We start from the raw sequence: 72,089 nt of genomic DNA, 5'->3' as shown, positions 1-72,089 counted from the left end.
GCACTGCAGTGAAAAATAAGCCCACAATGAGTAAAAATGGGAAACGCCCAGACACCACTTGGAGTTCAGAGGGTTAAACTCTCCTTGTCCCATTCTCAGTCACTTCTAGAAACTTCTTCTAAACTCTTACAGACGTAGATAGGTGTTGAAGAAGTCAACAAAAACCTGAGAAAGTCTAAAAATCAGCAGTTTCCTACCCTTGAGATGGTCAGCGGCATGTTGAAGTCCTTCCCCCCCTGCAGTCTGAAGCCCCAGGGGCCAGGGCCAGGCAGCGACACAGTGTAGGCACTCATTCTTCCAGAGATCCTCTGAAACTAAACCAGGTTTTCTGAATAAAACCCCGCAGCGGCTGGAGAGACTTGACAGGAGGGAGGAGCGGCGGCGTTGGCAGCGGTGAGTCGTCTCTGAGAGAAGACAGAGGAGAAATGAAACAGGTGAAGGGAAAAATGTGCAGCTGAGAGGAGAAAGAAGAAGACCTGCCTGCTCAGACGAGCTGAAGTGACAGCCTAAGAATAGCCAGAGATAGCACTGTGGCATTGTGGGGGGACGGAGGGGTGAGGAAGGGGTGAGGTAGGGCAGAGGGGGCAGCAGGGAAAGGAGGGGGGGTGGACTTATATGGCGTGAAAGGGGACACCCAGTATGCCAGGCTCGCTGTGATTCACCAGAGCTAATATAGACCCAGCAGATTCTTCTAGACCTCCCCCATCTTCCTCCCCCGTCCTGCAGGGTCTCCCTCGGACCCAGTCAGGGGTTGGAAACTTCTAATTATTATCTGTGGCGATAAAACAGAAAGGCCACGAATGAAATGCCTCTGATAGCTGAAAGGTCAGCAGCAGGCGGTTCAACTCAACCAGGGCGACTCGCCTCATCAATCACAGCGATCAGCTCATCAGTCTGATCACACAACTGCAGGAAAGTGTGGACAAGACTAAGATAACAGGTGGAAATGGATTTATATCATCCCACATGCTTTCTGAACACACTTTCTGAAGAAGCTCATCACTCTGGTTTCATTACACAGACAGAGGGAAATAGTGCCTTTACTGGGGACTATTTTCAGTGGTGGAATAATTCACATCAGTGCTTTGGTACTACCATTAAAGACTGTTTTAGGGTGTTTACACTTAAAAAGGTACACAGAATATGTATGTATGAGCTTAATATGTTCAAGTATGATAAGTTTAATGACTGAGCGGGTGGTGCTAGTTTTGTGACCACATGCTATAGACCAGTCTAGGGGTGCTTATATACCTGGCGTCAGGATGCAATAGACTAGCCTAGGGATGCCAGTAACTAGCTTAGGGTTGCTAATTTCTAGGCTAAATATAATGTAGACCAGTAGTTCTCAACTGGTCTGGGCCTGGGACCCACCATAAAACTGAAATGACAAGTCGTGACCCAAACAATATTTCTCCAAAAATCAACAATTTATTGATTGAGCGTTCAAAGACAAAACTTTTAAACCTGAACTCAAGTACTTCACAACAACTCAAAATCAAGCAGCAATACTAATTCAAGTACTGAGGACTTTGAAACAAGTAGAACAATAGCCTCAAGTAGTTCTCAGGATATATAAAAGTGCATTTTTTTTTCTACAAAAAAAGTGCAATTCAACAAAACCAGTAGCTTCTCATAATACTGCACAAGTCTGCAACATTGCTGTTGTAGCTGGAGAAACTATGTATAGAAATATGTGCAAAAGAGTCCAAAACATGAAAACTGATGAAGAGCATTCAACAAATTATTAAAGAAATGCTTAATGTTCTGATCAATCTCAAAATGTAAACACAATAAAACATTTTTCAAAGGGCTTAACTATATTCGAAAGCCAATATTTGTGGAAAAAAATAGTGTGCAATATTGAAAGAAAAGTGTGTTTTTAAGCACTTACAAATAAACAAAAGTCACAAGTCACAATAAAAGTACTGCAGAACTACATGAAGTTCTAATGGCTTAGCTGAGGATGCTTTTTGGCCTTTACAAGAGTCTCAAAATCTGGCTGTATGCATGATAAAGCAACTCTGAGGTCATGCTCAATGTTCAGTTTATTTCGGTATTTTGTTTTCAGCTGAACAAGAGCTGAGAAGCCGCATTCACAGAGGTATGTGGTGCTGAATGGTAGGAGGATTTTTACAGCTCGACTAGCAATGGAGGGATACTCTCTCATCACATCGTTGCACCAGAACTGGGAAAGGCTTACCTCTGTGAATTTCTTTCTGAGAGTGCGGTCACATGATAGCTCCACCAGCTGACATTCATCGCTGCTAGGCAACGTGATGCTTTCCATGTTTATTCCAAACGGGTCGCGCACCCAGTCGTCCTCGGGTTGTTTATCGGGAAAGTAGTCGCTAAACCGCTCGAAAAGTTTATTCAGATGCGTGCTTTTGGACTCCTTTGTCTTCGATGTAGGAAAATCCATATTTAATGTACTCGCTGTCGTACTTGCGTTTAGCCATGCTGCTGTTGCTATGAAAACATGCAGTTTCTTCTACAGTAATACGAGTGTCCTCACCGGTCGCTGCTGACACGACGACCCCCTGCGGGTGCGGAGGGGAACTACAATGACTCGCCACTAAATTGGATTATCTTTATTTTTCTCTCTTTTTAGAAAAAGGCTCGCGACCCACCAAAAACGGCCCCGCGACCCACTTTTGGGTCGCGACCCACCAGTTGAGAAACACTGCTATAGACCAGCAGAGGGATGCTACAGACTATCCAAGTGATGCTATAGACTAGCCTAGAGATGCTAGTGACAAGCCAAGGGATGCTACAGACCAGCAGAGGGATGCTACAGACTATCCAAAGGATGCTATAGACCAGCAGAGGGATGTTACAGACTATCCAAGGGATGCTATAGACCAGCCAATCCTGGGGATGCCAAAGACTAGCCTGGGGATGATAGGGACTCGTTTAGAGATGCTAGTGACAAGCCAAGGGATGCTATAGACCAGCCAAGGGATGCTACAGACTATCCTAGGGATGCCACTGAATAGTCCAGGGATGGTAATGACCAGCCTAATGATGTAGTCGCTAGACATAAATTGCCAGTAACAAGCCTATTGATGCTAGTGACTAGCTGGAGGATGCTCAGGACTTGTCTAGGGATGACCTTCTATAATAAACAAATAAAGCTTTAGAGTATGCTGTAGTGATGACAGCAGTCAAACTAGAAACAGCTTCTGTCTGCACAGTAACACATACATGTCGGGTTCGTGGGTTTTTGTTTTGGCAGGTGTTAACAACAGGTGACACATGCTGCTGAGTTGTCAGCATGTGTGAGGTTTTATTTAATGACTACAGAAACATTTCTGGATTACATAACAACACACAATGGCAGCAAATATAATCATTGTCATTGTTTTTACTCTATGTCCAAACTGAAACATTGACTGTCCATATTTTCACATTAACCCTCTGAGGTTTGTCCATTTGTTCACAAAATCTGAAGAAGCCAAAGACACGTCAATGTTTTTTTTTTATGTTGATAATTGAGTGGAATGTCAATCACGAAAATTCAATATTAAATGACAAATTAAAACTTTATATTTGAGGAACTAGAATCAACACCTGTTGGACACATTTGTTTAAAAAATTATGATGAAGAAACTAATCAAGGATGATCCTGTGAAAAGATTATCTGTTTTTAAAAAAGAGAAAAAAAACAGTTTTTAAAACTTTGTGCTCATGTGAAGAGTTGTACTGTATTTTCAGTGAGGTAAATTTCAGGCTGTGGGACCAGCAGGGGTCCAGTGACCTGCTTGATCAGAAACTCCAGCTGACCAACAGCTGTTCACACTCTGACAGCAGCTGTTTTTATACAACTCAACTGTTTCCCAGATTACACTGTGGTGACAACAGACTTTTATTAACTCAATGAAGATGCACATTAACTGAAACACAATCTAAGAGAAGGATATCAGGGTGGATGGAGGGCTAAAAAAGCTGGCAAATCCCACACCAGGGACAAGGTTTACACAACTATTCAAAAGTATATAAATGTCCTTATTTTTGAAAGAAAAGCCTTTTTTTTCAATAGAGATAACGTTAAATTAATCAGAAATACAGTCTAGACATTGTTAATGAGGTTAAATGACTATACTAGCTGGAAACAGCAGTTTTAGCTAACTATAGACCGATAGCCAACCTCCCATTTCTCTCTAAAATTCTAGAGAGAACAGTTGCAAATCAATTAATAAACATTTACAAAGGTATAGCTTGTTTGAAGAGTTTCAGTCAGGCTTCAGAGTGCATCACAGCACAGAAACAGCTCTAGTGAAAGTTACTAATGACCTTCTCATAGCTTCAGATAATGGACTGGTCTCTATACTTATTTTATTGGACCTTAGTGTGGGAGTTGACACAATCGACCACAAACTTTTATTACAGCGACTAGAACATTCTATTGGCATTAAAGGCATAGCACTGGACTGGTTTAAATCCTACTTATCAGACAGGTTCCAGTTTGTGCATGTCAACAATGACTCTTCTGAGCATACTAGGGTTAATCATGGAGTTCCTCAGGGTTCTGTCTTAGGACCAATACTGTTCACATTATACATGCTTCCTTCAGGCAGTATTATTAGAACAACACAACAACCGATCTCCATCATATCTTAAAGACCTGATAGTACCATATTATCCTAGCAAAGCTCTTCGCTCTCAGACTGCAGGCTTACTTGTTGTGCCTAGACTCTCTACAAAGTAGAATGTGAGGCAGAGCCTTCAGTTATCAGGCGTCTCTCCTGTGGAACCAGCTCCCAGTTTGGGTTCGGAAGGCGGACACCCTCTCTATTTTTAAGACCAGGCTTAAAACCTTCCTTTTTGATAAATCTTAGTTAGGGCTGACTTGGGTGACCTTGAAGGGGTCAACTGGAGTCTTCATTTGCACAACTGACTTCCCCTTTCGACATCCCTTAGTTTTGCCCTTAGTTATGCTGCTATAGGCCTAGGCTGCTGGGGGACGACTGTTGATGCACTGAGCCCTTCTCTAAATACCTATGTATTTACTATATATACCATTATTGCATTACACTCACTCTGTTTCTCTCTGTGTCCTTTCTCCAAGTGTCCCAGAGCTGGATGCTTCAGATCTGTGGTTGTTCTCCCACCAACTGGCCTTGTCTCCACCTGTGGGATGCTGCTGCTGACCTTCCTCCAGCCCACTGCTTCCAGCTGCCCATTTCCACCAGTCTACTCTGCATCGCCCTCACTATACTTGATATGCTCATCTACATACTGTTTGAATTTTACTACCAGCTATATATGTAGTATATTTAATGCCAGAGCCGTACATCATAACAGTAAACTATGAATCAGTCTCAATGTTAGCTTGTACTTTGTACGTATCATCTAGCTTATCATACATGTATCCAACTGTGTGTTATATGTTCCCTGTTCCCCACCATCCTCTTCTCCCATCCCTCCCCCTCTCTACCCCTCCACCCCTCTACCCCTCTACCTCTTCTGTCCCTTTCAACCAGCCGGCCAGCTGCAGATGGGTCCCCCCACATAAAGAGCCTGGTTCTGCTCAAGGTTTCTTCCCTGTTAAAAGGGAGTTTTTTCTTGCCACTGTCACCTTAGGGTTTGCTCTGAGGGTTCAGGCATATGGGTTCTGTAAAGCATCTTGAGATAATTTGGCCTGTAATTGGCGCTATATAAATAAAATTGAATTGAATTGAATTGAATTGAATTGAATTGAATTGAATTGAATTGAATTGAAATCAAAAAGAAGACAGTCGGTGCATGGGCTTTTTATTACCGTGCACCGTCTTTATGGAACGTTCTTCTGTCTGACATTTGGCAAACTTGCTCAGTAGAGGTGTTCAAAGCAAAGCTAAAGACCCACTTGTTCTCTGCTGTACATGAATCTTAACTGTGAGGTACTGTGTCTTCTTAGATGTTCTCATCAGTTTTATCGTCATTGTGTCTTCTTAGCCATTGTTTTTATCTGTTACCATTTTATTGTAATTTATCTGTTGCTTGCTCTGTAAAGCATTTTGATTTGAAAGTGCTATATAAATAAAGTTATTATTATTCTCGCCTCAAATGCTTTTAGAAATACTTTTGCCTGAACAGTTTGCAACCGAGCCGCCATGTTGGTCCAACCTTTCTGGGCTGATTCACGCTTTACTGCAGCTGGCAAACAGACTTTAGGTGTATTGCCGCTACCTGCTAGACTGGAGTGTGCATCAGTGTTACCAGTGTGCCAGAAATTAGGGAACTGAGAAAGGTGCAATTAAATGCATTTTTTTTAACACATTGTTTTTTCTGTAATTAATTATTCGTAATTAACGCCTTAAAGTCCCAGCCCTAATGTAAACATGTGTAAATATGTGTAGTGATTTGTTAACTCAACACAACCTGCTGCAGAGTAAGTTAGGTGTTCAGCATAAGTTACCATGGAGATGCACCTGACAGAAAGTGAACCACTGTCAGAGTCCCGAAAACCTCAGGTCTACGTCCAAGAGCACTAAACTTGGGTTTATATCATTTAGAACCATGAGGTGCTAACCCAACTTCAACAAAATGATGTTCCAATGTGCAATATCTAGAAGTGCAACATGAGTTTGTGTTTTTATAATCCCTAATATATACCAAATAAACAATCTTTAAAAACTTTGATACATTTGCACATATGATTTCCCTTTATATTTGCACATCTCCTAGTGTACTTTAGATGTCTGATTTTGTGAATGTACCAACAGGATCGCTGCTTAATTTCAAAGGAATTCTCTTCTATTCCCATTGAAACACCTCCGACGGACCGATCAGTTCTCTCAGAAAATGGAATCACCACTCTGAAAGATCTCATGTAGCTTGGTGGGCAGATAGTGAAAGAGGCAGGTGAGAGCTGCAAGCAGCGTCAAAGCCATTCCGTTGTTCTATGCTTGTATAAATATAATCCTAAAACAGAGACTGATAAAGCCGTAAAGCCTTGTGTTTCTGGACTTTATAACATTTGCAGTAAACCCACTTATCTGTTTGAATGTTTTGTTTTTATTTGCCTCCTAAAACCATTTAACGCCACCAAGCAGCTGAGAGAATAAAACTGTCTTACATGACATAAGAATGAGACAGAATGTGAGATTACTGAATTGATCCTCCACATCACTATGAAATAGTGCTATTTTTATGTCTTGAGTAATTTGTCTTTTTTCTCAGCATCATAAAGGAACTGCATGTGTAATTTCGTTGTACACTATAGTGCTGCACGATGATAATTTACCTGAATGTTGCATAAGAAACCTACATCTGAGCAATTTTTACATAATAAAAATGCTGCCTATAGCATTTCTTATATGAGGCTGTGATATTGATGAGCCTATTAACTCACACAGTTGGGATGTTTTTGCAGCTATCGTTGAAGGTTTTGGATGCAGCAGTTGTTTAGCGTTTAATCTATATGATAGTCTCAATTTCTCATATGATGATAACCAACTTCTTGTTGGATCTTAGCAAAACTTTTAGGCCCCGTGAAGCCTGATAACGAAAAAATACCCTGAGTATGTTAAAATTGCTTCAAGGTACAGGCCTGTAGTCCAGTAGAGTCTATGTATGAAGCAGTAAAATCACTCAGTCCAACAACACTTTTCACAATAAAAGACTGAAAAATGAGTCGCTCCGTGTTTTAAATGAACTTTTCCCTTCAGTGACATCTGAAGCATCTATGCATGTTCACAGCCTGACCTGTGGCTGTTCATGTATGTCTAGGGGTGTTGCGGCCCTCTGCAGCGACTGACAGGCTGATCCCAGAGCAGCCCGATCTGCTCAGCCTGTTATATCACCGGCTAAGTTTAGACGCCTTTGTGGCAGACAGGAATCTGACAGAGAGCTTTCCCAGGCCAGTGAGTGAGTGTTTAAGGTTAACTGGGAGAAAGATTTCACACACATCTGCAGGGAACCACAAGTCTGTCAGAGTCATTAATCGGCTTTGCGATGGCTACACAGCTGCAGAGGCAAGAGGGTCGAATAAACTGAGCTGTATGATTGAGAAAATAAACAACAGAAGAAAGATGCAGATAATAAATATTTAGTCTGCCTCCTTGCTGCCGAGGTAAATGAAATAAATGGTCTGTAGCTCAGATAAACAGCGAAACTAAACTAAAATCAGTCTAAATTTCAAACAGCAATGACAGATGTTCCTACTGATTGACCTGCAGCAGTCATTGCTAATGTTTGTAAGCAAAGTCCAAAAACATGGAGAAAAGAAGAAGGAGAAATAAATAATTCATATTGTCACATGATCAAAGATGCCATTTCTCCAAGCATCAAACATATCGACACCGAAATTTAAAAGAGCAGTAAAACAAGCCCATGAGACAGAATTTAAACCCCATTAGGAACTCTGATTAGACCAATAATAATTGTCTAATGTGTTGGATGGGGAAACTGACATAATTTTTAAAGATATTACTTGTAAAAATTCAGTTATAGGCAGCTGAAACTTATCAGTTTGCATTAAAACTCATTAAAACTACAGTTGAGGCATCCTAAATGTGAATTGTTGATTGTCAAAGAGTCAAATTTAAGTGTCAGGATATCTGCAATTGTGTTTTGACTGGTAGGAATGACCGACTACAAGTTGTAGTTGTGACTACTAATATCTCAGTTTGTCCAAAAATATCATTCAAGCTTTATTTTGAGTTAGATTTTAAATGAAGATATCTGGAATTCACATTTAGGTTACACTGAATGGAAGATATGTTAAATTAGTTTCCTCTACAGCTTCAGTTGCCTCCAGTCAGAAATAACCTGCAGATATCCATCACATAAACCCAGCCGACCTTTCAGAAGCTAAAGGGGCTCAGCGTGAAGTTTAAAACACAAACTGAGTCAACTGGATGGAACGATGTGGGAACGAACCATTCCAGCTACACCAGCCGCCTGCTAAAGAGTGTGTCAAGGGGCGCTTGATTCAGGAGGCGGGTGGAGTGATACTGATCTCTCTCAGCATGACAGCATGTGTGAATAGTCTGTCATTTTAAACAGCTTCTTAATTGAGCCGCCTCGTTAAATCAAAGGTCAACTGAGGAAAGAATACAGGCTCCATTTACAGAGAGTCAGCCTGTGTGTCTGGTGAGATAAAGCATCAGAATTCTTCTTTAAAACAACATTAAGAGACAATTAAACTGTTCAAACTGACCTTTAAATCTGAGGCACATCCATGCTTTCTTTAAGGGTGTTCGTGACCCTAATACTGAGTAAATACCAGCCTATCCCCCATCAATATACAGTAAAAAATGTGTTCCTTTAATGATCTGGGTTGACTGATCTGGATTTATTTTCAGTGTTTCCATTTGTTAAGGAAAACTTACACCCCTCTCCCAATTATAGACTTGGCTGCACCATGAATAAAGCCCTGCATATTTTTGTGTTTTTTTTCATTACTAATTAATAAAATATAATATTTATTATAGCTTCGGAAGGACAGAAGACTATGTTGTTGCACATTACGCAACACAGAAAAAACTCTTTTAAACATTTATCAATTGAACATCTTTAAACAATATATTGCTATGTTATGGATGTGCTCTGTTTTGTTAATTAACAGATAACATCTAGTAAATTCAGCAGCTAATTTATACTGGTTTAGGTTGGGTAAAGTTTCAATTTAGCCATTAAAACGCTGTATCAGGCCTGCTATCAGTTAGCACCTAAAACATAAGAGATTAACACTAACTAGCATCTCAATTTACCCATTAGCTTGTTAATTTAACAGTAAACTCCTTTGTTTCACTTGCTAATTGTTTAGTTTAGCAGCTAAAACAATATTGTTCAGTTTTTTTTAATTCAGTTTAGTTTAAGATAAGCTTTCAAATTAGCTTAGTTTCACGAGGCTAATGGGTTAGCTTAACAGCTAGCTTAAATGGAAACAAAAGCTTTAGCTTGCTAGCCAAGACAGTTTTACGTTCTTTAACACATAATTTATTTCAGCTGCTAAATTATTATGGTCCAGGTTAGGTTAAGCTTCAACATAGCCATATAAATATTTTCTATTAGGTCTGCTAACAGTTAGCACCTATAACACGGTAAAAGATGAATGCTAGCTAATGGTACAATTACTCCATTAGCTAGCGGTTAAGTGTGTGATTCTGTTAGCTAACAGTTCAGCAGCTAAAACAACTTTGAGTATTTTGTGGCTTCAGTACTTTGGTTTATTTCTTTCATCAACCATATAGATTTTTCTGTCAGTCATTTAACCGTTGGGTTTCTTGGTTGAATTTATGTCGCATTATTTTAAGAAACACTCAAACAGACAATTAGTTGACATAAAAAAAACAACTTTGCTAAGAACAAACATGTCAGATTGACGTACTCATTAGCTTGTACTTGTAGTAACCTGATTGGTGGATTTAAAGAGGTCTATTATTGGGCACAAAAATACATTTTAGTATTTACTTGCATAACTTTCAGGGAACCTTTAGAGAACGTGCCCTGAAGATTTCTGTTTGTATGTTGAGGAAACTAGCAAACTGTTTAGAGAACCACCGAACAGTAACTAAGGTTACTGCTTGCCAAACTTTGACCGAACGTTACCTGAATGTTCCCTGAAGGATCCCTTGAGGTTCTGTATAGATTACTTTATGTTTGCTCGAGGAACCACCGAACAGAAATTGTGAAGGAATGTTCTCTGAAGGATGCTGTTTGCCAAAAATGTTAGAGAATGAATACTGAATACACTCTCAAGGTTCCCTAAAGATTTCTGTTTGTTTATTCAAAGAATGACCAGACAGTAACCCTGTAGTGACATTCTGTGACAGTTACTGTTTGCCAAACCATTAGAGAACAGTAAGTAAGAGTAGTAAGAGTAAATGTAATGAATGATAGAATTCAGCGTTCAGGTTCAAGAAGAGCCTTAAACCTCGCAAGAAAAACTAATGGAACTTGTGTTTTCTGTTGTTCTTCTTCTGGTATTAACAGAGCGGCTGTTCTCACCTCTGATCTCAGATGATCTGCTGGATGACACCGCCCACCTGCTCCTGCTGCTTCCGCCCAGCAGGGCCCCCTCCGTGCACTTAACCCGGTGTGTACCTGAGAATAAAACAAACCCAACATGTGAGCTGAATCCGGGCCTCAGAGCCGAACACAGCCGCGGCTTCAGCGGGTCAGAGCCGCCGCTTGGGGTGACCCGGCGGTCGGAGCAGCGAGCCGGGCGGGCGGTGCAACTTGTTGCTGTTGCTGGTGGAGGTGAGGATGATGAAGATGAAGGGATGAAAGAGCACAGAGGAGAAACAGTCCAGAAGTTGAACAACCAACCTACCTGCCGCCGCTGGTTTTCCCCGCAGCTCCGACCGTCACACACCGACCGCACGGCCTGTGGCGATCCGGGGATCCTGCTCCGGTCCCCGGGCAGAGAGCTGGAGGGAGGCCGAGGAGGAGGAGGAGGAGGAGGAGGAGGGGAGGAGGAGGGGAGGAGGGGTGTTAACAGCGGATTTTCATTAGCAGGGTTTTTATTTAAAGAGGTAGCAACACCTGAAAACTCAGGAATCCACTTTAAACTATGAAACTTAACTTTTGTAAATTACACTGACTTTTTTAACAATACTTCTAGTCTTATTCAATTTTTTTTTAAAAATCTTAGTAGGAACAAGCATTTTATAGAGAAACATAAGATTGAGCGCTTCAAGATTATTATATACTTTATTAAACACCTGTACAATCTAAAGCATCCAATGCAACATCTCTATCACAATTTCCTTTTCACAAGGTTTTTTTGTTTGTTTTATAAAACTAGACTGACAGAAATCAAATAGTTACAAATTGAAAAACATTTTTGCTTTATTCAAGTGAATAACACTTGAATAAAGCAAATTATTTAGGCACATTTGGAAACTGCAATTTTAAGTTTTTAAGTAGTCAGGTAAATTTATAAAGTTATTAAAGCTGCAAGCAGCGTTGGACGGGTCCTCGCATCCATGCTGGTTGTCGAATCCACGCACGTCCACCAGGTGGCGCTGCGACCGAGAGTGTATATTGGCCTATGGATGTGATCATGTCCGCACTCTGATGACACATATAACATTTCAGGCAGATTGGACCATGTCCAGGCTAGTTATAGAGCTTTTCCTTCTATCCAACAGGTGGCGCTATGACTGTGGCTGTATTCCAGCATGTGAATGTCATCAGGGCGGGACTCTGATCATAAATGTAAAGTTTGAGGCAGATTAGAGTATGTTTAGGGCAGTTACACAGCAGTTGATGTGTCATGTCGAAGCGTCAAAGTTCAGGAGTCCGCCATGGCCACGCCCTCAGACTTAAGGTGAGCATTTTGATAACTTTTGATCACCCATGCCTGGAGTACATCCTGGCTGAATTTCATATCTGTCGGTGTTACCCTGTTTGAGTTGATAGCTTTTCAAAATGTCTAAAAATGAGCCAAAATTTAAGGTTGGTGTTAAATTCTAGAAAGAAGAAGATTAAAGAAAGAAAATACATAAAAAAGAAGCAATTAAATAAATGGGAAAAAGTTAAGACAATTAAACTTTTATAAAGTATGGGGGGGAAAAAGATGTAAGAAATTAAAGAATTGTATTTAATAAATAAACAGGAAATTTGTAAATAAGTGTTGTAGTCTTTTGCAGTTAATTGATGGATAGGCGTAGTGAGAGACAGTCAGACAATGGGGTAGAAATAAGAATGAGAACAACTAATATAGCACGGGGTTGCGAGCGGGAATCGAACCAGGGCCTCAGCGTTGAGGAACAACTACATGCGTCAGTGGTTTAACCCGCAGAGCTATATGATCACACATGTTGCCTGTCAGCAAAGGTGTATCAATCCAATAGAAAGTCTAGGGGTAGGGTTCGAGTTGGAGAGGAAGGTCCTGACAGTAGTAATATACCAAAAGGATGGATATAAAAATTTAAATTTTTTTCATAATTTAATATTAAGTCACACTAGCCAAAAAATTCTTAGAATAAAGTTGGGGTTTTTCCTTCAGCCGTTGTAGATCTAGATAAAGGTACAGTGCAACCACAACGGCTGAAGGAAAAACCGCGGATTAATTTCTCAGAATATTCGGCTGCTTAGTATTAACATTAAAAATATTTATGTGTAATATTAATTACCCTATTTTTTTCATTACAACTGTAAGGACCTTCCTCTCCAATCCTAACCCTACCCCTAGACTTTCTATTGGATTTATACACGTTTTCAAGACCAGAACATGTGTGCTCATGTAGCTCTACGGGTTACGCCTCTGACATATGTACTAGGTCCCCGCCGCTGAGGCCCGGGTTCGACTCCCGCTTGTTCACCCCATGCTGTATGAGCTGGCCTACCTCTTATTTCTAACCCCGTTGTCTGGCTGTCTCTCACTACGCCTATCCAAACAAAAAGTGAAAGAGACTACTACACAAATAGTTAAATGTTTATTTACAAATAAACACCTTAAAGACAATAACACTTTTACTAGGAATTAAACACAATTTACTATGAAAACTTTAAATATACAATTACACATTACAATCTACTACAAGTTCTTAACATTACAAACTACAAGAGTTTAAACATTTAATATTGAAAATAATATTTTAACTCATCACATCCAATAATACTTTTCACTCAACAATTACACATTAAAAAGACAAAACATTTGAACATCTAATCTAATATTATAAAATCATAAAGAATGACAAAAGAACAAGACTAAACTTTTAAGATGAATCTAAATACAGACAAAAAATTTGAAAAACACCAGTGACACTTTTGAATATCTAATTACACAGAAGACACAATAACAAAATCCAAAAAAACACATAAATTTACATATCTTAAAACGTTTTCTATTCTGAAACAAAAACATCTGGTTGTTTCTTCAAACACTTCCTCTTTCAATGTTCTGGGTTGCACTATGAATTGATTTACTAATAACTCTTTTCTCAAAACTGCTTCCCTCATAAAGTCTACTAATAGTTGAAATCATTGATCAAACTAATGTTACCTTCTGATCACCACTAACTATACTTTTCATTGAATACAATCAAAGTTTCTGGACCATTTCTAAATAGCACACAGGTGAACGTCTCACCAAAACTCAAATGGATACTCTAAATGTGAAATCAAGACTCATGTTCACAACTTTTAAGGCTTCGATTAAACAGAAATTTCTAACTAACAGAGAAGTACTAAGACACTTTGCACATTTCAGTCCTCAGACTATCTGACATTTCAAACTAACAGACAACTACACATGGACATAGAAGACACGAGTCCTTGGACTATCTGAAGGTTCTAGTTTACAGACAACTACTGTGAAACTTCGAAAATTTCAGCCCTCACACTGTGTGAAAGCTCATCTCCTCAGGACTCAAGAGGTCTGTACACTTTGAAAATCTTGGAAATCAGGGTTCAACCCTCCAGCACAAAGCCTAAAGTCCAACCTCCTGACAAAAACTGTCGAGTCCAAACTCAAGTTAAAAATTCAAGTTGCAAGCAGCGTTGGACGGGTCATCGCATCCTTGCTGGTCGGCGAATCCATGCACGTCCACCAGGCGGCGCTACGACCGAGAGTGCATGTCGGCCTATGGATGCGACGAGGGCCGGACTCTGATCACACATGTAAAATTTCAGGCAGATCGGACCATGTACAGGCTAGTTATAGAGCATTTCCTTCCATCCACCAGGTGGCGCTGCGACCGAGCGTTTATGTCGGCCTATGGATGTGATCAAGACTGGACTCTGATCACACGTGTAAAGTTTGAGGCAGATTGGAGCATGTTTAGGGCAGTTACACAGCAGTTGATGTTTCATGGCGAAGTATCAAAATTCGGGAGGCCGAATTTCCGCTCTCTCGGTGTTACCCTGTGTGAGTTTATAGCTTTTGAAAATGTACAAAAATGACCCAAAATCGTCAAAACGTATGACAATTAATTCAAAATGGCCAACTTCCTGTTGGATTTTGGCCATGGGTGTCAATTACATTTTTGTGCGTCTTGACAAGTTACATATGCCTACCAAATTTCAGAACTGTATGTCAGACACACAGCCCGTAGTAAATGTTTGAAATTTTCCAGGTGGCGCTATCGAGCCATTTTGCAACAGTCATGGACAATTTGTATAAAATATCAAATATTTCAGCAGTCCTGCTGTGTGTGGCAATTTTGGTGAGCATATGAGCGTTCCTAACCTGTCAAAAAGTATTTTGTTTATTACGGCAACGATGCGTTGCCACGGCAACAGAATTTTATGAATTGTCAAAATCTTCATACTGTGGCATCATCAAGGGGGAAACACTGAGCTGACCAATTTACAGGATGATATGACAAAGTTTCTGGCAATGGCATGTGCAAATGTAATGACAATTTCTTCCTGTTGCCAATAGGTGGCGCTATGAGTATTTCTAAATTTATGAATGTGGATGTGTTCAGAACCGGACTGGTGTCCATCACATCAAGTTTGGTCCGGATTGCATCATTTCCAGCTGAGATATTAATAATTCAATTTTCATGGCGAGAAATCGAATTTCGCCGCCGCCACAGACACGCCCCTTGACGACGAGTCACCATTTTCTCTGGGAATCATCATCAATGTGTTCTGGCATATGTCACCACATTTGAGGTGAATCTGATCAACGTGCTAAGAATAGTACATCAAAGTGTAAAAAATGTCAATTTCCTGCTACCACAAGGTGGCGCTATGACTGTCAATGTACATAACCACATGGATGTCGTCAGGGCTGGACCCAGATCACACATGTAAAATTTCAGGAAGATTGGAGCATGTACAGCTGAGTTAGACACCACTTCCTGTTTCATGGCGAAGGATCAATATTTCTGGGGGTCGCCATGGCCACGCCCTTTGACTTTTGCAGAGCATTTTGATAACTTTTCATCAGGAGGCAGTCTTGCATATGCTGGCCCAATTTGACGTCTCTCGGACTTACCCCCGCTGAGTTATTAATCTCATCATACTTCACAGCTAATTCAAGATGGCCGACTTCCTGTTGGGTTTAGGGCGTGGTCATGATTGACTTTTTCGTGGGTCCTGATGTGCTGCATATGCATACACATTTTTGTAGCTGTGGATGAAACACGCTGCCAGTTGGCCTAATGACAACTTTTTGCAACTTTGTAGGGGGCGCTATGGAGCGATTTTGCCAGACACATGTGCAACTCCCACAAAAAATCAAATTTTTCGCCGGTCCTAATGTGCATGCCAAGTCTCACGTGTTTTGGGGTATGATAAGGCCGCCAAAAATGCAATTCAAAAGTTCGCCAAAGAATAATAATAAATAATTCCTTGCATTCCAATAGGGTCTTCGCACCAGTCGGTACTCGGACCCTAACTAGAAACACTGACTTTAACAGTTAAATGCAAGTCAACTCAAATCAACTCAACTTTATTTCTAAAGCGCTTTAAAACAGCAGCCGCTGAAACAGAGTGCTGTACAATAAACAACAAAATAAAACATTAAAACAATAAATAAAACATACACATATTAAGACAGCAGCACAATAAAACAGAAGCAGAGTCTCATGCTGTGTTAAAAGCCAGTGAATAAAAATAGGTTTTAAGTTTGGTTTTCAAAACCGCCAGTGAGGGAGCCTCTCTGATGTGCATAGGGAGATTATTCCACAATCTGGGAGCAGCAACAGAGAAGGCTCTATCTCCTCTGAGCTTCCTCCTAGACCTCGGAACCTCCAGAAGCAGCTGAACAGCTGATCTGAGGGTTGGTGAGGAGGGATGAGGATGGATGAGGATGGAGCAGCTCAGAGAGGTAGGGAGGGGCCAGACCATTTAAGGCTTTAAGAACAAATAAAAGAACCTTCAAAGCAACCCTAAAGCGCACGGGGAGCCAATGGAGGGAGGCTAAAACAGGCGTAATGTGCTCATATTTTGGAGGGCAGCAGCAGCATTCTGAGCCAACTGGAGACGCGCTAGAGCAGACTGGCTAAGAACAAGAACCGCATCATCCCCAGAGTCGTTTGCCAGGAGAACATCATTAAAAACCCGTAGCAGTGCTGACTCCGTGCTATGCAGAGTCTGAAAACCAGACTGAAAAACCTCCAGTACGTTGTGCTCATCTAAAGAGGACTTCAGCTGGGCATGAACAACTGTCTCTAAAATTCTGGAAAGAAAGGGCAGCTTGGAGATTGTTCTGAAGTTAGATAAAACTGTGGTGTCGAGGCCAGGTTTCTTCAGCAGTGTTTGGACTGCAGCGTGTTTAAAACTAGTGGGGGACCACGCCAGTGGACAGACAGCTGTTAATGACGGTTAAAACTGACTGCCCAATACATGGAAAATCCTCTTTTAAAAAGTGAGGCGGGATGGAGTCGTGAGGGACCCTTTATGTGGCCGACAGTGTCTATGAAAAACGACAGAGTAACGGGCTGAAATTTATGGAGCCCAGCCGGGCAGCAGACAGAGGCAGAGGGGTCGACGGCAGGAGCTGAGATCAGAGCCCTTGTACTAACAACTTTATCAATAAAAAACTCCTGAAAGTTGACGCACAGTTCGATGGATGCTTCCTGGCAAACCGGCTTGGGAGCATTTAAAACTGAGTCAGTGGTATTAAATAAAACTCGAGGGTTGTGGCGGTTTGACTCAATGACTCCAGCTAAGTGAGCCCTTTTGGCTTCCTTAACCACAGTCTGATAGTCTCTCCAGCGGTCTTTTAAAATTAAAAACGACACTTGCAGCTTGTCCTTCTTCCAGCTGCGCTCAGCTCTACCACACTCCCTCCTCACTGCTCCAGTTGCGTCGTTGAACCAGGGCTCCAGTTTTGCTCTACGATGTGCAGTCTTTAAAGGAGCCACGGAGTTCAGAACACCTTGACAGAATAGAATGGAACCATGAGCTGAGTTCCTCTGTATCCATAGAGGATAAACTAGAGGGGACGCAGAGCTGATTAAAAGCAGCGGAGAAGCGACCGGCAGAGAGAGAGTTAAAAACCCGACAGTACCGAGCAGGAGCGCTGGATTTAAGACCAGCACACGGAAAGCTGACATTAAAAATCACAGGCTTATGATCAGAGAATACGTTATCACCGATCTCAATATTCGACACAGACAATCCATAAGACAGAACCAGGTCTAACGTGTGTCCGTGTTCATGTGTGGGACCCGACACACACTGAACCACATTAAAAGAGGCAATAAGACTTAGAAAGTCCTTCACCAGCCGCTTATCGGGACAGCACACACGAATATTAAAATGCACAATATTTCTCCTGTCTGGATTAAATTTCAGAAATACAGTTTAGATTTACTAAATATTCCAGGAATTCTTGCTCTCAGTTTGACCATAGAAATGAACTTGTTGTTGAGGCAGTTTGTGTTTGAGTTTTTCTGCCTCGAGCTTCATCACCAGTGATGTTCAGGACTCATTCTTGTATTTTACACTCTCTGATGTTTTCTTTTCTTCATGTCTAGTGTGTGAATCATTTCTGGTTTGTCTCTTCAGTGTCTCATGTGGCCCTGCAGCTTCTCCTCCTCCACCTCCTCCTGAAGCCTTCATCTTCTTCATCATCAGCTGCTCAGTGACTCTGTTGGACGTCTCACCGTGTGGCAGCAGCTCAGGTCAGTGGTGAAGATCCTCTTTATCAGCTCGACACCCACAGACGTAGTGAACGCAGCGTCTGTTGTTGTGCTAATAAGAAGCTGCAGCTGAGCAGCAGCAGCTCTGTTCACTCCAGCCTCAGTCACACATGGAGTCAGAGCAACACTCTGTCAGAGCTGATTCCTCAATGTTAGATCTGATTAATCTCTCTCTAGTAACAGGTTATGTACCACAGGCTTTTAAGGTTGCTGTAATCAAACCTTTACTTAAAAAGCCCACTCTAGATCCAGATGTTTTAGCCAACTATAGACCAGTTTCCAACCTCCCATTTCTCTCCAAAATTCTGGAAAGAACAGTTGCAAATCAATTATGTGAACATTTACAAAGGAATAGCTTGTTTGAAGAGTTTCAGTCAGGCTTCAGAGTGCATCATAGCACAGAAACAGCTCTGGTGAAAGTTACTAATGACCTTCTCATAGCGTCAGATAATGGACTGGTCTCTATACTTATTTTATTGGACCTTAGTGCAGCATTCGATACAATCGACCACAAACTTTTATTACAGCGACTAGAACATTCTATTGGCATTAAAGGGACAGCACTGGACTGGTTTAAATCCTACTTATCAGACAGGTTCCAGTTTGTGCATGTCAACAATGACTCTTCTGAGCATACTAGGGTTAATCATGGAGTTCCTCAGGGTTCTGTCTTAGGACCAATACTGTTCACATTATACATGCTTCCCTTAGGCAATATTATTAGGAAGCACTGTATTAATTTCCATTGTTATGCTGACGACACTCAATTGTATTTATCTATGAAGCCAAATGAAACTAATCAGCTAGCTAGACTGCAAGATTGTCTTAAGGACATAAAGACCTGGATGACCTATAATTTCTTACTACTAAATTCAGACAAGACTGAAGTCATTGTATTTGGCCCCAAACATCTTAGAGAATTGCTTTCAAAGCATATAGTTACTCTGGATGGCATTACATTGGCCTCCAGTACTACTGTGAGGAACCTCGGTGTTATCTTTGACCAGGACATGTCCTTTAACTCGCACATAAAACAAATCTGTAGGACTTCCTTTTTCCACCTGAGAAATATTGTGAAAATCAGGAACATCCTGTCTCAGAGTGATGCAGAAAAACTAGTCCATGCATTTGTTACTTCTAGGCTTGACTACTGTAATTCCTTATTATCAGGTTGTCCCAATAGCTCTCTGAAATATCTACAGCTGATCCAAAATGCTGCAGCCAGAGTACTGACGGGAGTTAGCAAGAGAGATCATATTTCTCCTATATTGGTTTCTCTTCATTGGCTTCCTGTTAAATCTAGAATAGAATTCAAAATCCTTCTTCTGACATATAAAGCTCTTAACAACCAATCTCCATCATATCTTAAAGACCTGATAGTACCATATTATCCTAGCAGAACTCTTCGCTCTCAGACTGCAGGCTTACTTGTTGTTCCTAGAATCTCTAAAAGTAGAATGGGAGGCAGAGCCTTCAGTTATCAGGCGCCTCTCCTGTGGAACCAGCTCCCAGTTTGGGTTCGGGAGGCGGACACCCTCTCTATTTTTAAGACCAGGCTTAAAACCTTCCTTTTCGACAAAGCTTATAGTTAGGGCTGACTGGGGGACCCTGACGGGGTGAGCTGGTGTTTTCATTTGCACAACTGACTTCCCCTCTTGACGTCCCTTTAGTTTGCCCCTAGTTATGCTGCTATAGGTCTAGACTGCTGGGGAACCTCTCTTGATGCACTGAGCCCTTCTCTAACTACCTATGTATTTACTACATATACCATTATTGCATTACATTCACTCTGTTTCTTTCTGTGTCTTTTCTCCGAGTGTCCCTGGTCCCAGAGCTGGATGCTGGATGCTTCAGATGTGTGGCTGTGTTTTATGGTCCTTGTGTCCCACCCCCCCACCTCTCTATCTCTACCCCTCTATCTCTACCCCTCTATCTCTACCTCTACCCCTCTATCTCTACCTCTCTCCCTCTTCTGTCCTTCTCAACCCGCCCGGCCAGCAGGCAGATGGGTCCCCCCACATTAGAGCCGGGTTCTGCTCGAGGTTTTTTTCCCTGTTAAAAGGGTGTTTTCCTTGCCACTGTCGCCTTTTGGCTTGCTCTGGGGGTCAGGCATATGGGTTCTGTAAAGCGTCTCGAGACAATTTGACTGTAATTGGCGCTATATAAATAAAATTGAATTGAAAATTGAATTGAACTGAGAGCTCTCAGCAGTTTTCTACCCATTTAAGAACAGGACAAACCGAACAAGCTGTTGTATCGATTTGTCCACGATTTCCTCTCGTGTCCATTTTAAGGAGTTTGCAGTCAACCAAGGCCGACTCAGAATCACTCCCACCGGGAAGATCTGTGAAGGAAGGTCCACCCGGCTGGTCCAGAAGCTCCGGTCCAGCAGAGCAGCGTCAGGATGGAGACGTAACCGGGTGAGTTAACTAGAGAGGCGACACATTCACATAGAAAATCCAACAATTCCTTCTGTTTTTACAGTTTGTGACTCTGGTAAATGGTGTCATTTTTCAAAGCTGGTGGGTTTTGGGCTTCACAGATTGAACCTAAATGCTTTTCTTAAACAAACTGCTGAGCTGCTGCACAGTGAAATGTTTGAGTGGAGCTCAGGATGAAAGCATCAGAGCTGTTTTACATGTTTTTATGTTCAGCTAATATCATTTCCTCTGGACAATGTTTGTGGTGTTAGAAGTGGACGTTTGTAGGGAGTTTTCAGTTGTGATACTTTAATGCATAAATATTTGCAGTGGTGGTTTCACTGCAAGCATCTACTGATGTCACCAGTGAAGTAAATAAAAACAGCATTTGTTGAACTTTACGCCTCTCAGTGTCTGCAGTTAGTTTAGCTGAATCAATGCAAAGATATTTCTATTTTTCTACATGACAGGAATGTCAGTGAAATCCAAATGCTAAGAATAAACAAGTGATCTGCCTGGTCACAGATCCCACTTTAATCCAAAATAAAGACTTTGCAAGGAAATGAACTTGAAATATGAGCCACCAGTAAAAGTTGTGATCAGACAGAAGGGCCTGTATTTTATCTTTGGAGAAGTTTAACATGTAAGTTTGTGCAGCTGATCAGTGGTGAGGCCTGTGGATGACTGGAGATGTGTGTGGACACTTAGACGAAGCAGCAAATGTGTTGAAAATGAGTTGTCTTCTCAGAGTCTTGAAGATGTTTTGTCAGAGCTAAGAAAGAAGTAAGAGATCCTGCAGGTGATTGTTGAGCGGTGTTGAGGAATTTGAATGTAGAGGAATAGCAAAGAGATTTTGAAGATATTTAAGCCATAAGTTGTATTTTATTTGTTTGCTGTTCTCTCCCATTTGTAGTGAAGAGAAGTGATTTGACATGAAGAATGTGATTTGTGTGGCTTTGAAATTGTGTTAAAATGTAAAAATGAGTGATGAGGAGAAGAGTGTGACTTTTTAGTATTGTGTTTTTTAGCGTGTTCTTTAAAAGTTGTAGGTAGATTATGTTCTTTTTTTGATTTTGTGGATTGTTTTTTTTTTTCTTTCAGTGTTGATGTCACCGCCTTGACGAATAGAAGAAAAGCCTGTATTTGGGTATGTAGGACCGGTAGTCCAGCGGTAGTGATGGTGGTTTGGAACCTGGAGAGTGCAGGTTCAATCCCCCACTCTGCTCAAGCTTTTTTTTCACATTTGGGCAAAATTCACCAAAAATCTACTTGAAAGACAGTTTGCGCTCTTTGCGCTCTTTGCGCTCTTTGCGCTCTTTGCGCTCTTTGCGCTCTTTGCGCTCTTTGTTGAGTGGTGTTGAGGAATTTGAATGTAGAGGAATAGCAAAGAGATTTTGAAGATATTTAAGCCATAAGTTGTATTTTATTTGTTTGCTGTTCTCTCCCATTTGTAGTGAAGAGAAGTGATTTGACATGAAGAATGTGATTTGTGTGGCTTTGAAATTGTGTTAAAATGTAAAAATGAGTGATGAGGAGAAGAGTGTGACTTTTTAGTATTGTGTTTTTTAGCGTGTTCTTTAAAAGTTGTAGGTAGATTATGTTCTTTTTTTGATTTTGTGGATTGTTTTTTTTTCTTTCAGTGTTGATGTCACCGCCTTGACGAATAGAAGAAAAGCCTGTATTTGGGTATGTAGGACCGGTAGTCCAGAGGTAGTGATGGTGGTTTGGAACCTGGAGAGTGCAGGTTCAATCCCCCACTCTGCTCAAGCTTTTTTTTCACATTTGGGCAAAATTCGCCAAAAATCTTCTTGAAAGGCTCTTTACGCTCTTTACGCTCTTTACGCTCTTTACGCCCTCTTGTGCTGCAGGTACATGGGCCAGACGTGGCCATCGAACAGGCCGGGGGGGTCTGGCACCGTGTAGTTCCTAGAGCACCTCCTCTTTTTGCATTCTTCATTTTTCCTTTTGGTAGTGGTTTATACAAAATTAGCTTTTTAATCTCCACTCGCATTGCCTCAAGAGACAAATCAACCTCAGCACAAACAGCTCTTTACGCTCTTTACGCTCTTTACGCTCTTTACGCTCTTTCAGGCAACTTCTTGGTTCTACTGGAACCACCCTTCAACTCCAATCCACTGACACTCCACACCACAGACCACAACCTTTCCACTCCACTACCATCCTCCACAAGGTTCCCAGCGGGGATTCGAACCGTGACCCTCCACATGACAGACACACAACCTATGTGTGAGCTATCTTTCACACAAGGTCCTTCGTGGACTTTGTTGGAATGATTGTTGAAAGAGGTTGTCATACAGCCAAAGTATGTATATATTGTAAATAAAGCTGCTGTAACAATGTAAATTTCCCCTGGAGTGGGGAGAAATAAAGAACTTTATCTTATCTTATCTTATCTTAAAAAGTGTCAAAAGAGCCCTGGGCTGGATTCGAACCAAAAACCTCCTGCACGAGAGGCAGATAACTTACCACTGCGCTATCCTTCTTACTGGGTGTAACTGTTAGTTTTCGTAAATGATGGTACACAAAACTATTAAGGAGGTGAAGATAATAAAGGTACTAAGGTGGATTTCAACCGGGCACCTTCAACATGCCAAGCAAAAAACTTACCTCTACACCACCTGTCCTACAAGATGTTGCTCTAACTTTGCTTAAATGATGCTAGCAATTAGTACTTCAGAGCATCCAAAGGACACATAAAAAGTGTGAGTGGGGATTTGAACCATGGACCTTCAACATGTGAGGCACAGAACTTACCTCTGCACCACATTTCCTACAAGGTGTTGTTATAAATTGGCTTAAATGATGGCATCAATCAGTACTGGAGCAATCAAAGGACAAATAAAAGGTGTGAGTGGAGATTTGAATCATGTCAGGTACAGAACTTACGTTGTAGGTTTGTTTCTGAGACTGAATACACCCAATCTCATCTGATTTGCAAAGCTAAGCAGGGTTGGGCCTGGTTAGTATTTGGATGGGAGACTACCTGGGAATACCAGCTGCTGTAAGCTTTTTACTTCTCCTCACAACCTGAACAAGACACTGCTGGTCATTCACTAGAGACAGCTATCAACTAAAACCTCTTGGTTTCTTTATTATACACTCTATGAGGTGGATAAGCTGCAGCTCATGCTGATTTATTGCTGGTTCTGGTTGGAGCCAAAGAACAAAGGCGTCACCTGTTGGAGCAGCTGATGTCCTGCAGCCTCTTCACCACAGAAAGCCTCTGACAGCTTCAATTCTTTACACTCTGACTGCAAGACACCAATCACATAGGAACATATACATGTGTGGAACAAAGAGCTGAGCTGACACTCAACATGTGTTTGACCATTTATTGATAAAGACATTCAAACATGTCTAGAGATAGAACACCAACGCACGGTGTAAGAAAGGTCAGAACAGACTTCACCTGCTCAGGAAGCTGAGGTCCTTCGGGGTGCAGGGAGCAATTCTGAGGACCTTTTATGGTTGTGTGGTGGTATCAGCCATCCTGTATGGAGTGGTCTGCTGGAGCAGCAGCATCACGGCTGCAGACAGGAAGAGACTAAAGAAACTGGTTAAGAAAGCAAGCTCTGTCCTGGGCTGGTGTTAGACAGGAGGATGATGACAAAGCTGTTGTCTATCATGGAGGACATCTCCCACCCCCTGCAGGAAACAGGACCATCACCGGCAGCTCCTTCAGGGACAGACTGCTTCACCCACAATGTTTGAAGGAGGTCCTTCCTTCCTGCAGCAGTCAGACTGTGTTCAATCAAACCTGCTCCCAGTAGTTCAGATCACCCATGAAGTAACTGCAATAAAATGTAAATAAGTCAATATGTGCAATTTCACAAGGTTTTTTTTTTTTTACAAGTATTTCTATTTCTTCTCTAAGGAGAAAGCATCTATTTATATCTGTGCACTGAGTGCTGCTTTTCTTTTTACTTTTTTTCCTATCTGCTACTGCCACACTGAAAATTTCCCCACTGCAGAATCTACCTATCCATCCATCTATGGTCCATCTACCTCCCTACCTATCTATCCATCCATCCATCCATCCATCCATCCATCTCTCTCACAGGTGTGGGGGTTGATTCACCTGTTCTCAATCACCTTAATCCACGAACGCCCGGTTCTTCATTCTTCCGCTCTCTGCCAGACCAGAGACTTTGAAACCAGAACCTTTCTCCTACAATTAGTCTGGTTTCCCCTTTTTGTTTTCACCTTGGTTTAGTTATCCTTTCTGTGTTGGTTTTAGTTTCATTCGTTAAATAAACTCCTTGTAATCTTTGACCTGTGTCTGCAGATGTCCTGTGACACCAATGATCCCATCTGATATTTAGCATGTTTTCAATTATTGGTCCCATTTCTTAAAAAAAAAAAAAAAAAAAGCCCCCTGAAATCTGATCAGATAAATGAATGTGAAACTACTTTGGGTCTGCTGCAGCTGCCTCCCTCTGATCTTGTTCCTGCCCACAGCACAATCTGATCAGTGAAACACTGAAGGACAACTTCAGCATGTAAAACATAAATAAGCAAAGGCTGCAACTTGTGATTATTTTAATTTTAACTTAACTTTATGTGCTGTTCAAAAACTTTATTTTTTCTGCAAATGTGTAGTGATTCCAAATCTTGGTTATTGATCTCCTTGATTACAAAAAAAATCTGTATCGACCCGGAAAAAAAACAAACATGTCAGGCACCCTATGATGTTAACTGTTTGCCTGAATGTTTTTGTTTAAAATCCTCAGTAATAACCTTTGACTGGTTGCTCTTAACCCTGTAAAACTCACTGCTGCAAAAATACAACATCAGCTTATTTTTTAATTACTATTTTCTATTATATATATCTGAAATAAACCCTAATCTGTGGGTCTGACAGGAGCGTGAGGTCAAAGAAGCTGCCATCAGCTGCTGCACTTCTGTCCGTCCAGCAAATGGAGCCATGGAGCTGCAGTGAAGTGAAGAGCAGCACAAGGCAACCACCACTTCCATCCACTGACGCATTCAATTTGACTGACGCTAATGTTTTATTGACTTCCAACCACTAAACCAATAAAAGCTGCAAGCAGCGTTGGACGGGTCCTCGCATCCGAGCGGCCCGACTGGCCCACGCATATCCACCAGGAGGCGCTGCAACTGAGAGAGTAAAGTTTCAGGCAGATTGGAGCATGTACAGGCTACTTACACAGCACTTCCTGTTTCATGGCGAGAAATCCAAAATGGCCGCCAAGTGGCGCAAAGATGTGATTAGGGCCGGACTCTGATCATACATGTAAAATTTCAGGCAGATTGGAGCATGTACAGGCTGGTTACACAGCACTTCCTGTTTCATGGCGAGAAATCCAAAATGGCCGCCAAGTGGCACAAAGATGTGATTAGGGCTGGACTCTGATCATACTTGTAAAATTTCAGACAAATTGGAGCATGTACAGGCTAGTAAGACAGCACTTCCTGTTTAATGGCGAGGAATCCAAAATGGCCACCAAGTGCCACAAAGATGTGATTAGGGCCGGACTCTGATCATACATGTAAAATTTCAGACAAATTGGAGCATGTACAGGCTAGTTAGACATGACTTCCTGTTTCATGGCGAGAAATTCAAAATGGCCGCCAGGTGGTGCTATGACAGTGAGTCTATATCGACCTATGGATGTGATTAGGGCTGGACTCTGATCACACATGTAAAGTTTGAGGCAGATTGATGCATGTCCAGGCTAGTTAGACAGCACTTCCTGTTTCATGGCGAGACATCCAAAATGGCCTCATTCTGCTGGTCACCATGGCCACACCGTCAGACTGTTGCAGAGTATTTTGATAACCTTTGATCAACCATGACTGGTGTCCATCGAAATCCACAGACACGCCCCTTGACGACGAGTCACCATTTTCTCTGGGAATCATCATCAATGTGTTCTGGCTTATGTCACCACATTTGAGGTGAATCTGATCAACGTGCTAAGAATAGTACATCAAAGTGTAAAAAATGTCTATTTCCTGCTACCACAAGGTGGCGCTATGACTGTCAATGTACATAACCACATGGATGTCATCAGGGCTGGACCCAGATCACACATGTAAAACTTCAGGCAGATTGGAGCATGTACAGCTGAGTTAGACACCACTTCCTGTTTTATGGCGAAGGATCAATATTTCTGGGGGTCGCCATGGCCACGCCCTTTGACTTTTGCACAGCATTTTGATAACTTTTTATCAGGCTGGGCTGTTGCATGTACTGGCCAAATTTAAGGTCTCTCGGACTTACCCCCGCTGAGTTATTAATCTCAAAAAAATTTACAGCTAATTCAAGATGGCCGACTTCCTGTTGGGTTTAGGGCGTGACCGTGATTGACTGTTTTGTGTTTCCTGATGTGCTGAATATGCATACAAAATTTTGTAGCTGTAGATAAACCATTGTGCAAGTTGGCCTAATGACCAAATTTTCAATTTTCCAGGGGGTGCTATGGAGCCATTTTACCACACACATGCGCAACTCCCATGAAATATCAAATTTTTCGCCAGTCCTGATGAGCATGCCAAGTTTCATGCATTTTGGGGTATGATAAGGCCGCTAAAAGTGCAATTTTAAATGCGACAGAAAAAAGAATAATAATAATAACAATAATAATAATAAACCACAGGGTTTCAATAGGGTCTTCGCACCGTTGGTGCTCGGACCCTAATAATAATAATTCCTAGGGTTTCAATAGGTTCCTCGCACCACTTCGTGGTGCTCGGACCCTAATAATAATAATTCCTAGGGTTACAATAGGTTCCTCGCACCACTTCGTGGTGCTCGGACCCTAAATATACACATTTAAAACAGTAACTTGATGTGACTGTTTTAATCAGTTTAACATCAGAATTATATCCCATAAGATGTACATGTGTCCTAATAATTAGTCAATTCCCTCTTAATAAGGTGAATATCTCATAAATATGCTATAAACCTTGAAAACAAAGCAACTTACATCAACACAATTATTAACAAAACAAATTTTTGTCTCTTATCATTTAAAAAATACATATGTATTATCTGAATACAAACAAGACAGGGATCTATGGTTTAATGGGTCAGTAACACAAATTACAGACAGGATTGCTGCTCTGTTATTAGTTCATTATTGTGATTGAATTATATATAAATGTAGAATATATATCATTTTAAAAAAAATTGTCTCTGCAGTAATGAAGGCACAAAGAGGGGCGCTGCTCCAGTAAATAATAGATATTTATTTAGAAAAATAAATAAACACTGAAATAAACAGGAAATCTACAAAGAAACATCTTCCCGTTTTCAGACATTGCTCTTTCTGAACAGAAATTTTAATACACGAGAACTAACATATGAAACACTAGCGCTTATTATATTCAGTAACATTACTGCATTTTCAACACTGTTGTAGTGCGTTTTACTGTACTTTCTTCAGTTGGATTCTAAGATTAGGAAACTTAATTAGGTCAACAAACAAAACAGGTTTGTTTACTTGCAGGAAGAAGGTTTAAAAGTGTGAAACCTGGATGTGAATATAACAAAAACTCCAAGTGCTGAACCAAAGCCATCAAAGCAGTTAGAAAATTTATGTGAATAAATGTTTGGATTTTGGTTAGCAAATCGTTTAGTTTAGCTCTAGTTGTATTTTACCCCAAAACTCTAAGGTTAATCTGTTTTTGAATCCTTTTCTTTCTGTTAATCTCCCATCACATGTTGCTGTTTATAAAGCAAAGAGCAAAAAGCATTTCTAATAGTTTGGTTGCTAACAAATAGGTGCTAATGGCTAATTATGGTAATTGGGTTAGCTAAAGGGATAGTTTCCTTAGCTAAAAGAATCGTTTAGCTAATACTGGTTGGCAGTTTGGTTCAGGTTTGTTCAGCTCCATTTAGTGCCTAAAACATGATGGTTTAAGGATAGCAATCACATTAGATCTGCTCCACTTGGCTAACGGTTTGTTCAACAGGTAGCTTAAAACTTTACCCTTGCTAATTAGCTAGCTAAAACAGTTTGGTGTGTTTTAACTAATAGTTTATTTCAGCAGCTAAACTATTTTGATTTAGGAAATTTGTTTTGATTTAGCCATTAAAACATTTTGTATCAGGTCTGCTAACAGTTAGCACTGAAAACATAACAGATTAACACTAGCTAACAATCCAAGTTACAATTGGCTAGTTAATTTAGCAGTAAAATTCTTGGTTACATTTGCGTAAATTTTAAAAAAGTTACACAGATGCGCTTAAAGACAAGATATCTCCATGGTTGTATGAGGGTTAAAGCTAGCAATGAAATTAGCTTTGTTTCACTTGGCTAATGGTTTAGTTTAACAGGTAGCCTAAAGGTAACCAAATATTTACGCTAACATCCTATCTAAAACAATTTTATGTTCTTACAAATTATGTCTTTCAGCTGCTGAATAATTTTGATTTAGATTAAGATTCAGATTTAGCTATTGAAACATTTTTCATCAAGTCTGCTAACAGCTAGCATCTAAAACATAACAGATTAACACTAGCTAACTACTTAAATGTCTATTAGCTAGTCCATTTGGTGGTAAACTCCTTGGTTTTACATTTGTCAAAATTAAAAAAGTTACATAGATGTTTAAAGACAAAAAAAACTTTTTGGCTAGCTATCAAATTAGCTTAGTTTCATCTGGCTAATGGTTTAGTTTAACACTTAACTTAAAGGGAATCACAACTTTAAGCTAGCAACCTATCTAAAACTGTTTTACATTCTTTAACTACTAATTTACTGATTTATTTAAGCAGCTAAATTATTTTGATTTAGCAGATTTCAGCAGCTAAAACAGCTTGGTTCAGTTTGTGGTTCTGGTCCTTTGTTTTATTTCTTTTGTCAAGGAAGTTGTTTGGTATTTCTGTCTTTCTGGTTTTGTTCAACTTAACTGTCAGGTTTCTGATGAAAACTTTCTTCTCAGCAGAAAACCTGCCATTAATCATTCCATAGAAACATTCAAACATACTCTTGGGGAACTTACAAAGAACTTTGCACAAACCAAAATGTCAGATTGACTTACTGAGAGCTGCATTACAATCAACTACAACATGTCCCTTTTAACTCTCCGCACAAACACAAACATCACAATCACATTCCACAACACTGCCTTTCAGCTAAATACACCTTTTATATGTAATATTATTTAAGCAAGAAAAGCAACAGAAATAGAAAGAAAAATAAACAACATTAGTACAAGGGGAAACATAAAAACAGAAAAGTATCTTGTTTCTAAACAAAAGTGCTTTTGCAGGCCTCGGGGGGCTTTCAGAAGATAAAGAAACAGCCTGACAGTTTGGAAAGTCCTATCAATTGCCATTGAAAGTCAACTCTAAGTGTATGTCCAGGATGTATTTAGCCTAGCTTAGCGCAAACAATGGACGCGGATGGAAACTACTAGCCCCATCAATAGCAAGAGGATTTCCCAAAAATATCAGGAAGTTTCTTGTGTCTCATCACTTGAACCTGACAGTTCCTTGAAAAGTTTAATTTGATATTCTGCTTTTTCCAGCCTTCTTTTATCTTAAACTAGAACCAGTTTCCTGTTTTTGATCGTTTCTGGTTTTGATCTGGTTGAGGAGAATCTACACTCAGGGTCAGTTCCACAAAGAAAGTTTTCCAAATAAACTGGATTTATTTCAGTCACAGAGGAGGAATGAAAATGAAAAATATTCACATTTAAGAAGCAGGAATTGGAAGATTTAGACTGTTTTTCTTGAAAAAAACAATTACCTCATGACCAAAACAGCTGTTGGCTTATTCTGTAGGCAGAAAACCACTTGGATTAATAATGTTTGCAGCTTAGTGAGAGCAGACAAATGCACTCTTAAATCCATTCTTTAACATCTTTCTCTTGTATTGTTAGTTTTAGAACAGCGAGGGTTTGTTGACCAATTATTAATTGGAAGGACTTTGTTTTTCAAACTGAAATTTGTGTGTTTCGTTACTTGCAGAACCAGAAAAACAATCAACCTGTCATGTCACCCTGAGGACAGAGGCAGGAAACAGATAAAATAAATCAAAAGCAACAGACAACATGAACACAAACAGGAAACCACAAGAAGAATCACAAAAAATACTCTGCAAAAAAAATGTCCATCTCAACACAAACATTCATCTCACAGTAATACTTTTCTTTTTCCTGAAACACAATAAGACTTCTGCTAAAGGGCTCAGTGTCAGAGGGACTCACCTAGTGGTGAAAATACAACAACTGTGTCTTTTTGCATCTGTTTCAATCGGAAACAAAACTAAATTCTGATGCAGTAACAGGTTTTCTTTGGGTTAAATTAAAAAAATTTATCATCAGATACTAGTTTGTTTCATCGTACCCAGTCAGTGCTGGTGTGCAGGGCTTATATGTATTATTAAAGAGCAACTTAACACTAAATAGACATTATGACTAAAAATAATTATACAGTATCTAAAGAAACAGCATTTTTTTGACATTTTCCAGTAAACAAAATGTAATAATTCTGCTTTTAGGTATTGCCATGTTCATTCTGGTGTAAATTAAAAGAGCTATAAATAATAGCATAAATTTTATTTACTGATTTATTTTAGTTTGTATTGAGCAAATTTGTTGTAGTTGTGTTTATCAATTTTTTAAAATTCTTTTCTGGATCAAGTACAGAAAACTACAGATAAGGTCGTATTATTCCTCCTATAGAAGTATTGTAAGGCGACAACAAGTCACTACTTGTGTTATCAGTACGTTTCGGCAGAAAATAGTGAAGCGTTTACAGAAAAACAAGAAACTGTTTTTGGCTTTTTTTTTTTCCTCATAGAATTATTTAACCCTCTGAACCCCAAAATCTGCTGGCAGGTTTGAAAGGCAGAATAGTGTTTTTAAAAATTGACAAAATTACACCTTTTTACCAGAACCAGAAACTGTAAAAACAGAAAAAAAATCCAATGAAAATCTAACTTTGTGATAGTCCTCAAACTATACGTGATTGAAAATGTAAATCTAAGCTTGAAATCATGATATTTCATCAAAATCACTTTAATCTACATAAAAATTCACTTTAAACATATCATCTGCATGAAACCATGAAACGTGTGTATATACTCTGCTCTGTTTAAACACTATATATATATATATATATATATATATATATATATATATATATATATATATATATATACATACATACATACACACACACACACATATATATATATACATATATATACATATATGTGTGTATATCTATATCTATATATCTATATATATCTATACATATATCCATATATATATATATATATATATATATATATATATATATATATATATATATATATATTTTATTTTATTTTTTTAAATCAACAAAATTCTATTTTTTTTTCTTTTTGGGGGATTTATGATAGTACAACTCACACAAAGCTGGCTAACCTTACCTAAAAATACCTCAACTGAACTAGTGTTAGTAGCTAAAGTGGCCTGGAGGCTAAATAACATTCAAATACTGTATGAAGAAACTGGTGTAAGATTTGAATGCTGAGGTATCCTTTATAGAGAACCTGACAGGTGTCCAAATGTATTTAGGTTAATGCATTATTTACACCTGTGATTATCCAGCTTTGACAAGTCATATCTAATGTGAATGCAATTGTTAAAATGGGAAAACTTGTTTTTTCCCCCTTACATGCAGGGCTGTTTTGGCTCTGAATGCCTACAGAGTTATAGGGACTGCACTGCATTTTTAAAATATATGTCGGGGCTGTGGTTGAGCTACACTGGTTGTGAGGTTGCTCTTTAAGTAACCTGCTGTTATTTCAAAATAAAAAACAATTTTTAAAAAAGCTCAAAGACAGCTGGGCGTAACTTCTCAGGTATAAAACCACCATGAATTTACAACCTTCCTCTGATGACTTTGTTTGCTTGCTACTCTGCTTCTAACAAACTGCAGCTATCGGCAGGTGAGGGGGCGGAGCTCTACCCTGGCCCCGAACCCGTGCTGCTGTTGGCCGTCTTGGTTCTGGATGAGCGGGAACCGTTGCGTCCGGCCGGCAGGAAAGGGCTGGACTCCGACGTGATGACAATGCTCGGGATTCGACCAATCGTGCATCTCATCACGTGTCCGTCTGTGTAATCTCCGCTCTGTCAGAGAGAAAAGTACAATTATCACATCGTCACTATTCTTAACTATTGTAGTTTTTACTGTACCGAATGCAAAAATTAGCTGCATGAAGGACAGCCAGATAAATATTGCTGTTTTAATGAGTAGCTCTTGAATAACTTCAGGACGAAACAGTAGATGATGAATTCTGGGAGAACAGACTAGAAGACAGTTTATTAATGAATCATTTGATAATTATTTCCTCTATACTGTATACTGTCTAATATCTCTAATGTTTATGCTAATGAAGATCCAGGGCCCTTATTTTTAATATTTCTTACTGAAAATTCAATCAAGCAAATATAAAGAGACATAAAACTACCACAAAAAGATGCCAAACAACAACACAGATGCAACGAGATTGCAAAGGTACCTATAATGACCACAAAATGAACAACAAAGAGACACAAGAAGACTTCAAATGGTTGCAATAATTATAAGTGTACAAAAAAATACAAAACTATCACAAAAGGATGTAAAACCTAAATCTGCATAAAATTACCAAAAGAGACCTAAAACAGACTACAAATGTATGTAAAACATCCAGAAAGACACAAATCCATCACAAAAGGATGTAAAACGACCACAAAGAGACCTAAATGTACATAAAACGATCTAAAACACATCAAAAACTGACTACAAACGTGTAAAACGTCCAGAAAGAGACATAAAACCAGCAACAAAAGGATGTAAAATGACCACAAAGACACCTAAATGTACATAAAATGACCAAAAACAGACCAAAAACTGACTACAAACATATGTAAAACATCCAGAAAAAGATACAAAACCACCACGAGGACACACAAAATATCCACACAGAGAAACAAAACAAATAGCAGAGGACATGGAACCCAACATATGAAGAACAGGTAATCATTAACTGATTCCACAGATGAACTCATCATGACCTAGAACGGTATCCAGAAATTCATCACTACCCACTGACTATTGATCAACAAGCCATAATTACCAGTTCGTTTCAGGTCGTGGTTCAGCAGCTACTCACTGTTGTGTGTACTGTAGTCTGTAGTGTTTCCACAGATTGTGTGTCTGTTTAGAAAGATCCATATGTGTCTCCACTGATGCAAAGAAAACAGACTGTGCAGACCTTTTTTTTACTTTTAATATCCAATAAAGAAAAGCTAAATTTCAACATTTTACCATCCTTAAATGTCATTGCAGATATTTAGACTTGAAGTAGTGGACAAACTATAGTTTCGACCTACAGATGGCTCTGAATAAACAGACACTCAACAGGAATACCTGAACAAAACAATCACACACTTTGACTTTACTCACATTTGAGATGCTGCCCCGTTCATTGACTCCTGCCATGGAAATATCAGTGTCATAGGATGTCTGGAAGAAGAACACACAAACGGATATAAGAGCTTTTCTTTGACACTACATACCAAGAGATCCAAAATTAGACTTTAATTTATCATCATCATACAGGCAGAAAACACAGCCTGAACAGCCTCAACTAAATGACCCTAAGTCCTCCTCCATGGCTGACAATGTACCAACTGTTAGTAATAATAATTAAATAAAAGTTAGTAATCTACACCAAGGGTAAAATGTCCTCTGAAAACATCTGTCTTGCTGTGATAATGTGCTTTTAATCCGTCTCCTGCTGTGCTCAAGCTGCCTGATTCTCATCTGAAAACTTCAACTTACAGATATTAACTTTGGGGAAAGGTTTTTTTAGCTCTGTATTCAACAGGTGAAGATTTTAGTAAACTATTTATTACATTTAGCTAACAATTTCTTACATTTTTCTAGCTATTTTTGTACATTTAGCTGACTACTTATTACTTCTAGCTGACTGTATATTGCAGCCAGCAAACTACTTATTAAAATTAAGCTAACTATTCCTTGTAGCTAACTAATTTCTACATTTAGCTAATTATTTCTTACAATAGCAGACTATTAAATTCAGGTATCATTTCCCTAATGATTTATTACTTTTAGCTAACATTTAACTCAGTACTTGTTGTTCGGTATTTTTTTAGGTAGCACTTAATACAGTATTTTAGCAACCATTTAACCCATTACTTTTAGCTATTACTTAATTTTAGCTAACACCCATCCATTAAATGCTGCCATGTATTTACTCTATTACTTATACAGGGTTTCTGCAGAAATCAACCAGTCAAATTTAATGCTTTTTACTGCCATTTTAATGCTATACTGTAAAAATGTGATGCCATGACTGTGAACTCAACAAATTACACAGGTTTGGTTTTTGGTAAAAGATGATTTTTATATGAAAACTGTCCCTACATTTCACTATTTCTGAATCCAGAAACCACCCCTGACCACCCACTGGCTGCAGTCATTCTCTGAATTCCAAGATTTCTAGACATTTTTGCTGGAATTTGCATTTCCCAGTTTCTCAGCTCTCCTCCACCTGGTGCAGTCTGCCGGCCACTTTCCAAACATGCAGTTTTTGGTAATTGTACCCGACCGGCCGGAACAATTATTGCAATGCTTCGGCATGTTTACGCAGATGCACATAGCTGACGAATCGCAGTCTATAATTACATATTATTATATTATTATTATCAAATATCTTTCTTGAAAACTGTAGAAAGATTTTTTAATGCCACTGAGAATTAAATTTAGTGATTTTTAATGCCATTTAAGGCCTTAGTTTTCACAAAATCAATTTAATGATTATTAATGCTTTTTAATGCCCCACAGAAACCCTGTTATAAGTAAGTAGTTGCTATTCTTAGATAACATCTATTATTTTAGTTAACCATTTAACTCATTACCTTCAGTTAAATATTTCTTTATTTTAGTTAATATTTAATGTATTACTTGTAGGTAAGTATTTTGTACTCTTAGTTAACATTTAATACGTTATTGTAACTAACTATTTAACTAGTTACTTTATATTTAACTGTTTATTCCATTACATGCCTCCATGTATTTTACTACTAGTTAACATTTAGTCCGTTACTTGAGCTAACTATTTCTGACTTTTTTCCTCAGAATTCCTGTGTTGAGATATTGCATGGCTGACATGATATACCCGTTCGAAGATGCCCGAGTCATGGCTTTTCATCTTAGACTTGAAGCTGGAGGAGGGTTTGAAGTCGGGCAGCTCGGCGGTGTCTCTGCTGATGTCACAGGACACCTGACGACTGGCCGGTCTGGATCCCATAGTGGACAGATCGGCCTCAGTGTCTGTCAAACCCTGCACAGGACAACACACATTTTAATACAAACACAATCTCTTCCTGGTTTATTATCGCTGACGAACGGTCTCTACTCACCGATTCGCTATCGGAGGCAGAGGAGAGGCGGGACTTCCCGGTGCTCTGCCGTCTGAACTGGCTGCTGATGTCGGAGGTCTGACTGGTCACAGTGGAGCGACGAGTCGACATGAAGCTGCTGCTGGCCGAGCGGAGGTCGCGAGGATGAACACACAGCAGGACACCCATGCACGGGATGTACTTGGCTAACGCTATCCTGCAGAGGGCGGTAAAGAGTTTGACTACCCATCAGTCAATACCGATCGACACTTTATTAATTCCAGTGGCTCAGTCCCTCAAGATATTTCTAAAATTGTTACAGTGCCAAAATAAAAGGAATGCTGTCTTTTACAAATCGCCAAAATTACATCATTTGCACTAATCAGATTTAGTAAAAAACAAAAAACTCTCTGCTTCACAACCCAACCAGGAAGCCTTTACTGACTCAACTACTGACCAACAGTCACATGACAAAAGATCACAAACTTTAAGCTGAACTGCAGGCTGTGTACAAGTCTGAAACAAGAAAGGAAACAAAATAAAAACCTAAGTAGTTAAATATCTATATTATGTACAGTCACCATGTGTTGGCAACACCTGTGTGCACTGGGAAAAATGTTGGACATGTTGATTCCAGGTGTTTTCAGTTTCAGTGTTTATTCTTTTTTTTTTTTTTTTTTTTTTTTTTTTTTACAATTTCTGGTGTACAACCTTGTTATTCTACACAAATTTCTGAGTTCTCTCTCCCTTCAGCCATGGTTGTCCTGTTTCCATACAGGTGCAAATTCCAGTAAAAAATGAGCCCACCGAGACAGAAAATGAGACAGGAGCAAACAACACCCAGTAACTACTTGGAGTTGAGAAGGTTACATTATTTTTTTTCATCAAAAATGTTCCAAATTATGTGGTAGCAGCCTCTCAAATATGGGAATTTTCGAGTTTCTATGATTATATACTTGAAATTTTAGACAAGACAAAACAAACCATTTAATATGTCTGATTTGACTTAATGGTATAATAATGACAATTTTCATTATTTCGTGACATTTATCCCTTAAAAAAGATAATTATTAAAGTAACGGCTGTGATAGATTATAACACAAACTCTTCTGTGTGGTTGGTTGTTTGAGCACAAAACAAACACAAAAAAGCAACAATGATGACAAATTAGGTCAATGTGAGCTAAAAAAAAATATTTTGTGGGAGTTACAAGGCCAATAAATTTGCAAGTCATCAAATAATGCAGACATGGAGTAAACCTCACATCGCCTTGTTGGTAACGTAGCTGTCAGAACAGTGATTGTCGTGCAGCGTGTTACCTGTACTTTGGGTGTGTGATGGCGTAGATGATGGGGTTGTGGATGGCCGAGGCCTTGGCGATGACAGCAGGAACAGAGTTCATGTAGGGAGTCAACATGTCTGCGTACCTATGACGAGAAACACAGCAGAAAACAGCAAGAAACAAGAACAGAGATTAGAGAGCAACCTTGACATGAATATGGGCCAATCAGAGTGATTAACTGGTTTGTTTAGTTTGTCTACTAGTTCACTGCGGAGAGTCTGATTGATATATTTGGGTTAAAAACGGTCTTTTGGCTGCATATGATGTTATATAGTATTGAATAAAAGTCTACATACACTTGTAAAGACCATGTATATCATGGCAGTCTTGGCTTTTCAGTGACTCCTATAAGACAGAATCTAGGTCATCTTGAAATATGACAAAATATACTTGGTCCCAAATATACATACTCCAACTTAAATGATCAGTTCTGACGATGATCTCATGTGTAATTACTATTGACTACAGTTGCTGACTCCTCCAAGCCAATTTAAAAATGGTCTATTTGATACACTTCCTATATGATACTCTACTTCAGACACTACAATCGGAAACTCTGAGGAGTAGAAGAAGAAAATCATTAACTTGAACAAGTCAGGAAAGTAATTTCAAAGATACTTCAGTAATAATAGCAATAAGTCAACTATGTTTAAAAATAATGGTCCAATATGGGGCATAAACCTCACTTTCCACTATAGGAACTCTGATCAGGCTCAAGGCGGTGCAAATATTTACAGGACATTAACACCCATTACCAGCTTTTTCAGTGTTTTTGATAACACATTTATCGCTTTAAGTCACACTCTTAAGCAAAAATGCCCCAAATTAACCTTTCAAATGTCATTTTTTTGCAATCTTCAATAGCTTTCTATGCTACGACTCTGTGTTATCAGATTTCTTATAAATAATTAGTCAAAACCAGAATTTTCCTCAGATAATGGGTATTTTCACTAGTTTTCAATCAGTTGAATGTTGCAGAAAATGTTGGATATACTGCTGAAGACAGTAATTTAGGGTTTCAGCATGCATGTTCTCTGCATGTTTCTGCAGGTTCATAACCCAAACCCCTTGAAAAGAAACCGTTACTCTTGTTAAGAAAGATTAATTATCAGCTGAGGGCTGAAAACTGACGAGTGTTTTAGCAGCATCTAGAGGACATCAGAGGAACTACAGCTAAACACCAGCTCTGAATCTTCTGGCTGCTAAGTGAAAATGTGTCAGATTTTATGCTCGCTGGCAGTTTGTTTACCCGGCGAAAGCGGTGAGTGCAACGGTGGAATACGGTGACCAGGAGATGACATAGAGCAGGATGACGATCAGAGCGATCTTGGCCATCTTCCACTCATTCTGTAGCCGGTGGAAACTCTTCACCGAGTCACGAGTGCTGCCATTAATCTTCCCAACAGCCCTGAAAACAAACAAACCCTGTTCTTTGCCTGCGTTGCGCATGTTTGTAATGTTTTTTGTTGTAAGAAAACAACCTAATCAGGTAGAACTGAGTGAAACCGAAGTGAACTGACTGGTTGGTGTTGCGGATGGCGCGGAAGATGAAGACGTAGCAGTAGATGATGATGAAGAGTGGCAGGAAGAAGACAAAGATGAAGAGCAGCATGGTGTATGCTCGCACTGACGGGGTGAAGGTCATGTAGTCCCACGTACAGGAAGTCAGCAGGCCCTCCGGGACGTAGGCACCTTTATACAGACGTAGAGAAAGAGAGTTTTAGTTCAGACATCATGTGTTCATATGAGCTTCGTCTTTTCTGCTGTGATGTGATGACAACAACAAAAACACATTTTAAGTTTAAAAAAATTCAAACTTACAGTTATTCACTATGCAAATGCATGCATTCACATTTACATCAGTTTCTTTCCCTTTTACTCAACTGTACAGAACAATATTTCCTAATTATATAACTAATCAATTAACATATTAGTTGGTTACTGATGAGCTGTCTGGGGTTTCTTTGGAACAGAGTGACTGGCTTACATTAAAAGGCTATGAGCACAGACACAAAATAAAATAAAAGCCACACACAATGAACAGAAAGAGACAAAATAACCACAAAGACGCATAAAGTGACCACAAACAGAAAAACCATCAAAAAGAGACACTAAACCACCATAAGCAGACATCAAATGACCAGAAAAGACACAAAACTACCAGAAAGATATAATCACAAAGAAGGGCAAAATAAACAGGCACAAAACTACCACAAAAAAAGACAAAACAACTCTAAAAAAACACAAAACCACCACAGAGAAAACCAAAACAACCAGAAACCGTCACAAAATCACCAAAAAGACACAAAAAACTATAGTAAGGCACAAAACAACCACAAAGAGATGTAAAACCGCTCGTAAGTTATGCTAATTAACCTCGAACAGATTCAAAAGATTGAAAAAGAGATGCTATAGAGACTAAGAGACGCAAAACAACGACAAAGACACACAATACCATCAGAAAGATATGTTAAACGACCATACAGATCCAAAGTACTCCAGAAAACAAGAAAGATATGCTAAACAAACAGATAAATACGCTAGACTACCACAAAGAGATGCAAAATCCCCACAAAGAAACAAAAAACAACCAAAAACAGACACAAAACCAACCACGAAGAAATCTCAAAATTAATATTCGGATACCACCACAACAACTGAATATTCGGCTGTTCGGATATTCGGGTCCAGCCCTACAACGCATGCTACATTTGAAAAGGAAGTGGAAGACCTGCAAATTCCTCATGTATGTCCCTGTTGACGTAAAATTCAGGCAGAAAAAAACACCTGAGTCACCTTCCTAAAGAGGCCTGTAGCAGAAAAATGCTTTCTTTTATTTCATCTGGGTTCAGGAGAACATTCAGTCCTCAAACACAACGAACAGACACACAGACATCACACAGGATAAATACACCGAGGCTGAGGAGGATTTATAGGGGCTGCTCTGTTTCCACTGGCTGTCGTTTACATACAAACGTACAGGAGATGGAATGAAAACCAGCTGCAGCTCATATAGACAGAAGGGTTAAAGGGTTTAGATGTACACAGACCAGTTACATATACATATATATATATATATATATATATATATATATATATATATATATATATATATATATATATATATATATATATATATATATATATATATATATATACATATATATATATACATATATATATATATATATGTATATATATATATATATATATATATATATATATATATATATACATATACACAGTATGTGTGTGTGTGTTGGTGTGTTTCCTCACTCCAGCCAAAGAATGGCGGCAGGCTCCATCCCAGCGAGTAGGCCCAGGCCGCCATCAGGATGAGGAGGGCCCGTTTCCGTGACAACACGCCGATGGAGGTGAGCGGTCGCGTGATGACGAAGTAGCGGTCGACCGCGATTACCGTCAGCGTGATCATGGAGCAGATCCCGAAGAGAGCGCCACAGAAGGCATAGAGCTCGCAGCCTGCAGAGAGGAAGAGTTAGCGTCTGCCTGCTTACCTACTGTTCTGTCGCTATCTGGCAATGACGCAGAAATCTTGAACAAATCTCCACATTTTTCCAAAATTATTAGAGATTTGTCCAGGTGAGACGAGTCCCAACGTATTTCTCTTTTAATTAGCCTGGATTCCTGATTCAGATCCTGTATTTACTGCAGCTCCTCTGCTGGTCCTTCATCCAGAACAACATGCTCCTGTGCCTTTTACACATCAACACAACGAGACGCAAAACGACCACAAAGAGATACAAAACGACCTCAAAGAGACACAAAACTACAACAACATATTTTTTTCAGTAAAGTATTATTTACAGTTTAAAAAAAGCTGTTAAAGAACAAATTTCCATTTTTAAAAATACTGATTCTTGAAGGAAAAGGATGTCAAGTGGATGGAATGTTTAGGGCAAATTTCAGCCTTCAGAGAGATTTTGTTAGTAGTTAATTACTACTCTATTGTGAACACTAACAACGTCCCCATACCACATATTCGGTCAGTGTCTGTTCTGAAAGTTGGTGGCTCCCATTTTACAAGTATTATAAAATTACATTTTTTGTAAATATTTGTTATAGCTCATATTTTACGTATTTGTTCTCTAATATTTTGTTCATGTTCAATTCCAATTCCTAATTTAGTAAAATCCTGAAAAATCAAAGTCAATTTTTGTTTTTTTTTTCAGTACAAAGTTCCTAACTGTGTACCTACAGCTGTGAGTCAGAGTTTGTATGCACTTGTATGTACATCATGTCAGTCTGGAGTTTACAATGACTCCTATAACTCTGTGTTCATTAAAATGGAATTGCTGAAACCCATACGTCTTCATAGGTTCATTATGGGTCTCTGAAAATGTTGGGTCAAAAATAACCATACAGTTAACCAACATACAATGCTAATGTTTGGTTAGGGTTGTTGATGGAGTTTAAGTCAGGACTTGGGGAAACCCGTCTAAAACCTTAATTCTACCTAATTTAGCCATTTCTCCATCACTTTTGTGTTTGGGGTCATTGTCTTCTTGGAACATCCAACTGCTTCTAAGACCCAATGATGATTTTTCTACCCACCTACCAACCGACCGTTCTGTCATTCTATACCTACTGTTGTGAACCAAAGTTTACATACACTTATCAAGACCATGTATATTGTGCAGTCTTGAGTTTACAATGACTCCTAGAACTCTTTTTTTGATTGATGATTATTGAAACCCATATGTCTTTGTCACAAAAAAGTCATGCATTTTGGTCAAGTCTGTTGGGTCAAAAATATTCTTCTTCCCTTTCGTCCATGTGATCACCTCACTTCCATTTGTCATTCTATCTACCTATGCAGCTGTACCTACCTACCAACATGCCTGATCTTCTATCATTCTGTCGACTATTCTATCTACATACCTATCAGTAACCTTACCCTGAGTTACAGAGAGGCAGTAAATCAACACCTCCCTCACTCGCCCTTCACGTTTTTTCTTGTCCCCACTGGGAGTTCAAATCCACTCCCTGCCATATTAAAATGACCTCAGAGCTTCTCTCTGCAGAGACGGAGGAGGATCAACTCAAACACCTTCCAGTTTTCTCTCAGCTGGAATTCACAGATTCACACTTTTTGAGTAGGGAATAAAAAACACCTCAAAGACTGAAGGTCAGGGGTGAGAGACAAGGATGGCAGGAAGATGAAGAGAGACAGTATCATATCACTGCAACAAGTCAGTTACATTCACACACTCAGCTCCTAGAGATGTTCCACAGCTGTGACTCCTAAATGAACAGCCTTGTGGTCACCAGTGTCACTGAACCTGCTCTAAAAACTCAACTACAGATCTATCAAATCTGATGCAAGACAAACTAAGCACAACAATGCTGCATTAATTTTAGCCACAACAGCACCAGAAATACCCTTTCATGTCAATGTGAAAACAGATTTATATAAAATAACTTCATTTATTTAAAATCTAAAATGCAAAATAAGTGACTGTATAAGTGTTCACTCCATTTAGAGGGACTCACGTAATTTAAAACAGGTGCTGAAAGTCACACAAGTAGTTAAATGGAGATTATCTGAGTGCAGTCAGTGAATGTGTCTCAGTGATAGTAGTATGAAGACACCTCTATCTGGCTTGTCCAGTCACTGGTGAATCAGTACTCCTGGATAGAACTACAGCGTGAGGACAAAAGAACACTCAGAGTGACTCAGTGAAAAGGTGGTAACTAGATATCAAGTCACTCAATATCCTTTGGAGTCCAGTTAAATCCATCACTAGGAAACAGAAGGAATATGGCACGTGTACATTTGCCTAGAGCAGACTGTCTTCAAAAACTGAGAGACCGAACAAAGAAAGAACTTATTAAGGGAGGCCACCAAGATACATATGACTCCTCTGAAGGAGCTACAAGCTTCAGGAGCTGAGGTGGGAGAGAATGTGGATACACCGGTCAAGGCTTTATGGAAGAGTGGCAAAGAAAACTAGACTTCATCAGAAGGTATTTGGGAGACTCTGTAGGCAACAGGGAGAAGGTTTTATAGTCTGATGAGAACAAAATCGAGGTTTTTGGCCATTAAATTATATGCTATGTTTGTCGGACACCAAACACAGTAGATCATCAGAAACACACCATCGCCACTGTGAATCACGGTGGTGGCAGCATCATGATGTGAAGCACGGTGGTGGCAGCATCATGATGTGAAGCACGGTGGTGGCAGCATCGTGATGTGAAGCATGGTGGTGGCAGCATCATGATGTGGTGATGCTTCTCAAGAAGGCTTGTAAAGTTAGAGAGTGAAAGCAGCAGATAATAACTCGAAGCAAACAGCCAGAGCTACAAAGAAATAGTTTAAAGACAACAAGGTGAACGTTCTGGAGGCCGAGTCAGAGTCCAGACCTCAATCAAACTAGTATTTGTGGCTGGGCTTGAAAAGGACTGTTTACTCACAATTCCTGTACAATCTGACAGAGTTTGAGGGGTTTTACAAAGAAGGAGGTAAAATTTGTTTGACCAGATGTTCAGGCTGATTGAGACCTATCCATACAATTCTGTTTTCACTTTGACAAGAATCATGATTCAAAGTTGAAAAGCAATAAAAAGGGAAAATTTCCAAGGGGGATCAATACTTCTTTTAAGGCATTGTATATGTGTGTATTCAGGACTCGTTGTTATCCAACAGCATGTGTCTGTGATGTACCGATGGCGTGCAGTCGTACCTTTCTCTCCAAAGATCCACCTCTTGTGCATGCTGGTGGTGAAGAAGATAGGCGACTGGGTGACGCACATCAGCAGGTCTGTGATGGCCAAGTTAATGATGAACATGTTGGCCGGCGTCCGTAGACTACGACTCCTGCAAGGACACACAAAACACACGGCAAAAAAATACATTCAAAAACAATGGAATACAGCAGCATTCAAAAGCTTTGAAAATAACAGCAAATATACATCAAATAACGATATCTTAACTGATTTAAATCCAGTAAAACAGTTTAGTTTTAGGGTAATGGCCTGTCAAAGAACAAATTACGTTTTCTAGCGATACGGATGCAGACTTCATATACAGTTTTGGCCTATTTCTTTTGCATTCAACATGTAAATGAATCATTTTTTTTGGTGATTTTACTAGTCATTATCTGTAATTAAACAAAACAAGGAAAATCTAAAGAAAATAATAGTTGAAGTAGACCATTTTTCAGTCTTTAGTAAACTTTTTCTTTTTAAATAATGACAAATATCTGTAACATAATGCTGCTTTTAACAGATCTAAATACAGTAAAAACAGTGTCATTTTATGCAGAAATTATATAAACAAATTACTGTATTAATTTTACTATTTGCAAAAATACAGATTTTTGGCATTGTTTACACTTTTGGCCAGTTTTTTGTTTGTTTGTTTTTGGGTTTGTTTGTTTTTTGTTTTTTTTTACTGGTAACATGTAAATTAATATTTTCTCTGTGGTTTCACTTATTATTTATAATTTAACAAAATGAGGAAAATCTGTAAAATAAAATTTTAATTTTAAAATAAAAAAATCAATCTTTAATAAACATAATCTTTCTTTATAATAAAGGCAAATTATTTGTAAAATATTGATCTTTTTAACAGATTGAAATACAGTAAAAACAGCTTCAGAAATGACGTAAACAAATTACTGTATTCATTTTACTATTTGCAAAAATACAAATTTGTGACATTGTTTACACTTTTGGCTTGTTTTCTATGATTATTTATTTACTTATTTTACAGGTAACATAAATTAGTAGTTGTATTAGCACTTCTTTCTGTTAAGTTATTATAGTTAATTTAACAAATCAAGGAAAAATTGTTGAATTTCCATTTGCAATCATCAATACACATAATCTTTCTTTCCAATAAAGGCAATTATCTCTAAAATGATATTTTTAATAGCTCCAAAGACAGTAAAAACTGTGTAATTTACTTCCAAATGACGTAAAAAAAAAAAAAAAAAATTATAAATTCTCTGTTTATTTACTCTTTGTGAAAACAAAGATTTTCGTTGATTTAGTATTGGCCATTTTTTTATTTGTATTTTTATTTTTTACAGTTAACATGAAAGTAAAAAATGGTTGTTTTTTCCTGTAAATTTACGAGTTATTATCTGTAAGCCAACAAAACAAGAAAAATCTGTAAAATACAAGTAAATAGTTTTTTTTTTTTTAAAGACAATTACAAGCTTTTAAAAAATGTTCATTCTTACAGCATAGTTTTAGGGTAAAACATTTATTTATAGCAGCCAGATTTGTAATGCTAGTTTCAATAAAACGTACCTAGAATAGATAAATGCTGTGTTGCTTCCAGATGGGGCGATTTTAACGGTGTATGTGTGGTTCAGTTTTTCTTTAGTCAGGACTTTCAGGTGTGATAGATCAAAGCGAATCGATGCTGCCGCTAAATACAAGGGCCGGCGTCTGAAGTCAGAAGAGTGTACGTGGAAAAACCACTTAGCGCCGCCGCAGCTCTAAACTGAACATTTAGTCAATGTTCTATCATGAAACAGGTCCGATTTTAGTGGAAGAAGGATCAATAGCCATCCCAGAAATGGGCCGATCAATACCACTATCAACTGGTCTTAAGCAGAGGAGCTTCTTCAAAAGAAATCATTGTGCTCTTTGTCTCAGAGAAATACGTTTCTTCTGGAAGATAAAAGACGGAGAGTTTCGACTGTGCAGAGGACGGACAGACGGACGTTGATTAAACCTCTACAGACATTTTTCAGACCAGCTGTTCTCTCCAGACACGAATGCTGGAGAAGTGAAAAGCTGCATTGTGCACCTAATTCCACTTACTTCCTCTATGTGCAATAATCTTCGCTTTTTGCACAACATCCTCACATTCGCTATTGTCGTTTTGTACTATTGTGTGTATTCTTTCCTAGATTTGTAAATATCTACACTACCGTTCAAAAGTTTGGGGTCACCCAGAAAAGTTCATGTTTTCCATGAAATTCACACTTTTATTCATGTGCTAACATAATCGCACAAGGGTTTTCTAGTCATCAATGAGCCTTTCAACACCATTAGCTAACACAATGTAGCATTAGAACACAGGAGTGATGGTTGCTGGAAATGTTCCTCTGTACCCCTATGGAGATATTCCATTAAAAATCAGCTGTTTCCAGCTACAATAGTCATTTACCACATTAACAATGTCTAGACTGGATTTCTGATTAATGTAATCTTCACTTCACAAATATTTTAAGGACAAATAAGGACATTTCTAAGTGACCACAAACTTTTCAATGGCAGTGTATACATTTTTACTTTATTTTATTTAAATTTTTCACTCCGCCAAGGAACGCAGCGGAGTTATGTGACGATCAGAGTACGTTTGTACGTCTGTCTGTTAGCAACATTACTCAAAAACGGACTAAAGGATTTGGATGAAATTTTCAGGGAAGGTCAGAAATGACACAAACATCAAGTGATTAGATTTTGGCAGTGATGCGGCTTATAGTCTGGATCCACGGACTTGTTAAATATTTCTGTATCACTGTGCGATAGCAGCACGGCGTCACACTACAACCATGACAACAAGTGATGCTACTTCAGTTGCCTACTGATGATCACATGATTGCGATCCTACTACTGACTTATCGGGACTGATCTGTCGGAAACGATACAAGGAGCAATCAATTCAATTGTGGGAGTGTTTCTGAGTCCCATCAATTCCCGCCACCCGCTACATATTTAGGTCAGGTGATTTGGTATCCGTACATAATGTACAAGTGCATAACACACGCCTGTTTTTAGCACAAGGTAATTTTGTTTGTGGGTACATTTATATTAAATGGCCACATTCTATGGTGCCGTGATTTCTGCCACAAATTTTTTTAAGATTTCAGCCATCAGAAATGATATGACTGAGCAGCCTTGGAGGAGTACTGCGCTCTGTGAGTGGTTTTCTTGTTTTAGTTATTACACGTAGGCACATATTAATATCACATTAAGTTTAAATGCACACGTATACAGTAGATAGAAGACATTTATGTTTTGTTTTAAAAAAAAAAAAATATATATATATATATATATATATATATATATATATATATATATATAAAAAATAATTTGCATTGTCAATCCTTTTTAAGACTGGAATAGGGGGCGCCCAGATATCTCAACTGGCTGAGCAGGTGACCCACACACAGGGGCTATATTCCCCAACACAGCGGTCTGGGTTCCATTCCAGCTCAAGGCCCTTTGCTGCATTCCCCCCAATCTTCTCCCCTACTTTCCTGTCTGCCTCTCAGCTTAACTTGTCAAATAAAGCAACAAATGGCCAAATAAAATAACTGCACTTTCTGACTTTCCATCGTCACCTGAAAGCAGCACAAGGACGTACCTGCTGAAGGCGTAAATGACCAGGAAGTTTCCGACCATCCCCGTGATGCCGATGGCGAGGATGACGGAGCCGATAGTGTAGTGAGCATGGTCGGGCACGTCCACGGTGGGGTACGGGTGTGGGGCCTCGGCAACCATCGCCACCTGTTGGGTTAATTTACGGATCACACACACAAAACCATTAAAATCAAACCAAGCTATTGGTTAAAACCGAGAATTAATTCCATTTTCTCAATAAAAACCTTCAAACTTGCTATTGAAGTGACATGAAAGCAGAGAGATTAAAAAGTCCCTCATATCAGAGACATTATTATTCCACTCAGCGGAGAATCTTCACATTCACAGACCTCGCTAATCACCAACTGTCGGCCTTAATTCCTCTTGAAAGACTAATATCGCCACAAGTCCTGCACATCTCTGTTTCTAATTAACCTTCTCTGAGCTTCCTTCCTCACATCTCTTCATGCCGTCTCCCTGTTGCCATGTTAACAGCATAAATGAATCCACTGCCAGCAGAAATATCAGGCACAGCTAATCACAGATGGAGGTCAGTCAGAGGAGCTGCTTGTTTAATTTGGCTCGCAACCAATTTTGGATTGTAACAAAAACATGGAAAATTCCTATGGACTCTGGTCTGGCAGCTCCCTGTGCCTTCAACATCCACAGGAAAGTGCTTTCCTTTCACTTTCACCAAACACAACTGAAAACATGGAGTGATTATATTTGTATGAGAATATGGATGAAGGCAAATGTTCCCACTCTACCACACCCAACCACAAACCACAAAAATATGGGGAAAAAAATACTTAAAAACAACCACAAAAAGATGCAAAAGGATGCAAAACAGCTAAAAGACACGAAACAGCGAAAAAGAGATGGGAAGCAGCTAAAAAAACATACTAAATAGTTACAAACAGATGCAAAACACCACACAACAAAAAAAGAGGCACACAACAGCTACAAAAATATACAAAGCAACCACAAGGAGACACAAAACAGCAAACAATAAACAGAAAATGACCACAAAGAGACACAAAATAGCTTCAAAAAGATGCATAACAACCACATAAAGACAAACAACCGCTAGAAAAAAAATGCAAAAAAAGCCACATGGAGAAATAAAACAGCTTAAAAAATGCAAAGTAACCACTAAGAGACAAACAGCTACAAAAAACCCAAAATTGAGACAAACTGACACAAACCAACTGCAAAAAAACACACAAAATAATCACAAAGAAGTACAAACAGCTACAAAGACATGCAAAACAACTGTAAAGAAACACAAAAAATGACAAAAAAGTGCAAAACAACCACAGATGGACAAAACAGCTGCAAAAAAATGTAAAGCAACCATGAAGAGGCAAGAAAGAACAAATAATGACAAAGTAAATATGCAAAGTAATTACAGAGACACAAAACAACTACAAAAAGAAATAACACAATCACAGACACACAAAAGCTACAAAAAGATGCAAAAATGTCAAAAAAGAGCAACACAAAAATGCAAATTAACTACAAAGTCACAGAATTGCTACAAAAACACACAAAACAACCACAGAGATGCAAAATAGCTGTAAAGAGACACAAAAAAACTACAAAAAGTGCAAAACAACCACAAAGAGACATAAAACAGCTACAAAATATACAAAGCGAGTACAAAGAAACAATGAAATGCTACAAAGAGACACAAAACTACAAAAAGATGTAATACAATAACAAAAAGATGCACAAAATTTATAAAAAATGCAAAAAACGTCACAAAGAGATGCAAAACAACTTCAAAAAAACACAACACAACCACACAAACGTGCAAAACAACTACAGAGACATGAAACAACTCCAAAATATACAAAGCGAGTACAAAGAAACAATGAAATGCTACAAAGAGACACAGAACAACCACAAAAAGACACTTAAAAACTGAAAAGAGACACTATAAAGCTACAAAGACACAAAATAACCAGAAAGAAATGCAAATTAACTACAAAAATACATAAAGCAACCACAAAGAGACACACAAAAAGAAACATCACACAGATGCTCTCAACAAAGCTACTAAACCAAGACAAAAAGGGAAAAAACTGGAACAAAACAACCACAACGAGACAGAAAACTGAAGGAAACTGGAATGTGTGTCTCCAGGCCTGGTGTGTGTCTGTCTGTTGTGCGAGCTAACAGTTGTGAAGCAGAGTTGTGTAGCTGCAGTGTGTTTACACAGTAATTATTGTGCAGAAAGCAGCAGCAGCAGACTTGTCAGCACCAGCTGGAATCTCACTGTAACATCTCGTGACGTATTTATGTCTCCCGGGTTCGCTTCGGCCTGTTGCCACGGTTACTGAGTTTGATTCAGCACGACGACGAGATGTGCATTAAACAGTTAAATGCACACACGCACACACACACAGACACACACAGATACCAGCCAATCAAAGCGGGGCCTCGGCACGAACGCTTCGTGTGATGCTGATGGTCGGCGTCTCCCGCAGCGACCCGTGAAAGCGGATCAAACGCTGCACACACACACACGAGCTAAGTTGTTACGAAAGTTACGAAACACAACAACAGCAACGGAGTTCGACACACGGTGTGACAAACACACAAACACCTGACTGCAGCAAAGAGTTACAACCTGCAGGAAACAATAAAGTGTCCTTCAACACCTCTGGGTTCGATTCTTCTCACTGTTTTCAGTTTGTCTCCAGTTTGGCGACGATGTTGTGTTTGCTTTGTATCTTTGTGGTCGTATTTGCGTCTTTATTTTCAATATTTGTGATTTTGCATCTCATTGGAGTGAAATGTTTGTAGTTTATGTGTAGTGTAGTAATTCTCTGTCTTTGTGGTCATTTCCTGTCTCTTTATGGTCGTTTCGTGTCTCTTTATGGTTGTTTCATGTCTTTTTATGGTCGTTTTGTGTCTTTTTGTGGTCGTTTCATGTCTCTTTATGGTCGTTTCGGGTCTCTTTATGGTCGTTTCGTGTCTTTTTGTGGTCGTTTCATGTCTCTTTATGGTTGTTTCATGTCTTTTATGGTCGTTTCGTGTCTCTGCGGTCGTTTCATGTCTCTTTATGGTTATTTCCTGTCTGTTTATGGTCGTTTCATGTCTTTTATGGTCGTTTTGTGTCTTTTTATGGCCGTCTTGTGTGTCTTTATGGTCGTTTTGTGTCTTTTTGTGGTCATTTCGTGTCTCTTTGTGGTCTTTGTGTGTCTCTTTCTGTTTGGAGTCTCTTGGTGCTCTTTTTGAGGTTGTTTTATGTCTTTTTATGATTCTTTTGTATATTTTTGTGGTTGTTTTACACCTCTGTTGTAATTTTGCTTCACGCTGTATTTCTCTTTATGGTAATTTTGCATTTTTTGTGGTCGTTTTGAGTCTTTGTGATCTTTTTTGTATCTCTTTGTGGTTGTTTCGTGTTACTTTGTGGATATTTTGTGGTTCTTTTGTATCTTTTTTGGATATTGCGTCTTCGTTTTTTTGTCTGTCATTATTCTGTGATTTTTTTTGTTTTCTGTGATCCAGTTGTTTTGTGTCTTTTTGTGTATATATTGTATTTATTGTGGCCGCTTTGCATATTGTGGTTATTCTGTTTGTTCTTGGGGTCACTTTGTGTCTATGTGCTCGTTTTCCATGTGTTTGTGGGGTTTTTTGTGTCATTTTGTGTTGTTTTAGGGTATTTTATCTCATTTTTTGTTCTTCTGTGTCTTTTCCTGGTAATTTTGTGCTTTGTGTCTTTTTGTGGTTGTCGTCTATGCAGGTTCCCTCACTTTATATAAAAGTGTCTCTGCGGTCTGTGGCTCTTCGTGCTTTTCTGTCCTGAAAACAAACGTTCATTATGAAAATGTTTTCCATCTCGTCGGCAGCGACTGTTTCCATTGGTTGCGTTTCTGCGAGGATGAACTTGAGCTCAGTGAGAGCAGCGTTGTCTGTCAGTGAGATTCAGCTTCACCGACGTTACATTAACGCAAACCGTCCTGAACCACTGAAGGAAGCCGCAGCTGCCTCAGTTAAAGATGATGGAAACGTGTTGGTGAGACTGAAAACTGTAAAATAACAGCTCAGTCACATTTTCCTTAGATTTGCCCTGAGCTTCGTCTCTCAGGCTGCATGAAGAATCTAAAAAATGCTCCATGTTTCTTTCACATTAACGCGCTCATTACACACTAATGACGGCTCGGCTTCACACGTCCATCTGAAGGTCATTTTGTCGTCTGAGATGCAGGTTTAATGAGCTCAGATAGAACAAAAGATCCTCGACAACAGAACGAGAGGTTCAAAGAGATGACTTTGAGGCCACTTTGTGTCTCTTTGTACTGGTTTTATGGTATTATGCAGCCACTTTGTGTCTCTTCATGGTCATCTTTTCTCACTGTTTTGGGTTTTGTGTCTCTCTATGGACATATTGTGTATTTTTGTGGCTGTTTTATGTCCATTTGTGTCTTTTTGTTGTTTTATGTTGATCATTTTGTGTCCCTTTTTGGGCATTTGACGTTACTCAGTTGTCGTTTTATGCAGTTTTTCTGTTTCTCTGTGGTTATTCTGTCTGTTTGTACTTGTTTTGTATTTTTGCAATCACTTAATGTCTTTTTGTAGTTATTTTCTGTCTTTTTGTGGTATTTTTGTGTGTTTTCATAGTTATTTTGTGTCTCTTTGTAGTGGTTTTATGTTCTTATGCAGCACTTTATGGTGATTTTGTGTGTTTTTTTGTCTTTCTTTATCTGTATGTGGTTGCTTGGTGTCTTTTAAATAACTATTGTGGCCTTTTTGTGTCTTTGTGGCATTTTTGTAATTTAGTTCCTTTGAAGTAGTTTCATGTGTCTTTGTGGCCATTTTGTGTAGTTTCACAGTCATTTTGTGTCATTTAGTAGTCGTTTTAAATCTTTTTTTATGGTTGTTTTATGTCTGTCTTTCCATTCACATATGTGTCTCACTGTGGTCATTTAGTTTTTTTGTATTCACTTTGTGTGTCTTTCGTTGTCACTTTGTGTCTTTGCGTGTTAATAAATGAAGTCATTAAGCGCTAGATACAGAAATGAAGTGAAGCTGAACAGCTGCTGCAGAAATGCGTTCAGAGAAGATTTAAACAGGCCGAATGAAAGGAATGGATTAAATGAGAACTAAATAAACGACACGTTGTGTTGCTGCAGCTGCACAAACCTACCTGAGTGTGGATGATGTGTGGCAGCGACACATGCAAAGTGAAAGCAGCATTTTATCTCCAGCAGGAATCTTCAGTGAGGTGGACGTATAGCGGCTCAGTCCTGGTTTTAATTATGTAACAGCATCACAGCGTGTTCTTCTGTCACAGCTGACCCACATTATTCTCACACTGTAATTACAGTCTGGATCTAATTAAACCTCCACACCTCCTGAACCTACATCATTGTCGCTCATCAGCTCTCTGACTGCGTTTTCTCATCCTGCCATAAAAATCACCTCAAAGTCACGAAGCCACGTCAAACCGAAGGCTGTCAAAGCTGAGGCTCGCGGCCCACAAACTGGACAGGAGAAGATTTATTGGAGGCCAGAGGAGTGTTTTATGTTTGACTGAACCGACAGATTAAATAAATAACAGTTAATCACAGATGAAAGTATACAGGTAACTTATTCACATGGATTGTGTTGTCTCTCTGTCTCTTGTTTTGGTCTCTTCATGTGTGTTTTGTCTTTTTGTGTTCATTTTGTAACTATTTGTGTTTGTCTCTTTGTAGTTGCCTATTTGTGTTTGTTTCAGGTCTCTTTGTGTTAATGCTTTTGTCCTTTTGTGGTTTGTTATTTGTCTTTGTGTTTGTTTTATGTATATCTGTGTTTGTTTTGCGCCTCTTTCTGTTCATTTTGCGTCTCTCTGGGTTGATTTTATTTCTCTTTGTGTTCATTTTAAGTCTTTTTATGTACGTTTTCCATCTGTTTTACTTCTCTGTGGTAATTTTTTGTTTCTTTGTGTTTGTTTTGTCTCTTTGTGTATATTTTGTGTGCCTGTGTTCATTTTGTGCCTCTACGTTTGTTTTGTCTCTTTGTATTTGTTTTGTGTCACTCTGTTAATTTTGCATCTCTGTGTTTATTTGTGTCTCTTTGTGTTCATTTTGTGCCTCTTTATGTTCATTTTGTCTCTCTTTGTGTTTGTTTTGTGTCTGTTGTTTTATGTCTATTTGGCTTCATTTGGCGTGTCCTTATGTTCGTTTCATGCCCTTTTGTGCTCATTTTGTGTCTCTTTGTGTTCGTTTCGTGCCCCTTTAAATTCATTTTGTGCCTCTGTGTTCATTTTGTGCCTGTGTTTGTTTTATGTCTCTTTGTATTCATTTTGTGTCAGTGTGTTCATTTCACACCCCTTTAAGTTCATTTTGTGCCTCTGTGTTCATTTTGTGTCTCTTATTTGTCTTGTGATAATTTTATGTCTATTTGTGTTCATTTAGTGTCACTGTGTTTGTTTCACGCCCCTTTGAGCTCATTTCATGTCTCTGTGTGTTGTTTGTTAGTGTAGTTGTATGTTTGTTTGTTTGTTAGTGTGGCTGTTTGTTTGTTAGTTTGAGCGGCCCTGTTGTCACATCGACTCAACGACCATCAGCAGAAATAAATGCGACTGAGGCGACAGCAGCCTGATGGGAGGAATAAGAGCAGAAAAAAGTGTACCAGCAGCAGCCTGATGTGTCGATTAAAGTTCCCATCATGCCTCAGTGTGACGGCGTGCAGAGGGGGCAGATGGAGGTCAGAGACGTTCCAGTCTGAATGAAGCAGAAGATCCTGGTCAGTTAGATCAAACTGAACTGATGGAGTCAAAGTCAGTCAGCAGTTGGAGCTCTGGGACATTTCAGTGACCAGAACCAGAACCAGAAGTGAACAACCTGCTGATGGTTCTGATCTCTGATGGAAACTGTAGTATCAGGAACCTCATGCCAGCTTCAACCAGAAGCAAACAAAGAAGCAGCAGAGGTTTGTATCTCAAAAAAAAAACCAAACCCAAAATCTTACACCATTAGGACTAAGTGTGTAAATCAAAAAAAAATGTTGGTGAACTGAACTCTGCACTTCAACCAATCGACTGGTTGCAGAGAGAAAAATCTGTACGTTATCTGTAGATGAACTAAATGTTCCCCGGTGCACTGAGGTAACTGTCTGCAGCCTTATTAGGACAAATGTAGAGTAAATCAACACAAAAAGCTTGTATTTGAAGCATTAAAAAACCATTTGAACCTTTTAATTCTATACTAACATCACAGAGACTCAGAATACACTAGTGTGCACTTGTTTCTATTCATTTGGCTTCTTAAAATAAACTACAAATGTTGATCAAAAAGTTCTGAGACTGCTCATGGAACACTACCAGTATAAACAATGTGACGCTGTGGCACCAACATCAGGACCTTCAGGACCTGTTACAGATGTTCTTCTCACCACTGGTGACAACATATTTCTTATTTCTCCACCAAAATTTCACGTTCAGCAGCAGAACAATTGAAGCTTCATGTGAAGGATGATTACTGGTGACCAGAGGAGGGTCTGCAGCTACCACCAAGACAAGAAACGGCAGTTCACAGAGAAATCTGTGGCTGGTAGGGATGAATGATTCCAGTTTTAAGTCAAAATTGCAGTTAGAAACAAGTCAATTAGCAAATCACAAAGGCTGAAATTTAGGCTGCGCATTATCCAGTGGGTCTGATTCAGGTCAGTGGTTTTACAATTCATGTCCTTCTGTGACAGTAACCTGTGACAAGGACAGAAGCTTCCAAAATGGTACTTTCACCAAAGAATAAGACGTCCTGAGACCCAGGATACTTGACTGGAGAGTGGCAAGGATGGGGGGGGAACAAAACTCACTTTTTCTCATTCATTTTAATAACTTCCTTTATTGTGTAGTCTCCTATTGTGTAGCAAATCACAACTAAATACTTTCATTAAAGATACGACTTTACATGACAGCATATTTTTTTGGTCATATTTCAACTCAGCCATAATAAGACACTATTTCATCTACTTGACTAATATTTCAAATTCTGAGTCAATGAGATGATTTCAAATAACAGTGAAATTTTCAAGTTTTTATTTTTAACACTTACAGAAAAATTGTTGTTCAAACAGCCTCAAATTTCAATGTGGATAATTAAAAAAATATGTATATCGCAGAAAGTACTTGAAGTGTTGATGTAAAATTTCCCAAACACCATTTTAAATATCCATAGTTTATGACAGAAAAGATTTCAGGCCAATCAGAGGATTAAGATAAAGGCCCCTCATGATTTAAGATGGAATAATTCTACAGCAGAAATGCACAAACTATCTGCATCCACACAACATGGCGGCTTTAACAACAAACAGGAGTTTTTGGACGTTTCTGTCAGTTGATCACCATGAAAGCAGCAGCTTCAAAGTCCGAGATGAACACACACTCACTGGCAGGCTGCCACACACATCGTCCACAGATATGAACACGCATAAACAAACACACAAACGCTCCATGTGAACACACAGTCGATGTATTCTAACAGGATTAGACAAAGTCCAACTGTGAAGACAATCTGCGGAGAAAATTCAAATCACAGGCTCGACGTGGCTCAAATCCTCCGGAGAGGAGACGATGAGGAGGCTGTAGCCTTCCTCATGGCTGTTCGCCTCCTCTTCATCATGTTTAGAGGCATCACAAGATTCACACAACAGTAGTGCATGGAAACACATTCAACTGTAGGTAGTTTTTTGGATGAATTGGGTGAAATTTGTGCAGTTTGGATGGAAACATGTAGTGGTCAAATCAGGTTTTTAACAGAATAACATTGAAAGGTCAATTAAAACATGCAGACTGAGTTTATGTGTTTTCAGCCTCTATTTCTTCTCATTAACACCTGTACGTCTATCAAACAGCAGCAGGGAAATGTCAAGTAAATTAATTAATAAAATTCCTCCCCGAGGCTGTATTTGTTCTTTTACCAAAATGACAAAAAAAAAAACCAACATTCAGACTGTGAACAAGACAAAACACTGCAGGCGAGACGTTAAAGTGTGAAGCTCAAACTGACATGTTTCTGTGCAGAAAAATAAACAAAACTGACGTCTAGGAAAGAAAACAATGTCTAGTTGTGACTGTTGGCCACAAAAATCAAAATATAAATCACATTATTGTTGAGATTGTATCAGTTAGTATTGGATGAGGCGATCAGGAAAGGATCAGCCGTAGAGAATAATGATTAGCAGCAGCTGGACTCTGAGATAACGAAGCTGAACAACAGGCCGCTTCAGTTACACAAAGACTGAAACAGTTTTTATGCATTCAGATGGTTTCAGTGTTCCAGACAACCAGTCTCAGATTTAGACGCTGGCAGTCGGGACATTTTTAGAAATCGAGAACATTTTGGCCGGTCCACTTAGGGACCTGGATGGAGACACAAAACAATGACAAGATGTCAAATCACTAAAAACAAATGTGACATTATCAAATGAAAACACCGAAACGAGAAGGTAAATCCAGCACAAGGAGATGTAAAACTACCAAAGCGATGCAAAATCACCACAGAGACATAAAACTGCCACAAATAGATGCAAAACTACCAAAAAGAGACACAGAACTACTGCATAATCACAAAAAAGAAACAAAAAAATCAACATAAAAAGTTGCACAAAGAACAAAATGAGATCCAAAATTGGCACAAAGAGACAACAAATGGTTAAGATTAATAGGCACAAAACAACCACGAAAAGTTTTAAAAAAGAAAAACAAAAGGTGCAAAATGATTATAAGCAACATGGTTATGTCATTTGTAATAGTTTTGAGTGGTTTTTATGTCTTTGTCCGTTCATGCTCAGTGTTTCCTCTAGGATTTTTCCTCTAGCCAGCGGGGGCAGCAGACTCTCCGGGAGCCACGGTGGCGTAAACAAATGACACTTGACTGCAGATTTTACTTTTACAACCTATTTATTGAATGGCCAGTTGAAAATAGCTTTTTAAAGGCTGAATGTAAAAAACAAAAATAAAAATATATATATATATTTGAACAAGCTCATCTGAAAATGCAGTCAGCAGTTACATCATGGCGTGTAGATATTAGCTTAATGCCATCAATTAGTTTACTCCCGTTAGTGACACTGAGTTGGCACCAGGCCCAATTAACCGATAAGCTACCGATATGTTACATAACGTTAGCTGGACATCAATATTTTATGAATGTCTATTTAATTTGTAAAATCTATTATGAGTTTTCTTAAGATAATAACTTTTCTCCGGTAAGTCGCTGCCCTATTTTCCAAGACGACACTCCTCTGACTCTCTGACCTGCTGCCTGGATGCTGGACGTCACGTCACTTTCAAGGCCGCGCTTTTTTTAACGTCATAATTAACGTTGTATTAACGCAACGTATCGAAGAGTAGATACTGAGCAAGATAATTATCTGTAGTTTACCTTAGTACTCATGAGTACCCAACACAGTGCAGGACTCTGCTGTGAAGGTGGAGACATGCGGCGGCGGTGTATTTGCGATGATTTAAAAAAAAAAAATAAAGAAAGAAAAAAGAGAAATTTGAAGGAGCAGCGGCTAGCATTTAGGAATGGCGGCCTGCCACTCCTAAATGAATGTAGACGAAACACTGATGCTATGGGACCTGCAGCACTGTTTGAGTGTTCAGAGTTGGTTTTAGGGTTCAGGTTAGCATCATGTTCAGGTTTGGGTCACTACTGCAGCATTTAGCTGTGGGAGTCACCTGAATGGAATAAACCAGCGAGGGTCCTCACAATGACAGACGTTCTACAGCTGTGTCCTCTTTTCTTCATTCAGCCTTGAAAGCTTCCCACGCCATCAGAGACTGCAATCGCTGCATCACATGCCTACCATCAACAGCACAACATGTGTTTGTGTTCATGGCCTCTTACACAACAGGCGTCACAGAACTGGTTCAGGTCAGAGTTTGATCCTCATACAGATCAATAACTTCATCAGTGAAGCAACACCTCCAGCACCAACAAGACAGCAGATCTGTGACATATCAGCTTTCAGGATGTGGAGGTGTTGAGTCAGGGTCACCGTCAAATTCACCGGTAAATAAGTTTTGTCAATCATTACAGCCTTCCATAACTGCCTGTTGTCAAAATCACATCGCTTTAAACTGACTGCTTTTATATCGATGCAGTTCAGTGATTTTACCCTGACATACAAGGCTGTCAGATGAACTTCAGTAACCCCAATCACCACTGTAAATGTATAAAAGTCATCAATGATGGAAAATTTCTCATCTAATTCAACAGTTTGGTAAAGTCCCTACAACATTTAGTGATTCTTTTTAGCTGTGACCATTAATCTAGCTATCCACTGTAAATAATCCACCCTTAGTTTTAGCTAGCATTAACTTTGTCAACCATTTATCTCTTGCTTTTAGCTAAACTAAATCACCACAAAGAGACTGAAAACCACCATAGAGACACATAACCACCTAAAGGAAACACAAAATAACCACAAAAAGAAGCAAAAAGATTAATATTAAACCCAATATCACCACAGACTGAAAACTACTAGAGATGCAAAACTACCCCAAAGAGATGCTAACTTGCTGCAAAAAGACACAAAACAACCACAAAAAAAGATAAAACCACAACCATAACTCACCACAGACTGTTATTACAGACAGTGAACTCACCACAGACTGTTATTACAGACAGTGAACGCACCACAGACTGTTATTACAGACAGTGAACTCACCACAGACTGTTATTACAGACAGTGAACGCACCACAGACTGTTATTACAGACAGTGAACTAACCACAGACTGTTATTACAGACAGTGAACTAAACACAGACTGTTGTTACAGACAGTGAACTCACCACAGACTGTTATTACAGACAGTGAACTCACCACAGATTGTTACTACAGACAGTGAACTCACCACAGACTGTTATTACAGTGAACTCACCACAGACTGTTATTACAGACAGTGAACTCACCACAGACTGTTATTACAGACAATGAACTCACCACAGTCTCTTGTTATTATAGACATTGATCTAACCAGAGACTGACCTACTTTAATTCCAGATGTTGAACTAACCAAAGTCAGTGAAACCTTTTCTGATAATGTCCTGAAGCTTCTGAAAACATCTGGTTAAGATGTCACAGCTGGGAGTAAAACCCCCGTATGAACATCTCCAGCAGTTATTTTTGCTGCCGTGTTTTAACATTTAGTTTTTCTCCTGGAGATCAAACCTTCTCAATGACAGGTTCACAGCCAGGTTAAGATGAGGCCTTTTGAAGCTGACCTGTCCATGAACTCCACAGATGACTCAGAGACATTCAACAGGTCAGGACTTTATTATGGCTACATAAGATTTTATGACACCAGGATCCTTTGGTGTTTGAGAGATGCGAGTTTCAGACAGGAGAGGATTATTTATAGATTATCAGTGTGAGGAGAGCTTTAAAATTTAGCTTTGACTCGTTCCCACGTCCTTCCTGGCGCCCCGCTTCAAATCCTGGATGTCAAACTGTTGTAAAAACAGCCTCAATGCATAATCACATTATCCAACAGACAATTAAATTGCAATAAAAACAAGAAGGATTTACAGGATGTTTCAAGCCTCTGCAAACTGAATTTCAACACAACAAAACTTAAAACCACCACAGCGAAACCCGAAATCATCACAGAGACACAAAAATACCAAAATGGGACCAAAATCGGCATAAAGAGGCACAAAACAACCACAAAAAGATGCAAAAATACCAAAATGAGACCCCAAATCACCACAGAGATGCAAAATCACCAACAAGAGATACAAAACCGCCATATCTCTGATAGTTTTGTGTGTCAGAGTAGTCATGTTGCATTTCTTTGCAGTCATTCTGTGTCTCTTTGTAATCCTTTGTGCCACCTTATGACCATTTTGTGGCTCTCTATGGTAATTTTGAGTCTGTTTGTGGTCATTTTGATTCTTTGTGGTCACTGTGAGTCTCTTTGTGGTCATTTTGTGTCTCTTTGTGGTCATTTTAGGTCTGTTTGTGGTCATTGTGTGTCTCTTTCTAGTTGTTTTGTCTTTTTGTGGTCTTTTTAAGTATGTTTATGTTCATTTTGCATCTCTTTTTGTTCATTTAAGGCTGTTTGTGGTCATTTTGAGCCTCTTTGTGGACACTCTGTATCTTTGTGGTTACTTTGTGTCTCTTAGTGGTCATTTTGTGTTATTTGTGATCATTTTAAATCTGTTGTGGTCATTTTGATTCTTCATTTTGTGTCTCTGTGGTTGCTTTGTGTTTTGTGGTCTTTTTAAGTCTCTTTGTGGTCATTTGTTGTATATTTATGGTTATTTTCTGTCTCTTTGTGGTTGTTTTGAATTTCCTTAGTTGTGTTGTGTTTCCGTGTGGTAATTTTAAGTCTTTTTGTCGTGATTTTGTGTTTCATTGTGGTCATTTTGTGTTATTTGTGGTCATTTTAAATCTGTTGTTGTGAATTTGATTCTTTGTGGTCCTTCATTTTGTGCATCTTTGTTGTTGTTTTGTGTTTTTGTGGTCCTCTTAAGTCTGTTTGTGGTCATTGTGAGTCTTTTTGTGGTCATTTTAAGTCTGTTTGTCATCTCTTTGTGGCTGTTTTGTATTTCCGTAGTTGTGTTGTGTCTCCGTGTGAGGATTTTAAGTCTGTTTGTCGTGATTTTGAGTCCCTTTGTGGTATTTTAAGTTTGTATATGGTAATTTTTTTGTCTATTTATGGTCACGTTGTGTCTCTTTGTGGTTGTGCATTTCTGTGATCAGTTTAAGTCTCTTTGTGGTAATTTTGAGTCTCTCTATAGTTGTTATATGCAAACCTGCTGTTTGCAGCATGAATTCAAGACTAAGTTTCAGGTACTGTTGTGCATTGAATGCAGCACACAGTATTTTCTATCAGTTGTGTTACAGTGATCACAGACTTTAACTCTTTATTTTCTAATTGCAGAGTCACATAGGAAACAGGTAGATATATTTTTAACCCTAGCAGGAACGGTTTAGTGCAAAATCTTTGTCTAAACTGCAACAGAGAACAAATATAAAGTATCAGAAAATGGCAAAACTCAAAAGAAGTTTCTATGAATAGACTAATGCAGCAGACTGGTCCTTTAAAGCTGTTTGATCCACAGAGAGTTAAAGCTGCAGATCCTCCACTATGTGAAGCTTTTATACGATGGGATTCGTATCAGCTGCACATATTTCCTTCATCCCTGCATTTTGCTTCACTGGCTTTGCAGTATATAGGTTTTTTGTTCAGACTTCCTGAGTTTTTTCTCTAAAACCTTTTGATTTAATGATAACCGCTGTTTGTTTGACTTTATCACAGAGTGCACATCCTAATTTTACACTTTCTGCCATGTGATCGTCACAAAAGATCAGACATTCCTACAACATGTGTATATCTGTCATAACACACAGTGAGAGCAGGATTCAATGCTGATTATAAGCAAAAATTACAGAATGAAAGTAAACTTTTAAGTGCTGCACGCAGGAAAATTCCAGTAAAAGAAAAACAAAACAAAAAAACTATAATAAAAATGGTAAATTAGTGGTTTGCAAAAACAGAAAATAACAAATACCATTGCTTTTATTATAACACATAAAAAAATTGTAGTAAAAAAAAGTAATAAAAATAAAATAACAACCAAAATTTTGGTCAATACTTTTATTAACAGTTATGAACTGTTGTTATGAAAATGTTCATTGCAATATAAAATAACAGCAGTAACACTGAAACTTCAGATTTTATTATTATTAATATTATAAAAGAATAGAATTTAAATGCAAACTGTTATCGTTATTGCTAATACAATAATTGTTTTTCTTGTTTAACAAAAACTAAATAACATAAATAAATTAATATATTAATAAACTACTAAAAAAAATAGAACAAATTAAAAAATCTGAATCATACAAATAAATAATAATAAATTATTATTAATTTGTTATTATTGGTATTATTGATGTTGGTATTAATAATATCTCTGAGGTCAGTGTGTGTCTACTTGATGATATTTTGTGTTTTTGTGGACATTTTTATTTGCATTGTGGTTGTTCTGTGTCTTTTTGTTGTCATTTTGCACCAATTTGTAGTTGTTTAACACCTTTGTGTTCATTTTGTGTCTCTTTATAGATACTTTGCATGTCTTTATAGTCATTTTGTGTTTTTAGTCATTTTGTGTCTCTGCAGTCATTTTGTGTCTGTTTTTGTCATTTTGTGTCTCTTTATAGTCATTTTGTGTCTGTTTTTGTCATTTTGTGTCTCTTTATAGTCATTTTGTGTCTCTTTGTGGTCATTTTGTGTCTCTCTGTACTCATTTTGTGTCTCTTTGTGGTCATTTCGTGTCTCTCTGTACTCATTTTGTGTCTCTGTAGTCATTTTGTGTCTCTTTATAGTAATCTTGTGTGTCTTTGCAGTCATTTTGTGTCTCTTTGTGGTAATTTCATGTCTCTCTGTACTCATTTTGTCTCTTTGTGGTCATTTTGTGTCTCTCTGTACTCATTTTGTGTCTCTGTAGTCATTTTGTGTCTCTTTATAGTAATTTTGTGTGTCTTTGCAGTCATTTTGTTACTCTTTACAGTCATTATGTGTCTCTTTGTGGTCATTTTGTGTCTCATAATGCCTGTGGTAATTTTGTGTGTCTTTTAATTATTTCTTGTGTCTCTGTGGTCATTTTGTGTCTCATTAAATAAATTTTGTGTGTCTTTGTGGTCATTTTGTGCCTCCTTGCAGTCATTTTGTGTGTCTTTGTGGTCATTTTGTGTCTCTTTTGTAGAGTTACAAGCAGACCAAATGGATGCATCTTGAAGTCAGGAAAGTCTGCTTTAAAGTGGCGGTTGTGTAGTGAGTGCAGTGCTCACAGTAACTTCAGTGTGTTCAGAATGCTGCAGTGTTTCTGGAATCCCTCCTTTGTTTTCTGACTGCAGGGTCACATGTAGAAACGGTTTAAACACTCTGTCACATCACATTTGTGAGATTCCCCTCACACGTTACCAGCGCTGAGCCATTTCCAAGCATGTGGAATAAAAACTACGCGAGTGGAAGGGCTGCCCGCACAATCAGCTGTACATCCCATAATGACAGGGGAGCTGGAACACCCAGTGTCTGCATTTGACTTAAGAAACCTGAGGTTCAGAAATCTTGGCTTCTGAGGACTTTGTGTAAAGTGTTTGAGAACAATAAATTCTCTGCAGCTGCTTCTCCATCAAACCATCTGCATTAGAGATGCAAAGTTTAAATTCTTTTCTTAACCGATGAACAATCAACTAATTATTAAAATGAATGAAACACAGTAGAGTTTGTTCATATGCTGATAGAGCCATTTTTAACAATGTTGTTTTTTGTCTCTCTGTAGTGGTTTTACGTCTCTTTATTGTCATTTTGTGTCTCTTTCTGGTGGTTCTGCATGTCTTTGTGGTCATTTTGTGACTCCTTGTAGCTTGCATCCATTTGTAGTGATTTTGCATCTCTTACTAGTTGCTTTATGTCTATTTGCAGTCATGTTGCGTCTTTTTATGGTGGTTTTGCTTCTCTTTGTGGTTGTTTTCTGTCTATTTGTAGTTATTTCGTATCTGTCTGTAGTTGTTTTGCGTTTGTGGTGATTTTGTATGTTTTTGTGGTCGCTTTGTGTCTCATTGAGGTCATTTTCTGTCTCTTTATCTCTGTGTTGCATCTCTGTGGCTGTTTTGTGTCTCCTTGTGGTTGTGTTAGCTCTGTTTGTACTCATTTGGCATCTCTTTCTGGTGGTTTTGCATGTCTGTTTTTGTGTCCATTAGTCTCTTTGTGGTCATTTTGTGTGTTTTTGTAGTAATTTTTGTGTCTCTTTCTAGTTGTTTCATGTCTATTTGCCATCGTTTTGCATCTATTTGTGTGTCTTGGCAGTCATTTTGTCTCTGTGGTAATTCTGTGTGTCTCTATGGTCATTTTTGTGTCTCTGTTGTGATTTTCTGTCCCTTTATGTTCAAGTTGCATCTCACTGTGTCTTTTTTGTGGTTGTTTGCATTTCTTTGTAGTGATTTTGTATCTCTTTCTAGACATTTTTATGTCTCTTTATTGTGGTTTTGCGTCTCTATATTGCCGTGTCTGTTGTTGTTGTGTCTCTTTGTAGTCATCTTGGTACTTTATGGTGCCTCTGTATGTCTCTATGGTCGTTTAGTGTTTTTTTTTGTAGACTTATTGCATCTTTGTCATCATTTTGCATCTGTGGTTTGTGTCTCTGTGATCCTTTTGTGTCTGTGGTCATTTTGACTCTATGTGTGATCATTTTGTGTCTCTTTGTGGTCATTTTGTGTCTATTTGTAGTAATTTTGAGTCTTTGTGGTCATTCTTTGTCTCACTGTCATCGTTTTGTGCATCTTTGTGGTCATTTGGAATCTCTTTGTGGTCATTTTGTGTTTCTTTGTGGGCATTTTGTGGTGTCTTTGTTGTCATTTTGTGTCTGTCATTATTTTAGGTATTTTTGTGATCTTTTTGTGTCTCTTTGTGGTCATGTTGAGTCTCTTTGTGGTCATTTTGTGTCTCTTTGTGGTCATTTTGTGTCTCTTTGTGGTCATTTTGCGTTCCTTTGTGGTCATTTTGTCTCTTTGTGGTCATTTTGTCTCTTTGTGGTCATTTTGAGTCTCTTTGTGGTCATTTTGAGTCTCTTTGTGGTCATTTTGAGTCTCTTTGTGGTCATTTTGTGTCTCTTTGTGGTCATTTTGCATTCCTTTGTGGTCATTTTGTCTCTTTGTGGTCATTTTGTCTCTTTGTGGTCATTTTGAGTCTCTTTGTGGTCATTTTGAGTCTCTTTGTGGTCATTTTGAGTCTCTTTGTGGTCATTTTGTGTCTCTTTGTGGTCATTTTGAGTTCCTTTGTAGTTATTTTGTCTCTTTGTGGTCATTTTGTCTCTTTGTGGTCATTTTGTGTCTCTTTGTGGTCATTTTGTGTCTCTTTGTAGTTGTTTTAGGTCTCTGATCTTTTTGTGTCTATTTGTGGTCATTTTGAGTCTACCAGTTTGTGTCTTGGTGGTTTTGTGTCTCATTGTAGTTATTTTGTCTTTTTGCGGTCCTTTTGTGTCTCTTTTTTGTACTTTTGCATCTCTTTGGTGTAGTTTTTTGCCTGTTTGTGTGTTATTTCTGTCTCTTGGTAGTTTTCTTGACATTTTGTGGTAAATTTGTGTGGCTCAGTGATTTAGCGTCTCTTTTTCAGCCGTTTACAAATCAGAATTCTGCAACTGGATGTATTTCTGTGATATTGTTAAAGTGAGGGAGCTTTGTGTGTCCTCCATCCACCCTGATCTCCTCCTATTCAGCTCATAAATGTCGCACTTCATTCTATCAAAAATAACCCAAAACAGCAGTGACTTTTCATTAGAAAAGTCCCTGCCGTTTGGACTAAACTACAGCTCATTATGTTCTATTACTGTCACACAGCTCATATTATTAACAGTTTTGTTTTTAAAATAGTTTGATGACAGGAGGCGTAGTTTTGTTTTTGATGGTCGTATGGGATTAAAGCTGTACAGGGGCTTTGTAAGGCTTCCTGTGAGGCTGGTAATAAGCTGACTGACACTCACCATGACTTAAAATGACTAAAGTTCCCCTAAAAAAAGACACATTTCTCTGTGCTCCTACAGTGTTTGACAGTTTACATTAAATAAACTGACATACATTTCCAGGAATCGTTGTTGGACAGCAGGAATAAAAATAGCCCTGGCATGTCGCCAGCGTGCAAACATGAGTGGCATTAATGTGTGGTATTAGCCTACAGTTGTGTGTCTGCAGCCTTCAGCGTTGCATCCATCAGCCTCCTGCAGCCTCCTCTGTGATTACAGCTTCACTGAGGCGTCCTGCACAGGCATACATCTGGCTGAACAACACAAACCACACCAGAAGGTGACGGAGGAGGAGAAAACCTTCACTCAGTCATCAGACTGTACAAAGTTGTGGTTGCTTCACATCTTTTTGTTGTCATTTTGCACTTCTGTTTGTGTCTTTGTGGCCATTTTTCATGTTTGTGTAATCATTTTGTGTGTCTTTGTGGAAATTTTAAGTCTCTGTGGTTGTTTTGCATCTTTTTGAGTCTTTTTGTGTCTCTATTGTCATTTTGCATTTCTGTATAGTCTTACTATGTGTCTTTATGGATCTGTTGGAATCATTATGTGAGTTTTTGTAATTTTTAGTGTCACTGTAGGAGGTTTTGGTCTCGTTGTGTTTTTATGCATCTCTTTGTAGTTATTTCTTTGTAGGCAGTAGTTATGTTCCTCTTTGTAGCTGTTTTGTGTCTCTGTGATCATTGTATGGGTCTTTTTGCATCCCTTTGTGGCAGTTTTGCATCTTTTTGAGGTCATTTTGTTTCATTTTATGGTCATTTTGTGGTCATTTTATGTTTCTTTGTAGACATTTTGTGTCTTTGTAGTAGTTATGTTCCTCTTTGTGCGTGTTTTGTGTCTCTTTGTGGCTGTTTTGTGTCTCTTTGTGATCATTGTATAGGTCTTTCTGCATCTCTTTGTGGTTGTTTTGCATGTCTATGTAGTAATTTTGTGTGTTTAAGTGGTCACTTTGAATCTCTTTGGGGTTATGTTGTGTCTCTTTGTGGTCTTTTTGCATCTCTTCGTGGTTGTTTGGCATATTTGTATAGTCATTTTGTGTCTCTGTAGTAATTTTCTGTCACTTTGGGGTAATTTTGTTTGTCTTTGTGGCCCTTTTGTGCGTCTTTCTACTGATTTTGTGTCTTTTGGTGGTTGTTTTGTGTAATTTTGTTGTAGTTTTGTCTCTTTGTAGACTTTTTCTAACACTTTGTAGGTATTTTGTGTTCCTTTGTGGATATTTTGTCTGACTTTATGGTCATTTTCTACCTCTTTGTGGTTGATTTGTGTCTTTTCATTGCCATTTTACATCTCTTTACAGTCATTTTTGCATGTCTTTGTAGTCATTTTGCATCTCTTGGAGTCATTTTGTGTGTCTTTGTGCTTGCTTTGTGTCTTTTTTACCATTTTGCATCTCTGTACAGTCATTTTGTGTTTCTTTGTGGTCATTTTGCATCTCTTTACAGTCATTTTGTGTCTCTTTGTGGCCGTTCCTTGTGTTTTTGTGGTCATTTTTGTATATCTTTGCAGCAATGTTGTATCTCTTCGCACTCATTTTGTGTCTCTTTGTGGTTATTTTGCAGGTCTTTATAGTTGTTTTATGTATCTCTTTAGCTGTTTATTTTGTGTGATCCTTTTGTGTCAGTTAACTGAGCTGTGTAACTAATATCAGGTCACTTTATCCAGAGACTCTGGTCCTGAGGCTTCGAACCTCTGAGTCTCCGTCCAGTAAAGAATCTATCTATTGAACAGACAGAGGATGTAGATTAGCCTTCAGTCCACCAGCTGACCAAAACTCGCATGTCGAATAGGAAGCAGGTGAATTGTGACTTTTCTGTCGAGTAAATACCAACCCATCTGCAGAATAACAACACAGTTCTGCAGCCACTGCGACAAGACACGGACACACTCTATGAACTGCAAATCAGTTTTAAAGAGCAGTTGGTCGCTGCAGAACAGACGACCAGCCAATGACATGTCCACACACGGACGTGCAGCGTTATCAGTGGTGCACCTGAACTCCCTGCAGCTTCGCTTCACCTCAGGAGGAAAAAACAGTCGACCTTTCAGCCTGGAACCGTGACGTCTGTCAGCTCTGACCCGAAGCTGCTGCCTCCCTTTATCTCTGTTTCTGACAGCCAGCAGCATCAGCACCCACGGTTTTTTTCTCTGGTGCAGCCAACAGTAAAAGCATCTGCGAGTGTTTGCTTGTGCACTTTTACACTCCGCCCGATGAAGCAAACAAAACCCTCAGAGGAGAGAAGTTGCATCCATGCATGTCAGGTTGACGAGTCTCAGAGACGAAGCTGTCAGCAACATCCCTCTGCTATCTCAGCTGAACTACCATCCTGAAACCTGTAGCTCAACTCAGCGGAGCATCTGATGCTAATTACATCCTTTTAATGAGCTCTTATCTATCAAACCTTTAACAAGCAGGTGTAAACTCCATCACAGCAAAACTCAGCTGGCTCAAATGTCAACACGTAATTTTAATTTCTCCTGTTTCAAATCTACGGTGAGCTCTTGTTCTTGTTCTCTGCTGCTGCCACAGTGAATTAGGTCATTTCATTTGATCAATATGTAGCCTGTAGTCTGTCTGTTCCACTTATATCTAAACAATCATGTGCTCCACCTATAAATGTCATCCAGTGCAGCTGCATATTAATCCTCATAGAACCAAACCTCATAGAAAAAAATGTATACTTAATTTTGATTTGATTGCTTTGAACAGCAGAGAATGTGAACAATGTAGAAGAAACCGGTTTTCAAATCAGTAGTACCCAATTTGGCTCCAGTTAAATTATCAAAGAGGCGAAAAACCTTAACTAGAACCTGTGCAAACTGATTGTATAGTGATTTTTCTCAGGAGTGAGTTAAATTTTATACATTTTTCATCCCCTAAACATTAAATTGTACATATTTTCTGTAGAGTTTGGCTGAACAAAAGTGAACAGCTGCATGTTAAATCTGCGTTGAACCGAATCTCATAGAAAAATGCTTGTATTTAACATTTATTTGCTTACTGTTAATAGTAGAATACATAAACAGCATAAAAGAATCCTGTTTTCAAATTGGTTCGACTCCGTACTCAATTCGTCCTTAGGTAAATCATCATAGGCATTGATTTAAAATTTTCAAATAAACTAACTAGAATCGTTGCAAACCGACTCCAAAGTTTATCTCAGGCGTGTGTTTAAAAGTATTCAGCCCACAGACAATAAATTGCGCATATCTATTGCGGATTTTGGCTGAGCAGAAGTGAGCAGCTGCATGTTAAACCTTTCACATATATGCGAGAGCGCTATGAACCGAACCTCACAGAAAAATGCGTAAATTTAATAGTTGTTCGCTTGCTATTAATAGGAGAAGATGTAAACTCAGTAAATGAAGGCTGTTTTCAAATCGGTACAACTCAATCCTCAATTCGGCTGCAGTTAAATGATCAAAAAGCAACCAGTTTTTAAAACCCTTAACTAGAACCTATGAAAATAGAGCCTTAACTTCTGAAGTGGGTGCGTTGAATTTAATTCACTATGCAGCCCAAACATTAAATTGCACTATTTTCAGTGGACTTCGACTGAACAGCAGTAAACACTTGTCTGAGAGCGCAATGAACCGAACCTCATAGAAAAACGCGAGTATTTAATTTATATTTTTTATTGTTAATAGTAGAAGATGAAAACAGTGTATAAGAGGCTTGTCTTCCAATCAATATGACTCAGTCCTCAATTCGGCCGAAGTTAAAATTTTAAAGAGTCGTTATTTTTTAAAAACATCAACTAAAACATGTGCAAATTGACTATTTCTTTATTATGTCGGGCGTGAGTTTAAATTCAGTTAATTTCCCAGCGCTCAGACGTTAAATCGCACTTATTCTCTATGAGTTCGGCTGTGAATCAAACAGAAACTTCCTCACCGTCGGTGCGGCCGCGGCGGGAAGCTGGAGCTCCACGAGCCGGTACGCATCCACGGCCGATCCGTTGCCGCTCCACGCGGATGCCGCCGTCAGCGCCAGACTGTCCGAGCCGCGCGCCGCCGTGCAGTTGGCCTCGTGCTCGCCGCAGGAGATGACGCTCTGCCGCGCGGTCCGAACCATGCCGCCGCCGCCGCTGCTGCTTCACGCGCTCCGCCTGCACGAGGAGAGGAAGAAGCGACAGGTGAGGCTCAGGTGGGTCGTGTCACCACTGCGCAGGTCAGAGCAGAACAAACCGGGAAATAATGTTGTGACTTTGTAGTTTGGAGGGTTTGTGGTCATTTTGTTTCTCTCTGTGGTCGTTTTCCAACTATTTGAGGGGTTTTTGGGGTTTTTTTTGTCACAATTTTTGCATCACTTTATAGTTATTTTCTATCTATTTGTGATTATTTTAAAGGTATTTGTGGTGCTTTTGTGTGTGTGTGTAGGATCATTTTGTGCATTTTTGTGGCTGTTTTGTGTTTCTCTGTGGTTGTTTTGTGTGTTTTTGTTGACCTTTTGCATTATTTTATAATCATTTGGCACATTTTGATGTAATTTTGCATCTATCTGTGGTCATTTTGTGTGTCCTAGCAGTCATTTTGTGTCCCTTTGTACTTGTGTATGTTTTATGCCATTTTGCATCTTTTTATAGTCACTTCATGCCTATTTTGTGGTCAGTTTGCATGTATTTGTGGTACTTTGTGTGTCTTTCAAGATATTTTGTTTCATTTTATGGCTGTTTTCCATCACTTTGAAGTTGTTTTGGGTCTTTTTCTTGCCAATTTTGCATCTCTTTATAGTCATTTTCTATCTATTTTTGATTATTTTGAAGATATTTGTTGTGTTTTGTGTGTGTATAGGATCATTCTGTGTCTTTTTGTAGTTGTTTTATGTGTTTTTGTTGACCTTTTGCATTATTTTATAATCATTTTACACATTTTGGTGTCATTTTGTGTATCCTAGAAGTCATTTTGTGTCCCTTTGTAGCTGTTTTGTATGTTTTATTCCATTTTGCATCTCTTTATAATCATTTCATGCCTACTTTGTGGTCAGTTTGCATGTATTTGTGGTACTTTGTGTGTCTTTGTATTCATTTTGTATCTATTTTAAATACTTTTGTGTTCATTTGTGGTTGTTTTGCATAACTTTGTGGTTGTTTTGTCTCTTTGTAGGCATTTTCTATCACTTTATAGTTATTTTGTGTGTCTTTGAAGATATTGTTTCATTTTATGGCTGTTTTCCATATCTTTGAGGTTGTTTTGGGTCTTTTTGTTGCCCTCATGCATCTCTTTATAGTCATTTTGTATCTATTTGTGGTACTTTTGTGTGTCTTTGTGGGCATTTTGCATCTCTTTATAATACTTTTCTATCTTTTTGTGATAATTTTGTTTCTATTTGTGGTATTTTTATGTGCGTTTGTGGTCATTTTGTATTTTTTTGTGGTACTTTTGTGTGTCTGACTATTCAGTGGTTGTTTGTTTCTCTTCTTGGTCATCTTGTTGCTGTTCTGAGTGACTTTGTGGTCGTTTTGTCTCTATGTGGGCATGTTCTTTCATTTTGTAGGCATTTTGTGTCACTTTATGATCGTTTTGCC

General features: G+C 38.8%; 2 protein-coding genes and 1 long non-coding RNA gene across 11 annotated transcripts in view; 1 reads left to right on the top strand and 2 right to left on the bottom strand.

Moving 5' to 3' along the window:
- Positions 1-11,302, bottom strand: part of LOC111579916 (LIM domain-binding protein 3-like) — an 84,936-nt gene extending 73,634 nt beyond the window's left edge. For 2 of the 8 annotated variants that reach the window (XM_055018253.1, XM_055018254.1), the window contains exons 1-3: positions 11,261-11,302; positions 10,936-11,031; positions 198-404 (exon numbers count right to left, since the gene is read on the bottom strand). In XM_055018253.1, the coding sequence (XP_054874228.1) occupies positions 198-293 (96 nt within the window). In that variant the 5' untranslated portion in view covers positions 294-404; positions 10,936-11,031; positions 11,261-11,302. Of the gene's footprint in view, positions 1-197; positions 405-480; positions 604-10,935; positions 11,032-11,260 lie in introns of those variants that run through there. The other 6 variants (XM_055018251.1, XM_055018255.1, XM_055018257.1 and 3 more) reach the window with 6 other exon arrangements.
- Positions 11,303-17,302: 6,000 nt separating this feature from the next.
- Positions 17,303-21,357, top strand: LOC129350780 (uncharacterized). The gene is made up of 2 exons (XR_008604299.1): positions 17,303-18,518; positions 20,831-21,357. It is a non-coding gene; the product is annotated as an uncharacterized LOC129350780 (long non-coding RNA).
- A 10,921-nt stretch (positions 21,358-32,278) lies between these two features.
- On the bottom strand, positions 32,279-70,685 carry opn4a (opsin 4a (melanopsin)). Of its 2 annotated transcripts, none has more exons than XM_055018925.1 (11): positions 70,457-70,685; positions 48,040-48,182; positions 44,396-44,529; positions 40,968-41,171; positions 39,212-39,383; positions 38,941-39,099; positions 37,669-37,776; positions 36,371-36,566; positions 36,127-36,291; positions 34,389-34,448; positions 32,279-33,067 (listed from the first exon to the last, which is right to left on the bottom strand). In XM_055018925.1, exons 1-11 carry the CDS (start codon positions 70,634-70,636, stop codon positions 32,903-32,905), a joined length of 1,686 nt encoding a protein of 561 aa, XP_054874900.1. In that variant the 5' UTR covers positions 70,637-70,685; the 3' UTR covers positions 32,279-32,902. The 2 variants fall into 2 exon arrangements, with proteins under 2 accessions (XP_054874900.1, XP_035796709.1); XM_035940816.2 differs by lacking the exon at positions 70,457-70,685 and adding an exon at positions 48,386-48,491.
- Positions 70,686-72,089: the final 1,404 nt, after the last annotated feature.

Source organism: Amphiprion ocellaris, chromosome 16, assembly GCF_022539595.1.
Source record: "Amphiprion ocellaris isolate individual 3 ecotype Okinawa chromosome 16, ASM2253959v1, whole genome shotgun sequence".
Classification (NCBI taxonomy): Eukaryota; Metazoa; Chordata; class Actinopteri; family Pomacentridae; genus Amphiprion; species Amphiprion ocellaris.
The sequence above is the reverse complement of the archived record's forward strand: the minus strand, read 5'-3'. Positions and strand labels throughout refer to the sequence as shown.

Coding starts and splice junctions, on each gene's coding strand:
- opn4a (XM_055018925.1), bottom strand. CDS start 70,636: ATGGTTCGGACCGCGCGGCAGAGCGTCATCTCCTGCGGCGAGCACGAG. Junction 48,183..70,456: donor CCGCCGCGGCCGCACCGACG/GTGAGGAAGTTT, acceptor TTAACCCAACAG/GTGGCGATGGTTGCCGAGGC. Junction 41,172..44,395: donor GTGGATCTTTGGAGAGAAAG/GTACGACTGCAC, acceptor TCCTCTCTGCAG/GCTGCGAGCTCTATGCCTTC.